General features: G+C 36.8%; 2 protein-coding genes across 3 annotated transcripts in view; one reads left to right on the top strand and one right to left on the bottom strand.

The window, feature by feature from the left end:
• The first annotated feature begins 24,021 nt into the window (after window positions 1–24,021).
• Window positions 24,022–35,278, top strand: LOX (lysyl oxidase). Of its 2 annotated transcripts, XM_004686656.2 has the most exons (7): window positions 24,024–24,984; window positions 25,334–25,442; window positions 26,746–26,883; window positions 28,317–28,473; window positions 31,514–31,609; window positions 31,863–31,978; window positions 35,218–35,278. In XM_004686656.2, exons 1-7 carry the CDS (start codon window positions 24,357–24,359, stop codon window positions 35,222–35,224), a joined length of 1,251 nt encoding a protein of 416 aa, XP_004686713.1. In that variant the 5' UTR covers window positions 24,024–24,356; the 3' UTR covers window positions 35,225–35,278. The 2 variants fall into 2 exon arrangements, with proteins under 2 accessions (XP_004686714.1, XP_004686713.1); XM_004686657.2 differs by lacking the exon at window positions 35,218–35,278 and having other exon boundaries at window positions 24,022–24,984; window positions 31,863–31,982.
• Window positions 35,279–51,370: 16,092 nt separating this feature from the next.
• SRFBP1 (serum response factor binding protein 1) overlaps window positions 51,371–69,496 on the bottom strand; it is a 33,053-nt gene continuing 14,927 nt past the window's right edge. The window contains exons 3-7 of the mRNA XM_012727711.1: window positions 65,967–66,038; window positions 58,849–58,930; window positions 57,403–58,114; window positions 56,281–56,318; window positions 51,371–52,651 (exon numbers count right to left, since the gene is read on the bottom strand). Coding sequence (XP_012583165.1) covers window positions 52,467–52,651; window positions 56,281–56,318; window positions 57,403–58,114; window positions 58,849–58,930; window positions 65,967–66,038 — 1,089 coding nt within the window. The 3' untranslated portion in view covers window positions 51,371–52,466. The remainder of the gene's footprint in view (window positions 52,652–56,280; window positions 56,319–57,402; window positions 58,115–58,848; window positions 58,931–65,966; window positions 66,039–69,496) is intronic.

Raw genomic sequence — 69,496 nt, 5'->3', positions numbered from 1 at the left:
GCAGATTGACAAAGTACACTGCTGAGGGGAGCAGCGGGCAGGTCAGGAGAGGTCTGCCACGCCATGTGGTCACCTCCGGGGCAGGCTGAAATCGAACTCATGCGAGGCGGCTTTAGATTCTCAGTGCTGTGCTTTAACCCGCTGCGCCACCAGGGAGGGCCAGAAGAAGACATTCTTTTGAATTTTTTTTGCACATGCAGACTGACGGAAGTACACTGCTGAGGGGAGCAGCGGGCAGGTCAGGAGAGGTCTGCCACGCCATGTGGTCACCTCCGGGGCAGGCTGAAATCGAACTCATGTGAGGCGGCTTTAGATTCTCAGTGCTGTGCTTTAACCCGCTGCGCCACCAGGGAGGGCCAGAAGAAGGATATTTACTGAGAACTTCTTGCAAGGAAAATCTTCTGATTTCTATTCTTTTTCTCCATTTCTGACACATGTATGTGGTTTGGTTCAGATTGTGAGCCATGCTTAAAGAATTCACCCCTGAACACAATAAAACAATGGAAAGAATATTATTCTATCATAAAACATAAGGGGACACTATAATTCGCAGAAAAAAATGAAATTCTATGTATTTCCTTTTGGGCCTAGCACAGACATAAACAATAATAAATTGGCCAACCGTATTCATCAGGCATATAATTTTCTTTCTTCCCAAAGTGGACACTCCCAGGGAAAATACAAACTTCTAAATTCAAAGCTCTCTGACACAAAAAGAAAGCCACCTTGACCAGAACACAAATAATTTTTTCCAAGAAGACTTGAATGAACACCTTATTATCCAAGGAAAAAATACATACCAAGATTTTTTACTACTTTATTTTGTTTCGTTTTGAAATGCTTTTTATAGCCGTGGAAAAAAACATATTGATGAATCGAGTTTTCCAAAACAAAATCATCACATTTTTTAATTTTAGCCTGAAGGTGACTCCCCATCGCCAGTACTTCAGAATAGCACTGTGGCAGAGTGGTTGACAGACTGGGGGAAACCTGATGTTTCCAATTTTGGGGGTATTATTTCTACTCACCAGGCACTAACTTAATACTATCAACTCACCTACAGATTCCAAACTCACGCTGATTACTAGATATTAAGAAAATCTCTAGAATCCAAACAGATTTGGGTAATTTACATTATAGTAATTGTAACCAGCTTTAGTTCAGGAACTTAATTATTCAAAGGAAGTCCATTTTGCTCTTGGCTGACAATTCCTTTCCATGTCATTAATAATAACACCATTCTTGAGTAAATGCCATATGCCATTATCCTCTCAACTTTCTTCCAAGATAAGAATGAGGGGTTCAGAGACAATCAGCTACTATTGCTAAGTACAGAGCAAATAGTGGCAAGAGCAGAATTGGCATCAGCTGGGTGTGACTGCTAAATCTTGCTGTCACCACTGTACTTCTTAATTGTACAAATTATTTCCCCCAATTTTTCTGGTTATAGCAACAGCTATTTCCAAATTTTCTACTTCTCAATTTGGGGCAGATAAATGTTGTAAAAAAAGCAAAAATAACTTTTTTATTGTACCTGATTAGAATCTAGAAAGTACTATGAATTCTTACTCTACAAAGTACGTGAGGTGACATCACATACTTTAAGCAATCCAAGGCTTCCTTGTAAATGACTGGGAACATAAATCTCAAAAGTACATACAATCCTTTTGAACACATTCCATCTTCCTGAGAGCCATCAGTGTCAAAACCACAGAAAAGGTTTTCCATGTGGTCACTGGCTGCTTGAGCCACTCCTTGGCAGAAAAGCTCAACACCAGATGTGCCTTCAGTGAAGTACCAGAAGAGGGACAGAGAGAAGACAGAATGCTGAGGGTTCAAGCCATCCCATGTCTGATGAGTGGTAGGACTGAGGCCCAGCCAGACCCCTGTGTCCAAAGGAGCTAGTGTCAGAGTGCTACTATGTCCCTCCACATGCAAAGGCGAGGCATTCCCTGGCCATCTCCCAACCTCCTGGTGGGCCAGGAGGTGGCCCAAGGGCTGTTGAGCTGGGGGCCTGGTAAGGCCTAGCTTTCCCTCTGGCAGTCATTGTACTGGTTATATACAGTGTTCTCTTTATGTGAGCTACCCCAATACCTGAAGAGAGGGTCCACTACATTCTGTCTCGCTGTACACTCTCCAGCTCTGCTCTCATCACTGGGGTTGCCCAGAGCGTGGGTGCAAGAGAGACAGCCTGCTGGGACCGCACAACATGTATGCAGTCAATATGCTGTACAGTGTAGACTCAAACACACAAAATAAATGCAATGAGATCCATATCTAAGCAGCTTGAAAGGCAGTAATGAATCACTAGCCCTCAAGACCAGTGGCAGATAGAATGGTTAACTGTTTTCTTTGAGAATATTCTCATGAAGGCACCATGGCAGAGGTGTTGAGATGGGTGGGTAGGTGAGTCGTTGTCAAGCACAAAGAAAATAAAGTAGGCCTCCTTTCTGCAACGAGAAATGTATTTTTATATACCACAACAGAAACTAGAACTAATCTGACAAGAAAGTTTTACCTAAAAAAACAGTACTGTAGAAAAAGTGAACATTTGCAATACATAGAAAATTTTTTAAGTTATTCTTTTGATATACAACTAGCTATTGTAAATCATATTGAATGGACTAAGACTCCAGGAGATAAATGAAAACTTAACAGAATTGGAGATACAAATTACCTTAAAGTTAAGGAAAATGCTCAAATCACCCATAATAAAAGAAGGGCAAATGAAAACATTAAGAGAATAATCACTGCCATTTATCAGGTTGCTAAAGATGAACATATTTGTGGAGAACACAGGAAAATCTATGCTCTTATGTATGGTTGATGGAAGCGCACACTGCAATAAAGCCTTTGGGAGGGGAATTTGGCAGAGACTGACACTAAAAACATATACACCTTTATATTAAAAAATCCTATTGCTAGGAATATAGCCTCTGCATAGACACACACACACACATTCAAATATGACCCAGAAGTTGCATATAAAAGAATATTCATTTCAGCATTTTTATAATAAAAGATTGAAAAGAACTTATGGACATAAATGTAAGCCTAGTTATATAAATTGTTTTTGAATTTGGTAAAAGCTACATAGATGTTAGTGAAAACAACAGGCCACTCACTTTGCACAAATATGTAATAGTTGCCAAGACATGTAGATATTCTTTAAAAGCATAGTAACATGATGATACTGTATTTTTGTGTGTTTAGGATAAATATTTACACAGATGTGTCCATGTATTACACACACAAAAGGATACACAATACATTTGAAACAGACATCCTAAGTAATATGAAGAACAGGAATGAAAGCAAAAATAAATTTTTCACCAAGTGAAAAATACTATACATTTTGGATTTTATACCATGTGCAAGAACTACTTTTTTGTTTTGTTTTGTTTTAATAGCCAGGATTTTAAGGCCCTCCCTGGTGGTGCAGCAGGTTAAAGCTCAGCACTATGAAACTATCTGCAGTCACTGCAGCACAAATTCCACCCCTAGCCCTGGAGGTGACCCACATGGCATAGCAGACCTCTCCTGACCCACCTGCTGCTCCCCTCAGCAGTGTATTTCAGTAGGTCTGCCTGTTCTCCCCACTCTGACTCAGGTGAATCTTCTCCCCGCCACACACCTCTGGCCTCTACCCCAGTTCTTGTATACACAAATAAATAAATCTAAGAAAAAGAATCAGGACTTTGTGGTCAAAAGTCTCCATAGATCCACTGCTACCTTTCTAGACAGATTATTTAATTTCTAATCTTTCTAGTGAAGAAAACACTATAGTATTTGCCCTTTCTAAAAGGGTAAACCCTAAACAACTCTCAAGATTTCTTTGTGCTAGATTTTCAGGTATTATCACAGCATATGGGTGACTTAGGGCCAATGGCTTTCTGTATGGCACAATAGTTACTGTCCTTTCAGCTAGCATTCATTTCCTTTTTTTTAGGCAAGCATGTGCCGATATTCTTTTGGATAACTAACCTCTTCTGATTTTCAAAGCATTTGTTTGGAGTGGATCTGAAGGATGGCACTGTGGGATGACATGCAGCCTCAACCTGGCCAACTGGAGTTTAGCACCTGCTGGTCATACCATGATAGAAGACACTAATTTTGTACGTTTGTCTTCAGCATACATGAACAGTATACTCCCTATCACACCTCTTGCCTAGACCCACGCAAGCACTGTCCACAGGCTGACAAGAAATTCCATGCTCTATGTTGACTACTAACTTGCAAGGAGTTGAGTTCCAAGTAGCATGATCAGTCCTGTCTCTATAAGCCAAGTCATTTTCTATGGGGCCAGCCCCTCTGTGGAATGAAGTACCTAGAACAACTACTAATCTGAGGAGCATCAATACACCTATTTATTTCTTTAATAAAATTGGGTAGTGTTTTGAAGGCATTTTCCTTTCAGATTTGGCTTTTTAATGGGGTCCCTGTAATATTGGTAGCAGATTCTCCTTGGGCTGGAAGAAATGGTGGCAGTGAGGTGGAACATGGTGCAAACTGGCTTAGTGTTAGCGGTTTCTAAAGCAGGGAAGGGTTATTTATTTTTATTGTATTATTTTTATTGAAGTAACAATGGTTTACAACATTGAATATAATGTGGGGTACAGGCTCATAGCTTGTAAGATGTATGTCACCACACTATAGCCACTACCAAAACACCCAATTCTCCACCATAGTCCACCACCTGCCCCACTTGCTGCTATCTCCGCCTGCTCCTTGCTCTGGTGGCTTCATTTCCACAGTCAGGTTTCTAGGCTTTGACACTTCTCTGGCTATATCTGACCCTCTTTTTTTTTTTTGATTCTCTGTATTCAACATATAGTGATACCATCGGTCTTTATCCTTCTCCTTCTGACTTATTTTGCTTAGCTTAATCCTCTGCAGTTCATATTACAAATGCCAAGAGTTTGTCTACTCTTTTTCATAGTTGAAGTGTATTCCACAGTGTGTATATACCACAATTCCTCATCTACTCATTTGTCTTTGGGCACTTGGTTGTTTCCATAGAGTGTGAATGAAATAGTGCTCAATGGATGTATAAATGCATATATACATTTAAATCAGCGTTTTTGCATCATTGGGGGGAGCTAGAGAACTGTGATTGTTGAGTTGTAAGGTAGATCTGTTTGTTTTTTTTTTTAATTTTGAAAAACATGCATACTTTTTTGCATAGGGTTGAACCAGTCTACATTTCCATTAACAGTGTATAATGGTTCTCTTTTTCTCCACATCCTTGACCACAATTGTTCTTCCGAGTCTTTTTAACATGGGCCAGTCTCACAAGAGTGAGGTAGTAGTATCTCATTGCATTTTTGATTTGCATTTCCCTGACAATAAATGATGATGAGTATTTTTTTTTTATGTGTCTCTTGGCCATATATGTCTTTTATGGAGAAATGCCCATTGAGCTCTTCTGCCCACTTTTTAATTGCTTTTTCTTTTATTTGTATGAATTCTTTTTAGCTCTTGGGCAATAACTCCTTGTCATATATATGGTGTGCAAATATTTTCTCCCATTCAGTATGGCATCTTTTCATTTCAGTGATCGATATTTTTGTTCTGTAGAAGCCTTTCAGTTCAGTGTTATCCCACTTGTGTGTTTTTGCTTCCATTCTCTTAGCTGTTGCCGTTGAGTTCCCTGCGACATCTGTGAAACTAGTGGGGTGTTTTGACTATGTTTTATTCTATGTATACATGGTTCAGGTCTTCCATTCAAGAACTTCATCTATTTTGAGTTAAATTTTGTGTATGGCATGAGACAGTGGTTTAGTTTATCTTTCTGCTTGCAGCTGTCCAATTTTCCCAACACCATTTATTGAAGAGAATTTACCCATATAAGAATGGGTTTATTCCTAGGCTTTCAATTCTGTAAGGATGGCTTTTAAAGCAAGAAAAGACTAGCCCACCGGCTAGAGGGGATTATGTCAGTTATAAAGGAAAAGTCAGTAGATTTAGTTTGGGGTTGAAAGTAGATTTTTCTACTTTTCACTGCTCCAGTTTTCAGTCTTACTCTTTCCCAAGCAATATATTTTCACATATGAAATCTGGGAAGCCTTTGAATTCAGTCTATGTTATAATTTAAGATGCCATTCGGTCAGGTTCTGTGATTGATTTTTGCCTACCAACAGCCACAAGAAAGCAGATTCTTAAGGCTAAAAATTCCCGGCTTCTCTAACCACATTGAGTGGAAAATTTAAAGGCCTGAATTTCTCATTTCTTTTTTTTTTTATTCTCTCCAGTGTAGTTTGCAGCCATACTCAATATTCATCATGTCCTTGTACTGTGCCACAACCCTATGGCTCAGTTTTCAAAGCTATGTTTTCTATAGGTCCTCATGCCAGGTAACCAAAAGTATTAACTTAAATAACTATTTCACCATCAGTTGCCATCAATAATTATTATCCCATTATTTATTGGTTAGTCCAACCCTCATTTGATTCCAACCCAAGTAAGATAAATATTGAACATACTGCCTCAAATACTGTTGTTATCAATCAGGATTCAGTCACAGATGACAGAAAATGCTCTATTTTAAGTAGAAAGTAATTTAAGTCAGGGAGTTAGGTCCCTATAAATCATTGAAAAAGATGAAAAGTTGGACTCCAGCTTAACCTCCAAAAATAAATTCAGAAAAATTCTGTAACACTGGCCCACCGAGGGAGCTACCTTGATCTCCTTTAGGGGAGGTAGGAATCTGGAAGCTGCCTGTTACTCTGCATTGCTCTGGGAACACACACTTTCACTACAATTTCAGGATCCGGAAGGTACAACTGTTAGCTCTGGAGCCATCCTAGGATGGCTCCTAGGATCTGTGTGTACTCTAATCTCACAAAGATCCTGGAGGGACTGAAACCTCGGCTGCATCAAGGAACCCCAGTTCTGCCCATTCAGGCTTCTCAGCAAAAGCAACAGAAGTAAAACCTCTGTCATACATCAATTTTAAATTCTGATTGCAAAACCTAATTGCTGAACCTTAGCTTCAGAGGGCTCTGGGAAGTGTAGATTTCAGCTTTCCTACCTCTGAAATTCAGCAAGACACATGAGGGAAGGGACCACATTCCCTATAAAATCTCAAACCAAAATTCTAATAAGCTTGAAACAAATGACCTCACTTATTCTGGGATTTGTAATAAATGTAGTTCTTGGATGCTTCATATTTACAAAACGTTAATAAGCTATATTCCGAGCCTTTAGACGGCACAATGTTTTTCCCAGCTAACTTTCAGTGAACTGAAATTGTACTCATTCTTTAACTTTCTTTTCTGTGTGGTTAAAGTCTGAATTCTAAGTAAAGCAAATTAACTTCTAGGAATTTGTGAGCTAAAAGGTTCCACAAATACCTCTTTAAATCATGCTTAAATGTATTTAAAGTTTTGGGTTAAGTTTCATATGTCTCAGCAGAAGTCTGGAAATAGTTCAGGTACTAAAGTATAACAGAGGAATATTATCTATTTGATTTTTGTTGTTGTTCATTTCTTTTAAAATGTACTTACTTTTCAAATGTATATTAGCTGACAAAAAAGACTAATTACATCCTGCTTAGGCACATCAATTTTTCAACCATAAGAAAATTAAAGTGACTCATATGAAGGTAAAAACAGAATGGGCTGAGGACCCTGAGACACACCAAAGCCCTTACACTGTGACAGGCCTGTTTGTAAATGTGGCCACATAGCTATAAATTCTCAGGTGAGAGCTACATAGTCACATCTTACTGTTAGTGCTTTTAAAGAATGAAGGAATCACAGAAAAGAAAAAATGGTGTGATCACTTAATACATGTCTTCTAGTGAAAGTTATTTAAAATTTTAAATTGTTCGTTAATTCTCCTCTGCATGTGGGTGCATCTGAAGTCATATTTTGCAGATGAATTAACACATCCACATATGAAATTTTTTAAATTAGTTTTTGCACTTCGGGTATATTGTTTGTAATTTATTTGCTCATGTTTTAAATTCTGCAGGTCTGCTCATTTGTTTCACACTTTGCCAACTCGGAAAAAGCAACAAAGAAATGCAGATTCAATTCAAATTTGGTGAGAGAAGAAGGTCAAAGCCCAGGTCTGGACATTATGGCTACACACTATACCTTGGGAGTGTTGCTGCTTAGCAGTGATGTCATTACCCTCTGTTTCCTCTCTTGCCTAGAATCCTCATAACTTTGTGTTTGTCTCCAGTCCTTGTGTGTTCTTAAATAAATGAGTCTCCTGCCTGTCTTTCCCCCCTTTTGTTTCATTTAAGATCTACTTTGATTTATTTATGCATATAAGAACTAGGACTCAGGCCAGAGGCACAGAGGCAGGGAATGAGAGGATCCACCAAATACAGAGTGGGGAGCAGAACAGGCAGATGTACTGAAATACACTGCTGAGAGGAGCAGTGGATGAGGCAGGAGAGGTCTGCTGTGCCATGTAGGCCAGCTGCCTGGTTGGGATTGAACTCAAGCTGGAGTAGCCCTGATCTGAATGGCTTGATAGCACTGAGGTCCATCCCTCTACCACCAGACAGGTGCACCTCCTGCCTGTCAACAGGACCCAAGTGAAGTCTTTGTATTTACATATCCTAAGGAGTATAATTTCAGTATAATTTCATAAATGATTTGGGACTATGATATAAAGTACAAAAAAAATGGGGGGCAGGAAAAAAGATAAACTGCTGAGAAAGGGAAATCAAGAGTTGAGAATAGTGAAAGTCACTGTTCAACTTGAAGAAAGCATATTCTGTAACTCTTGGATTTGCTGAGTAAATTAATTGATACATCTCTTCTTTTTTTAAATTTATTAATTTATTTGTTTTTTATACCATTCTTCATTTTGTGCATTTTTTTTTTACCTCCATTGTAATACCCATGGACTTCCCACCACTAATCCACCTGTGTGACATCACCATAGTCCCATGCACTCTTCCCACCCCAGTTGTGATCCCCTTTCCCTTTCTACCCTTGTAAAATATCTCTGGTTTATAGTTGCTTTTGTTTTTACTTTATTATAATTGCTTCATCTCCCTTCATTTCCCACCCTTACCCCCACCCCCAAATCTCTTACACTACTGCTATGAGTGAAACCATCTAGTATTTTTCTTTTTCTTTCTGGTTTATTTCACTAGGCATGATCCCTTCCAGCTCCATCCATGTTGCTGCAAAAGGCATAAGTTTATCTTTTTGACTGCTAAGTAATATTCTATTGTGTATGTACCACATCTTTTTAATACAATCATCTATTTTTGGGCATTCGGGTTGACTCCACATCTTCCATATTGTAAATACAGCAGCAATAAACATGGGCAGTCTACCAAAAGCATTATAATACAGATTTAATGCTATACCAATAAAAATTTCAATGACATTCTTCTTCAAAGAAATAGAAAAAATATTGATGAGATTTATATGGAACCACAAAAAACCTTGAGTAGCCAAAACTCTCCTGACTGAAACAAAAGAGAATAGAGGCATCACACTCCCAGACTTTAAGCTATACCGCAAAGCTAGAATAATCAAAACTGCATGGTACTGGAACAAGAACAGACATACAGACCAGTGGATTTGAATAGAAAACCAAGGTATAAACACACAGATTTATGGACAGCTAATCTTTGACAATGGAGCAAAGAAGATGCAGTAGAATAAAGGAAGTTTGTTCAACAAATGGTGCTGGGAAAACTGGGCTGCTACATGCAAAAAAAAAATGAAGTTAGATTACTACACCTCACATCATGCACAAAAACCAACTCAAAAGATTGAAGAACTAGACATAAGATCCAAACCCATAAAATACCTAGAAGAAAAGGTGGGAGAAATACTACATGATACATCTCTTCTAGCACATGGGTCTAAACTTACCCACTGACTTTCCCATAGACTACTCATGTCTCTACCCTGCTTCCCATTCCAGAATTAGAGTTAGTGAATCAAATGCTTTGGCCATATTAAGAAAATTCCACCAGTAACAATTACTGTCTTTGGCAGAAAGTGTGGTAATACCCAGCTAGAATGTTACTTTTTTGTTTTTTTACAAATACATTTCTAAAATATTTTTCAGATTTATTGCAATTTAGGAAAGTGTAAATATTTATCAAACTATAATTTGAAGAAAGAGCTAAAGGAAATCATTCAGGCGGACAAAGAGGAATATTCAAGATTGATAATAGTGTTTAATTATATATAATTGATTCCTTCTCCCCAAATGCCTGTTCTTAACTAGTAAATAAAAGCAACTGGAAACTTTATTAAGTCTCTTGGTGAGATAATGCTTTAAAAATGATAGTAAATTCTTAATACAAGACATGTGACAACATTCTTTTATTTTTTGGATAATTTTCTTACTGCTCATCTTTTTACAACTCTCAACTCAGTCCTTTTGGCCCTCACAGTAACACTCTTTCTCCCTCATCTTCATCCAGAAAAGCAACCTTTTCACCATCCTTTACAACTCTAGCTGCCCAGGGACTTTTCCACTACACACAACTTTCTGTCAAGCCTATGATCACCCTAAATTGTGAATGCTTTGCTCCTAAGAATTACCCTACCACTTAAATTCTACATAGTAAATAATAGCCAATCAGTTAGATTTTTTTTCTCCTTGGAAAAAACAAAGGGGTGAAGGAGACTATGGATATTTATCAAGGAATTCCATTTACTACATTACCTTTACCTCCACCAGAGCTTCATGCACCACTGCAAAGAGGAGAATGTCATATGTGTTTGTACAAGCCAACACACTCCAACATGCTTTATCCTTCTTCACTCACTCATGTCAGTACCACATGTCCCTCCTAAAAACAGAAAAGCATCAGTATTAGGCGTTCAATGTCTACTCACCCACTCAGAGCACTTGCTTTTATAATATGAGGCTGAAGATAATTTCACAGGATTCTTTCTATTGCATGAAGAGTTGGCCACCTGATGACCAGTACCAACATGACTAAGGCAGTAGAGGACTAAGCTGAGTGACCAATTAAGTTTGAGGGAGTCAGAAGTGGCCCAGAATTGTCTCCTTCCCATCATGGGTACTGTAATCCTATATTTAGGGCAGCTGAAAAAATCTTACCAGAGTTAAATACAGAGGAAACTCCACAACCTGGTCCTCCATTGGCAAGACAGGGACTCCTCAGGGTCAGAAATCATGCTTTAGAGTGTCCCACATCAAGAAGCTGGGGGCCATAGTAAAGTGGAAGCCCAGTTAATGTTTTCCTCAGTTTAAGATGGTTTAATCATACTTCATGATCAATCCTTCCCTCAGGAACTGGATCCAGGCAATTCTGAATCTGCATCATACTCTATTGCCCCCTAGAGGATGACTCATTTTCGTGGTTTTCTGTGGAATGCAAAAGAATTTTTACCCACTCACAGTTATGAGCTTGACATATGAATTCCAGCAGCTCTCCATCCTGCCACACACTCATTCTAGAGTAGTGAGGAAGTCACTATGGTAAGGAAAGTATTTTTGACTGAGCTCACTGGATCTACAGAGAATACTGTCCTGTCTCCAAGGAGGGCTCACTGTGCAGTCTCAAATCTTTTCAGACCACACCTAAAATCCCAGTTTTTGAGTTCCTGGTAAGATACTTCTGAATTTCTCAAATTCTTAAGAGCAAGCGGTCTATCATCAGTAAACCCAATAAAGAGCTTTAAGTATCCCAGGGGAAAAGAAATCTTATTCTTAAGACATGAGGTTTTTGGGGGAATATAGATATTAAACTAGTCTTCTTTTAGAAATTATTATAAGAAACTGAGAAAAATTCCAAGAAATTGAGTTAGTGAGGACGACAAAAAAACCAAGCTCATCGACACTCTCACTACAATGCGAATTACATCTAATCCTATACCTCCACTGACATTCTAATACAGTACATCTCCAAAGCATCTCATTGGCTTTAGTGTTATTTTAAAAACAGTTGGCGCTTGTTCTGGAACCATTTCCTCCTTTATAACTACTCTGTTAAGGCCCTCCCTGGTGGCACAGCGGGTTAAAGCACAGCATTGAGAAGCTAAAGCCTCTTCAGCATGAGTTTGATCCCCACCCCAGAGGTGACCCACATGGCACAGCAGACCTCTCCTGACCCGCCTGCTGCTCCCCTCAGCAGTGTACTTCGTAGATCTGCCTGTTCTGCTCCCCACTCTGTCTCTGGTGAAGCCTCTCGCTGCCCCTGTGCCTCTAGCCTGTACCCCAGTTCTGTATGAAAAAATAAATAAATCTTTAAAAAAAATAACTACTCTGTTAATAGTTTGGCAGGATGAGGTAAGTGTTTAGTTCTACAAATTATTGTACACCAATTTCAAAATCCTAAAAAGTAGTTCCTGACATGTAATTCAAATACACACTGGGCTCCAATTCAACTCAATAAACAAACAATCCTCCTCATAATAATACAGAATTATAAATTTTACTTAATGTCCAAAGAAAATGCTGAAAGGGATTTTCAGTCCAAGGCAAAACTGACATTGTCAGTTTTCTTTGAATATTTTTTTAGATACTACATTGAGAGAATATCAAACATTCAAGATAGATCTTCATTCTCTCATGAAGTGTTTTGGTACATTTAGGCAGAAATTAAGTCAAAAACCATCATGAGTGACATCATTTTGTTGGAAATGCTTATGTGTAATATAGTATATTAAATATATATTGTATTTAGTGGTCTCTTAGTAAATAAGTGTATCATTTACTTATAGAAGTGGTCAACTTCAAACATTCACTTACAAGGAAATGGGTAAAATATGTCAAATTGTTCTCATTAATTGCTTGCTTAATTAAATGATTTTTAGTAGAGGGTTATAGTATACTAGAAATGTGTTAGTAAATAAATCAGCCACTTGTATCTATAGTTGTTCTATGTACTTACAGCTAGTGGTTGGGATTAAGGAGACTTAGCAAAAAGCCATTTGATTGTGTATGTAAGTATAAACACCAAGTCTACTGCAGTAATTTGTGGATTTTCTCTGTGGTTTGCTTAAAAGATCACTAAATAACCATTGGTCACTTCACCTATGAACAGAATACTGTATGGATTGTGACTGGTTTTTTTTTAGTTTCAGCTCTACAAATCACAGCACTTTTTAAAAGGCCTGTCTCTGTGCTCATGCAACACAAGCCTTGAAACTTAGCATTAGATCATCTGAAATGCTTCTCATCCCATTCACAATTCACCACAGATTTCTGGCTGGGATACTCAAACACTGTTCTCACCAAAGGAGAGCTGACAAAATAATCAGAGTCAGGCCCTCCCTGGTGGCGCAGCGGGTTAAAGCACAGCACTGAGAGTCTAAAGCCGCTTCTGCATGAGTTCGATTCCCGCCTGCCCCGGAGGTGACCAAATGGTGTGGCAGACCTCTCCTGACCCGCCCGCTGCTCCCCTCAGCAGTGTACTTCATTGATCTGCCTGTTCTGTTCCCCAGTCTGTCTCTGGTGAAGCCTCTCACCACCCCTGAGCCTCAAGCCTGTACCCCAATTCTGTATGCACAAATAAATGAATCTTTAAAAAAAATAAATAAATAAAGCACAGCACTATGAAACTGTCCACAGCCACTGCAGCATGAGTTTGATCCCTGGTCAGGGAAGTGACCCACACGGTATGGCAGACCTCTTCTGACCTGCCTACTGCTCTCCTCAGCAGTGTGTTTCTGTAGACATGCCTGTTCTGCTCTCCACTCTGTCTCTGATGAATCCTCTCATCTCCTGAATCTCTGGCCTGTACCCCAGTTCTTGTATGCATAAATAAATAAATCTTAAAAAAATAATCAGTCATATGAAGTGAATAACTGCTCAGATAAATGAATTAACTTACAAATAAAAATTTAAATGGGAGAGCCTTAAAGTTATTTATCTATACAGAATCTCCATCCAATGAAGTCACCCTTACCCTTGTAAAACTAAGAGGCATAGAGATCTCTGGTACATGCAAATGTGAGTGCTTGCCTCAAGCCAGTTTGGTGTGGTCAAGTATTGGGCAAGATCCCACATTCATCTCGGCCAAGACCCTGTCATTCCAGTGAGATTAAGGTTCCAATTGCTTCAGCCCTAAATCTCTCTGGAGCAGACACATTGCCATTCTGGTGAAATTATGCCCATGTCTCTCCCAAGTGAGTAAATACTTAATTTCCCATGCTGAGACAGCTGACGTGCCTTTTCATTTGGCACAGTCATTCCAGGGGTGCAAAAAATATTTGTTGGAACTATGCTGTGCTGGGACAAAGCACTTTTATGATTACTACTTATTAAAGTGTATTAAGAATAGATATTGTACTTGATCAACACAGTATACATAAAGGAAATCATCATTCCCACAAATGGAAATAAACAGCTTGGATAAATAAATTATTGATGAAGTTTATATCTATATGAGATGGTAATTCAGTTGGAATGAGAGATACTGAACCCATAATTACACATAATGCCAAAGTTACAAAGTGTAGTATGCCATACATGTGCAAAAGAGGAGCCAACCTTACCTTGGGTTTCTGGTAAATATCATGAAAGACATGATATTTGAAAAGATTCTTAAAGTATGAGATGAAACTGGCTATTGAAAGATAAAGGGAAAAGAATGATTCAGACACAAAAAAATCCCTAAAAGGAAAGGGCACGAAAGTTTAGTCTAGAAAGCTTAAAGAGGGCCCTCCTTGGTGGCACAACGGGTTAGGATGCAGCTCTGCAAGCTGGCTGCAGCCGCTTCAGGGCGAGTTTGATCCCGGCCTGTGGGTGACCCACTTGGCGCGGCAGACCTCTCCTGACCTGCCTGCAGCTCCCTCAGCAGTGTACTTCGTCAGTCAGCCTGTTCTGCTCCCCACTCTGACTCTGATGAAGCCTCACACCGCCCCAGCACCACTGGCCTGTACCCCAGTTCTGTATGAATAAATAAATAAATCTTTAAAAAAAAAAAAAAAGCTCAAGTGTAAAAGGAGGTGTGACTGTGGCTGTGGAGAGATGAAGGTGTAGGGGTACTCAACCTGCACACAGAATCCGGAGCAGGATCCATTAGTCTACTTTAAGAACAGTGAGATTCTATGAACTTGTTTGATGACAGAAATGGCATGGTTGGAGATGCATATGGAAGAAAATCTCTTCAGCTATAGTAAGGAGTGTTTGAATTCTCAGTATGAGTGACTGTGAGTGTTTGGGTTGGGTATGTGTTGGGGGTGAAGAAGCAGGCTAGGAGGCAACTGCCTGACAGAGATGGTTGGCAATCTTGATAGGGATGTTTGAAATGAACATGGGTAGAAATATAAATAAAATAGAAAGTAGAAAGAGTAGAAAAATAGGACATATATATATATAAAGATATATATATGTATATATCTTTGTACTTATATACATATATATAAAGATGATATGAAATAGCATATTTAGAAATAGATTGAATGGACTGATGATATGAAATAACATATTTAGAAATAGATTGAAATTGGGGTGAAAGGGTATCAGAGGCACAGCTCTCAGGTTTCTGAACTAGTTAGTTGGAATTATGGTGCCTAGACAAAAGAATAATCAAAACTTTCAGTACATACACATAATCTATTTGGAAATTGCTTTGGGCTATTTTCAGCCTATCTATCATCAATGTCAGTGCTTGACTAATTGTGGTTCTTACAATGATTGCAAGATGGTCTTCAGCAATAATCATCAGGAAACTTTTAAAAATAGATATTTGTTGATTATAAGACATGGAAGTTACACAACATATGGAGGCCACATAGTGATGTTATGAGTAAAAAGAGAGGACTGGGCCTCTGGTCCTGTTTTTATTGGTGTAGAGAGTGAGAAGCTAGGTTTTTGTGGGTTTATTCTTTATTAATGAGATGAAAACATAAGCAATGTAATTTAAAACTCATGAAGCAAAAGGAAGAAAAAAGAACACACATATACTTACTCATAAGCCAGTCCTTAGTTACCTAGATTGAGGGTCTCTAGTTACCTATATTAACCAAGATCTATAACAGGAGAGCCTCCCCGGCAGGAGGCAGCCTGGCTCTTATCTAGTCCAGTGGTTACACTGTGTTTATTAGATCTGGGTCTCTTTGAAGTTGATGTCTGGGCCTCAAGACTTAAACCAGAGACTTGCATTAGGAAAAGAAAAGCCAGCTGTTAGGCTTTTACTATGTCATGTTATATTATATGTTAAAATTTTTATTATAGATGTATGTCTATTCATATATTGTTTACCTTTTATTTAAAAATACTTTCATTTTATTCATGATTAAATAAAGAATAATTTCATATGTATAAATACTGTTTCTGTTTCCTGTTTTACAACTTTGTTGTTGATTCTGTGATGGATTAAAATTATTTTAACAAACCCACAGGGATTACAACTAGATGAAAAAATGCACAAAATGTTATAAAAATAAACTATTAAATTACTAAAAAATTATTTTAACAAAAGTCTATAATATCTTTTCTATAAAGTAATACATAATATTATATATATCTTTTATATTTTATGAATTATCATAAATGACTGAAAAGTACTAAGATTAAATAGCAAGTAAATATTTTTGGAAGCATCCAGTTATTATCAATATTGCAAGTATGTGAAATAAATTGTTTTTTCAATAGATGTCCTTATGATCAGAATTATTGTCCCAGGTGAAGTGATTGATTCACAAATATAATAAATTATATGTATATATGTCTCAGAGACAAAAATACAGCTGAATGTATCCGTATGAGTGAGCAAAGTAAAAACAGCAGATCCACTCAGCTAACACATAGAATTATAGAACAGTAGTGTAGGTAGTATTTTAAGGTACAATGTTTTGAGAAAACTTGTTAGATAAGAAAAGTTAGCTGACAGGGTATTTTTTTCAATACCTACTTTCTAAAATTATTCATTAGAATCATCCCTTGTGTCTCTTGATAGTTTTCTTCATCCACTTGGTTTCTTTCTTTTTTCATTATTCTCTTTCTGGAGAAAAGTTTTTGAAGGGATATAAAATCAGTATACAAAATCAATTATATTTCTAAAACTAGAAGCACACAACAAGAAAACGCTTTACATATTTTCATTTAAAATAACTCAAATTTCATAAAATTCTTTGGAATAAATTTAATGAAAGAGATACAAATGTTTATACTGAACATAAGGAAACTGCTGAAGGAAATTAAAGAAGATTTGAGTAAGTAGAATAATAGTACCATGTTCATGAATTGGAAGAGTCATATTGTTAAAATATGAATTATCTCCAAATTGGATTGTTCTACAGATTCAATCGAAGCCCCAATCAGGATACTAACAGCTGTTATATAGAAATTAACAGGCTGTTCTTAAAATTTATATGGGAATTCAAAGCAGCTAAAACAGCCAAAATACTTTTAGGAAAAAAACTTGGGAGGCTTTCAAGAACTGATTTCAAGATGTATAATAAAGCTGCCATAATCAGGGTGGTAGTGGTCTAAGAACAGGCAAATGGGTGAGTGAAAAGGACACAGAGTACAGAAATAGACTTTCCAGCCACATACAAGGCAAATCGGCTTCGACAAGGTGCCAATGGGCATCACCTTTTCAACACATAGTGCTGGATCTACTGGCTATTGTGACAAAAATAAACCTCAACTCCTATATTATACTATAGCCAGGAGTCTTACGTGAGCCAAACTTAAATGTAAAAGTAAATGATGAAGTGTCTAGAAGAAAACATGGAACAAAATCTTTGTGATCTTTGGCCAGAAAAACATGTCCTAGACAAAATACAAAACTACTAGCCATAAAAGAAAAAAATTGATAAACTGGATTTTATCCAGCTCCTTACCTATGACTTCACTATGTGGTCCCAGGGGTGCTGTGTAAAGTCCAGGTCTTGTAAGTAACAAACTGCTACTTTTCTTGGTTGTTACTGCTGAAGGCCATCTTGCAAACTGCTGTTCTTCAAAAGGCACCTAAAAATGTAAATGTAAGCCCAAATTCTGGGATAAAGTATTTTTAATACACGTCTCCTGTAAATACTGCTTTTAGAATGCATTAAAAAAAAAACCTCTAATAGTAAGTATAAAACAAAATTAAAAACTGGGCATAAGAGTTCAATATATACTTCACAATGTGTAGCATATGCAGAATAACCTATGACATGCTCAAAATCATTAATCATGGAGGAAATGCAAATTGAAATGAGCTAACACGTCACATGGATGGTTAGAATGGAAAATAGTTGACATATCAGGCACTGGTAAGGATATGGACAATGAAAATTGTACTTGGGGCTGGTGCGCATTTAAAATAATACAACTGCTTGCAAAAAATTTTGTCAGTTACTTACAAAATTAAAAATAAACATATAGTTACTGTAATGATACAGCAAATCTGCCCCCAGAGCATTTATAAAAAGATATGAAAACACACAGCTACATAATAATTTGTAGATGAATGCTCATAGAAGCTTTATTCATAATAGCCCCAATCTGGAAAACAAACAAGCGAACGAAAACTTAAATTGTGATATTTTCAATGTATGAACTGTCACTAATCAAGAAAAACAAATGAGCCATTGATTGAACAAAAACAGGGATGAATCTTAAAGAGGTGCTGAGCAAAAGAGTTATTTGCTACATCATTTCCATTTACATTAAATTACAGAGCAGATAAAACTAATGTAGTTGAAAAAAAAAATTGAATTGTGGTTTCCGGGGATAGGGATAGAACAGACTTGTGGAGACTTCAAGGAATTAATGGAAATATTCTCAATTTTGTTTGTGGTGCTGGTCACAAAGCATCTACATCTGTTAGCATTCATCAAAGTGTACTCTTAAAAGGTATACATATTAGTTTTCTTAATTTATATCTCAGAAATGTTGACTTACTTAGCAAAGAAACTTCCAGTTTCAAAGTAACAAAACAGGCACTTTTAAAAGTAAAGTATTTATAGAAAATAACCTTCTGCATGATTATCTATACACAAATAGTCCTTGTTGACTTTGAAATGGAATGTCCATGTATCAAGCAGCAATAGCAATTACCATCTACTTAGTGCCTCATATAAGTAAGATTCTTTGCCATCTTCACAACAACTCTGCAACATAGGTCTTGTTTATTTTTGGTTGAGAACCCTGAGTCTCAGAATACTTAAGTAACATGCCAAGAACTTTCTGTTAGTAAACAGGAGAGGTAACAGCTATCCAGCAACTGTCTCTCACCATCACCTTTGTTCTTTCTATTACTTGTTAACTTCCACTTAACTTGTATGTCACATTTAATCCAAAGTCATTTACCTACAGGTGCTAGGTAAATAGTCATTGTTAGCCTGCTCTTTGGCTGGCCACAATCTTTGAGTCATGCAAGCTTTAATGAGGCCCTCAGCTTAATTTTCCAATAATTAAAACAAAGAAAAAATGAAATTACATGCTCTCTCTCTACTTTGCATGGCAAGAGTTTACTATGGTATTTATAAGAGGATAAATGTGGGTTCAAGATCTAACTGCCAAGCTTTAGCTAAGCATGTTGCTTAATCTATGTAGGCTTCAGTTTCTTGTCCATAAAATCAAAGTATAGCTAACTTCACAGGGTTGTTATGGGGATAAAATGAGGTAATGTATTTAAGTATTACACATCGTACCAGAAACACTGTAATGACAAGAAACAGAAATGAGTGTTATTAATGAGAGGATAGGTATTGTCTTTTAGAAAGGGAGATTACATTGTTTATTTTTCTTCTTATTACTTATTTCCACATGATTTCCTTCCTCTCCTTGGAATCCATTTAGCAAGCTTAAAAGGGATGTATGTGTTCAACTCACTTGGGATTGGGGAGTCCTTAGCCACAGGTTATGCTGAGTTTGTATATTTATTTAAGATTTTCATTTCTATTTTAATATTAACATTTGGTTAATATTTTCCAGTGTCACTGTGTCACAGGTCCTTGCATTAATTATTTGTAAAAATTTATAGAGACAACTAAGAATAAAGCATGAAAGATATATCAGTGGCAGAAAAGGCTTTCTTGTTCCCATAAGGAGGGCAGAAAAGGGTCAAACTATGTGACCTACAGAGACAGAATTTCTACAGACTTTATAAACTTTAGATTTTCTGTTTTTATCTGCTATCTTCTGGAAGAGCTGGCTCTGATTCATGAAATAGTCGAAACATAAGAAAATAGGTAGCGTTCAAAGGAATCCTTGTTTATAAAAATTTATTTACGATAGCCAAGTGGAGCTGTTTTAAAGACTCAGCATTACAAGACATTAAATAAAAAAAATTAAGATGGCATAATCTTGAAGGTGTCATAATCAAGAGGCAGTAAAGATGGTAAAGTGAGTTGTATTCCCATACTAACAGAAAGAAAAAGAACTAAGATTCTCATAACTGACTTCAAACCTCAGAGCTCCATCAAAACCTTCCTTTCATGCTAACGCTATTCCAAACATACGTCATCACACCGCTCATCCTTCCCCGATCTATCATTTCACAGGAGAGGGGGAAAACCTTCATATAACTGGCACTAATCATTTGTCATCCTGCTGGGCCCCCAAAGGCAGCAATGTTCCTTGAGTTAAGTTAAAGATCAGATGCGACTGTGGTGGGTTGTGATCAGTGACAAGAAAGTAAAAGGTCTATATAAAATATAAATGCCCTTCTGATTTGTACCCTAACATGTCAGATCACATCCTGGTTACCAAATTAAATAACATTTTAGGGTTCTAGGATAGTGAAGCTGAATCTAGGTAAACCTGAGGAGCAGCAGATAAGCCAAGGGGGGAGACCAGGGGGCACACCTTCCTTATTCTCTCAATGAGAAACAAAATGGCCCAAATATATGAAGAGCTGTGTCTTGTCATTGGACAGTCTGTGAGCCCCAATAAAATCATTTGGACTTAATCTGAAGGTAGCTTTTCCACTTGGCTGACCCCTTATTTTTGCAGTCAACATAATCAAATTACTCTGAACTCTGCTTCATTGAATTTCAAGCTCCCAGTCCCCTATCATAACTTCACCTCTTCGCATCTTTCCATTTTATTATAGTGACTAACATTATTTACTTAATCACATATAAATATGTATTAAAGACACCAGAATTAAATGCTTTTTCATTCCCTAGGGCTTAGTTCCACATTTCCATTCCTAGGCAGCCCAAGGGGATGGGTTACCACACAAGATATATTTAAAATTCATTATTTCTGGAATTCTTCTAACCAGTCTGTTTACAAATTTCCTTTTTTTCTCTTCAGTTCAGTCTTGTCACACAGACAAGTGTGTACAAACTGTCTACTTTTTATATTTGGGTGAGTATCCGGAAGTGGTATGTGGCAGAAGACAAGAAAAAAGACAAGGGGCCAGGTACCGTTGAAGTTTAGGACGAAACTACTCCTCTCTTCTATTTTCCTTTTCCAAGCAAAAAGATTTCTGATTCTTTATTTTACTTGTGTTACCTTTTCTGAATTACTTTTTAAAAATATGCTCATTCATCTCTCAATCTGTCCCCTGTGTAGGATATCGTGTTTCCCTCTTTTCTCAATCATTTTCTCATTACACAACTCAAATTTACACTTTCTCTATTTTATTCTCTGCTATTTTCAAACTACATGGTAACAAAGCATATATAAGCATTAGTCTTAACCAAAGAAAATGATTCTATATGAATTTTCCAAACTCCAAACAAAAGAACTTGTAACCAACTTGGAATGCCTGAACTGTGGCATTGGGGACCTGCTTTTGGTCTCTCAGTGGAAATGGCTTATTCTTTTAGCATTAGTCTATTTTCCATTTGTATGAATTATCTAACACATACTAATAAAGTTTATAAATATCAGGAATGCAATCTTGTGACAACTTTTACGTCTTAGTCAATGTGTGAGACAAGGAAGTTTGAATTCTTCCTATCTATAGTTAAGAAGCTAAAACAAAAAGTGTCTTTCCAGATCTTTCCTATATTGCAGGATTGTCCCTAAAAAGAGCATCTTGAGATGAAGGCAGATAAACTGTAGATGTCACCTAAATAAAAAAGCTAATGGTATTTTGAGGTACTTAAGTCATTATATTAATTTTAACTGGAAGGAACACTGTTTCTCCAATTTTGTGAGTAATAACTTTGTCACTGAATAGAGTGCAATGCTTTTTGAGAATATCTCCTATATGGCTTGCAAACATTTTCACTGTTCCCAGTAACAGCCACATGTTTGTTTTCAATTGACTGAGTCATAATCTGGAGAGAATCTAGAGAAAGAAAACCACTCAAAGGGTCACACTAGAATGGTAACAAAAAATAATGGGGTTCCCCATTGGTAGTGTTTAATAAAAGACAATAAATACTGCACGCAATTATTGTTCTAGTTAATTATTTTTACTCTAAGACTCTTTTAAGTCTCTTAAAGGACATTTGAAAAAAAAAATGATGAACCTCTTTGAGCTGTCAATTTTGACAGTAAGTAAAATGGTTGACATTCAACATGACAGTACATTATAGAGTGCCTATGTGTACAAGAAATATTTGTAAAACAAAGGTAGGTGTTGTCTAAAAGCAGTTTAGAAAGTGTCGGTGTATCATGAACTCAGAGATACTTTGTTCAATCATGAGGTGAGTGGGTGCCTACATTTTAACCCTGGTGTCCTTTGCTCAAGATGTTAATTCTAGAGACAGTTTGGTTAGCCCAGTGTGGATTTCATGACCCCTGTTAGATGTGGGGAAGTCTCATATGCTCAATTATTCTCATTATGCAATTGGATAGAAGAAAATCCCCAAAGGAAAACACAATTGCCCTTGTCTGAAAGAGAGAGAGAGAGAGAGAGAGAGAGAGAGAGAGAGAGAGAGAGAGAGAGAGAGAAATGGATGTAGGCAGTCAAATTAGCAGATGCTCACCACACCACCAAAATGTTCTTAACCACAGAGAAATAGAGACTAAAAGAGGTAGGTAAATACTGCAATCTATCTAGACAACAGCCCAATAATGAGATCGGTAAAAAGTTTTTGAGTCTGGTTTTGAATCACAATTTTAAAACGGGTCATTTAGTACCAATTTTTCTTTGAAATACTTCCAGCACTGCCTATCCCCAAGTGGTATGTGATTAACTGCTCCATTAAACCTTTCTTTCCAGTCAGCACTACCTACCTCCTACCCACATCCTCCTGCCCTTTCTTCCCAGGCCACTCCTACTCCCCTCTTTACCAAAATCTGAATTTCAAGGGTGCTTCTTAGCAACATTTTTATTGAATGCAGAAGATCAGGCGAACACCATGGGATGTGCTACTAACTTAACACTTGAAGTCAAGTTAAGTTTTGTAAAAATCCCAAATCAAACTTCCTAATAGGATGCAGAAGAGAAAGCAGAAGGTCAGATAAAAATGCTTATTTGCAGCTGCCTGTGAGCGCTCTCGGCCAGACTGCTTCCAGTCCCCAATAATGAAACTTCCTGGTAGACCCCGTCCAGAGGAGAGATGGTTCACTTTTCCTTCAAGCACAATGCAGGGCGGTCTTTTGAAAACCAGACAGGCTTATTCACCTCTTATGTATTAGCAGTCTCTGTCCCTCTACAATTTCACTTTTGGTTATTAAAATATTCACTGTAGGAAACAAATTTGTAACCCATTTCTCATATTACCTACACACAGAAAAACAAAATTTGATACTCTTATTTGCTGAGGGCACTTCCCATAAAAACGAGTGAGTGTACATTGAGAAACTCGTCTGGTTAACTCCTTAAGAATAAATGTTAGTCACAATCGTCCCTCCATGACCCTCCCTCCCCTCCTAACTTTCGCCCCCAGCACCCACCCCACCTCCCCGACTTCCCGCCTCTCCAGGGCTGGTGACCTAATAGCATTTTTCTTCGTGCATATTTTGGCGTCGCCCCATGGCCTGGCTGCCTTCGCCTGTCTGAGTCTTTTGAAATTCCTGCATGTTCGCCCCAGATTAAGCCCAGTGTGTCTCAGGATGTGAGTTCCGTTTTTGTTCTTTCCTCTCTACGCTCCCTCTGCAACGTGTCTGGCGGGGAGGAGGCCAGGACCGGGAGGGGAGGGAGGGGCCGAGGCGAGGAGCTGTCCGCCTTGCACGTTTCCAATCGCATTACGTGAACAAATAGCGGAGGGGCGGCTGAGCCAGAACCGCTTGTGTAACTTTGCAAATGTGCCAGAAAGTTTAAAATCTCTCCTCCTTCCTTCACTCCAGACACTGCCCGCTCGCCGGGGCCGCGGTGTTCTTCGTTGTCTTACTAGACTTAGGGAAGAGGAGAGAAGCGGATGCCCAGTCGCCGCCTTCCTCACTGGAGAAGGGTCTGCAGCCCACCCTGGGCACTGCTTGGCTGGGACTGGTAGCCGTGCTCCGCCCACCTCCCCGCTGGAAGATTTCTCCCCCTCACGCGATTTGAGCCCCGTTCTTGTTCTTTCCGAGCTAAGCCCCGTCGGAGCGGGAACAGCCGGGCAAAGAGAGCGATGCGCGTCTGGACCGCCCTCCTGCTCGGGCCGCTGCAGCTCTGCGCGCTGCTGCGCTGCGCCCCGCCCGCCGCGGGTCAGCAGCAGCCGCCTCGCGAGTCGCCGGCGGCTCCGGGCGCCTGGCGCCAGAGGATCCAATGGGAGAACAACGGGCAGGTGTTCAGCCTACTGAGCCTGGGCTCCCAGTACCAGCCGCAGCGCCGACGGGACCCGGGCGTCGCCGCTCCAGGCGCCGCAAACGCCTCCGCCTCGCAGCCCCGCACGCCGATCCTGCTGCTCCGGAACAACCGCACGGCCGCTGCTCGAGGGCGGGCTGCCTCTTCGTCCGGGGCCGCAGCCGGCCGCCCCCGACCCGCCGCCCGCCACTGGTTCCAGGCTGGTTACTCCTCGTCGGGGGCCCGCGACGGGGGCGCCTCGCGCGCGGGTAACCGCACGGCGCCGGAAGAGCGCCCGGCGCTGAGCAACCTGCGGCCGCCCAGCCGCGTGGACGGCATGGTGGGCGACGACCCATACAACCCCTACAAGTACTCAGACGACAACCCTTATTACAACTACTACGACACATACGAAAGGCCCAGGCCTGGAAGCAGGTACCGGCCAGGGTACGGCACCGGCTACTTCCAGTACGGTAAGCACCCGCAAGTCGCCGGAAGCACCCTTGCACCCCTTCCCCACTTCTGTGGCTCCTCGACGTGGCTGCCTGGGCGCGGCAGGCCCATTTCCCTGCAGATAAAATCCCTTCCCCAGTTGCTGCTGAGGCAGCTGCGGAATCTGACGCAAACTGCGCGGTTGCTCCCCTGCTGCTTCCTTTCCACACTGCTTTGCAGCCCTGGGCGTCCTGTTCGTTCCCTGGCTCATGGTCGCCCGCAGTCGGGTTGGGCTAGGGGATAGAAGTAAGGAACAAAGAAGGATCCAGAGCCAGGGTGGATGGATCTGGGTTGTCTCACTCCTAACGTCCATCACCTGCTGACATGTAGGTCTCCCGGACCTGGTGCCCGACCCCTACTACATCCAGGCGTCCACGTACGTGCAAAAGATGTCTATGTACAACCTGAGGTGCGCTGCGGAGGAAAACTGCTTGGCCAGGTAGGGGCTGGGGTCCTCGTGATCCCGCTCTTCTATGGGTTTCAGGGTGTTGTTCTGTGCTTTATTGATGCAGCCCAGAGTTCGAAAGTGAGACATGATCTCCTGAGCATGCCGACCTGGATGGAGAGTTAAAATTGTGAAGATTTTCGTGGGTAAAGCATTTTAAACTGAGGCCCAAATTAGGGAGACAGAGCAATCCCTTCCTTGAAGAGTGGGTGTCTCATGTGCTTTCCCAAGATTTCTTAACTTTAATACCCCCTTAAAAGATTGGAGGCAAATTTGGTGGCTTAGCACGACTCATTAGCAAAGATTTTAAGTACTTTCATTTGAAGTCACATTTAACTTAGTTGTTTTTGGTATTACTTCAGCCAGAATAAGAGCATGAGCAAGTGCTTTGTTTTTCCATCGGTTCAAAAATAAAATCAGCAATTTTGGGAACGGAGTTTTCAGAGTGTGCTTCTGGGAAACCACTAGGGGGAGCAAATGATGTTTTGCTAGGTCTCATACATTTTTTGAAATTGTAAAATAACGTCATCTACAGTGTTTGATGTTGATACATCCACACAAAGTATGAGAAGGAACACAGGAGTGTTTGTTATTAATTTCTTCCTCTTTGACCCTTTGTAACTGTCAAGCTAAAGGGAGATTAGAAATCCAGCTCCTCGTCTTCATTCTTGAGTCTTGCATCACTCACATCATCACACCCCTATGATATTAGTACAGCAATGCCCTTGTTTTGAAGATAGTGAAGTTACAAAATTACTTATGTAATCTGGGTGTATGTACTCTCAAGAGTTATTCCCCCCTTTATATCTGAGTTCATTGTTTGCGAATAAATTTAATGTTTAATTCAAAGTTCCTGGATTTTTTTTTTTTTTAAATCTGGGGCTTCAGTTTCTCTCATTTGTATGGTTAAACTTGATTATAAACACAAAGCTTACTCTTCACATGTAAATTTCCAGTGCTAATTTTATCATGCTCTTAATTTTAAATGGTGGATTTTGAATTTCTACATGTGTCACATTCATTTGATTCCACAAATATTCTCTGAGCTCTGACTGTCTGCCAAGGATTGTTCTAAGAACTGAGCATTCAGCAATAAGGAGGAATAAAAAAGCAAAATGGCCTAGTCTCTTGGAACTCATGAGTTCCTAGTCTCTCAGAACACATAGTCTAGCTGGGGGAGACAGGGTAGTTATTATTATGTTATGGGAAACTTGCTAGTAATTCTAAAACTTGCTTGTAGTTTTTTTCTTTAGGTAACATACTGTAATGATAATATTTCTCTTTTTCAAAACAACAGCTCAGCATACAGGGCAGATGTCAGAGATTACGATCACAGGGTCCTGCTAAGATTTCCCCAAAGAGTGAAAAACCAAGGGACATCAGATTTCTTACCAAGCCGACCAAGATATTCCTGGGAATGGCACAGCTGTCACCAGTAAGTGGCTGGGCTTCCTAGGTACTTCTGAGTTGCTTTTCCATTTTTCAGGTGATTCTTGGTATGATGAATGAAAGTCTTATTTTGCATACAAAAGGACAAAATTTATACTTAAAATTTTTATGTCATTTATACTTACAATTTTTCTAATTTGCTATAATCAAGGGAGTCTGGTTTTAAGAAAATACATCAACTACCCGCTGCTGTTCTCTTTTTAACTGGAGACTCTTTTAAGTCCAGCTCATTAAAACTTGGTAATATAGTCACCGGCTTCACTACAATTTTACTCCATACCCAATTCTACAGTTAGTTGTGATATTTAAAAAAGACAATTATCGGGCCTTCCCTGGTGGCACAGCGGGTTAAAGCACTGCACTAAGAAGCTGAAACCACTTCCGCATGAGTTCGATTCCCGTCTGCCCCAGAGGTGACCACATGGTGTGGCAGACCACTCCTGACCCACCCACTGCTCCCCTCAGCAGTGTACTTTGTCGATCTGCCTGTTCTGCTCCCCACTCTGTCTCTGGTGAAGTCTTTCGCCACCCCTGAGTCTCTGGCCTGTACCCCAGTTCTGTATGCACAAATAAATAAATCTTTAAAAAAAAAAAGACAATTATTAAAAGACTTCAGCTACCATTCTCTAAGATGAATATAATGTAATCTATCAGCTGGGAAGGAACTCTTTATCTTTTGAAGGACCTGTATAAAACACAGATGGTTGCCTGTTCTGAGCTAACTTTTAAGATTTCACAGGAGGTCCTTCTATAATCTACTTTGGTGACTTTACCTGGGGTTTACTTCCAGGAAACCCTGGTATGCCCTTGAAGTAATTCTGCAATTCCAGGCACTTCTTGTTCTTTCTTTATTTGAGAAACAATTTAATACATTCTCCTTAATGAAATGAGAAAAACAGGGATGCGTACCTGCTTTTCAGTAAAAGAATTATTTTATTTTTCAATGAAAGTTTGTACTAGTTAAATAATAATGACTAATAAAACAGGCCATTATTTCTCCCTTGCATTTTGATAATGATTTTAAATACTCACAAAACCCTCCCAGAGTCATGTGTTGTACTTTTTTTTTTAAAGAAACATTAGTAGTGGTGACCAAGAGAGATAAACTGAAAAATATATTGCAAGTGTCACTTAAACACAGATAATTTACTGTGTTTCTCTTTTATATTCAGAGATTAAAAAGGAAAAAAAAAAAGGAAAGATGGAATAGTCAAAAAAACTTGTTTTCCTGGTAGCAAAGTGAAAGTTTACAAGTTTGACAGATTTCTTTCCCTGGGGAAAAGAATTATAGTGAATCTGTCTGTGAGAAGCTAAACTTCTCTCACTTTTAATGTGAAAATGGTAGCCATGTCCTCTCATATCTTTGCTGCCTTTTGTATATGTCACTGACCGCTGTCTCTCTGTTGTGTGGGACACTAGACATTACCACAGCATGGATGAATTCAGCCACTACGACCTCCTTGATGCCAGCACCCAGAGGAGAGTGGCTGAAGGCCATAAAGCGAGTTTCTGTCTTGAGGACACGTCTTGTGATTATGGCTACCACAGGCGATTTGCATGTACTGCACACACACAGGTGAGTGGCCCCCTGACGCCAGGAACCGGAAGCCTTCAGAGACACAAAGTTTTCTACACTTTTATTTCCTCCTGCCTGTCTCTTATAAACTCTTTAATGGACTTATATGGGGGGTCATCAAGTGACTACTGAAAATAATTGAGAAAAGACATGATGACCCAAGTGACTTTAGAGTATTTTATCATCGCAGGTCAGTGCATACTTGTTATGGTCCACACGAAATGGTAGCAGTTTGCTCTCTGAAACAATCTGAATGGTTTCCAATAACTGCCCTCATTCTATATTCTTTAAATGGCTTGGTAAGTAGCTATGGAAAAGACACCTCTGTTTTCTCACCTGCAAAACCATTCTTCCCTCTTCTAACCTAAAAATAGGATGGTGGCTGAAGTGAAGCAAAAGGAAGGAAATTAAGTTTCTTAAAAAGCACTTTAAAAAGCTGTTTCTTTTCATAATGCGACTAAGAGCAGATGGATACAATTCCTTTCTCCGTGCACATATATTTAAACCTACAGTATAATTGATGTCAGATGTCTTTTGGATGGATTTTTTTAAATAGTGCTGAACTAAGCACTTAGAATGTTTTATAATGGGAAAATGTGTGTCAGTTAGAAGTCATGCCAACATTTCCATAAGAAACCCTAATTTGTGAAAGGACAGTATAATTTTATCCTAGCCGAAATCTTGGCAAGGAAGAGTAAATGTACATAAGGGCACAAAGGGACCAACAGCTGGCATCCAGGGAAGCAAAGCTCAGTGCTGTGGCAGGAAACTCTGGTGACCTAAATGTTAATTCACTGTCTAAGCTTAGACTGTCATAGCAATTGGAAGAGGAAAGGGTTCATTCCGCAGGCCCTAAGGCAGCACTGACTCTTTGGGGAAAAGAAAATGTAAACTACCCACACCTTACACATGTGTGTACAGAAAATCCCTTTTCATTAATGATGTCTGGCTCCCACAGCACCAGCCTGTACAGTCGCTTTTGTGAGAGCAAGGATGTTGGACAGCTCACTCTGCAGAAATCATGGCCTCGAGCTCTGTAAATACCGACAGCACCTGCAACTCCCCTGTGATCACTTTGTAATCACTTTATAATCATTTTCCATTTACGCCCTCCTTAGCCATCATTTACCAGATTTGTGTATTACCAGTGACTTATATGTTTGTATTTTTCACTGGATTGAGATTTCTTGAACATGAATTTCACTTAAAGGGAAGTAAATTCTCACAATATTTTTTAAATATATCCAAATGTAAAATTAGATATAGCGTTCATAAATTTATATTTTCATTTAACTCTTTAAGTTCATTAGATAACAAATTTATGTATTAAGTATATACAAAACTGGAGTAACATTATTCCCCTCAGTTCAATGTAACAGATGATTTGTTAAAACCAAACATCTAATTTAGATATCCTCAGCTAAGATATGACATTCAATCTACTTTTATACTTTTACTTCACATACATAAACGCTTGTTTGCTTAATAGCTTTAAAAACCATTTTGTTTGCTAGTTCAACTACTTAAAACTGATTCTTAAATTCTGCCAGTTGAGTAATCACAGGATGCGTTTAATTTCAGTATGCTTTTAAGAACTTTTGTTCACTGTAGGTGGGATAAGCATTGCAGCATTATTTAAACCTATCTCAACTAGGTATCAAATCCAACAAATCCCTTACAATGTCATGAGCATAGTTGGTGTGGAAGGAGTACTAGTAGTATCAATAATAATCACAACAGTGATAGGCTTGAACATGTAGTGAATCTGCTATGTGACAAAATCAGAATTAGATCCCCTAAAGTGCTGCATTATGTGGCACAGGGACTTTTGAGTGTGAACTACTGCTATTGTGTCTGTCATTCTTCCCAAATCAAACTACAGCCAAACCAACTGTGGTTAGAACACACTCAAATGATTTTGCCATCTCTCTGTAACAAGGTAATCTTAATTCCAAAAATATTTTGGGTGCCGAAATTAAATGGCAGTCATGAATTAATTGATTCTAGCATGCGCTTCTGAATTGAATTAATTAGAATGAAAGTCTGATAGTAACACTTCTCATGAAGAACTAATGAAATCCACACCTGTAGATTCCAATGTGACACATTTCTCCAAACTTTTAACTTTGGAAACAAGGACCATATCTTATTACTTTGTTGTTGTTTTCTTCCTCCCCCCAAGTTGTAAAAGGCACTCATGTACTTATTGGAAAGAGTATTTTAGTAAGGGGAGTGTGTGGCATTCATTCATGAGGCCTAGTTCATATTTCAAAAACTACGAGAAAGAGTTAAAGAGTTAATAATAGTTAAGAATGGTGATTTTGGACCCCAGTTGCCTAAACTCAAAACCAGCTTAGTCACTTACTAGCTGTATCCCAGATGAGACTGGATGTGTTCAACAGCTATTGTTGGGTGAATTAATTATTTGACCTTTCAATGCCTCAGTACCCTCCATCTGTAAATGGGGATAATAATAGCACTTGGTTGACATAGTTGTGAATTGAATTTATATCTGTAGCATGTTTAAAATTGCTGTGGCACTTAACACATAGTTCTTAATTGTCAGCTACTCAAGTAAAACACAGACTTTACCTTAGGGAGCTCACAACTTCTAGTTAGATACGTTTTACATACTATGATTATAATGCAGAACAGAAAAAGAAAATTACTAAAAATCTATGTACACACAATGAAATACATCAGGGGCATATTTTTATTACCTGGCCTCTACTCCCAGAATGAGTGATATTTTCTTCAACTTTGGTGGAGTCCTAGTTTGTAAGACTGTATTTACCATGACTGATTTATGACACTTCTAAGAAGCTGGATGCACTCTTATATTAGTCCTGTATTTCTTTTTGCTGGAGGTACCATAAGGCAGAGTAATAAAAATTTCTCTAGGAAGATGCAATATGTGTGTGTGTGTACATATATATATCTTTTTAAAAGCTTAAGATTTAATTTGCAAATAATCAGCATATTCTGTAGCACACTGTAACCATATACTATCATAAAAATTCTTAAATTTTCATTATTTTAGGGGTTGAGTCCTGGCTGTTATGATACCTACAATGCAGACATAGACTGCCAATGGATTGATATTACAGATGTGCAACCTGGAAACTACATACTAAAGGTAGAAAACCCAATAGGTCTTCTTCTCTGTATTCTAATGTTGAATAATTGTAGTCCTGCAAGCAATTATATCTCCTAGAACTATTTTTAAATCAACCTCTTCGTATCTACAGTTTAGCCACTTGCCTAGATTAAACCTTCTCCCTGATTTGTTGAATTAAAGGATATTCCCTGTTCTAGCCTGTGGAAATAGAATTTAATCAGTAAACACTACTGCTGATGAAATCTGAAACAGATGGCCTTTCCGTGTTTAGGTCAGTGTGAATCCCAGCTACCTGGTGCCTGAATCGGACTATTCCAACAATGTTGTGCGCTGTGACATTCGCTACACAGGCCATCATGCGTATGCCTCGGGCTGCACGATTTCACCGTAAGTCCTCTTTGCCTAAGTCATTCTCCTCACAAAGCATTTGAATTCATCATTAACAGACATTATACATATTCCTAGTACCACCAAAGCTTCCTTGTGAAACAGACCAGAGGGAGAAAATGGTATACAGAGTTGGGCTATCTCACTGTTAGAAGTGATTTTTTTCATATGTTCATGAGTGGGGTATACTCAGGTTTTCACAAACCTCAAACTGTTTTCAAGAAAAACAACACCCCATGTGACAGCTGAGTATGTAATATTGCTCAAAATGTGATACATGTGATGTATGGGAGCCCACACCTTCAAACTTCTGTTTCCTACATCCTCTCCATTGTCCATGAAGGTGCCCTGAAGCAATTCCTACTGTTTAAAGTATATTTTGAAAATCATTGCTTTAAAATGTGCCACTAGGTAGTCTGCCTAATGTGTAGAAGTCAAGATTTTACATCTACCATGCATCCCAAGTCCTAGGAAAATATCCTGTGAGATAAGTGCAGAGGTTCCTTCACAACTTCGTCTTGAAACCCTCGTTTGAGTAAAATCTTAAGAGGGAATCCCAGCATATATATATTAATATAGGTGGCGCACTGATGAAAATAGTTGAAACAAGTGTAGGTTTGGCTGCCAATCTGTGTCCTCCTTACCTTATCTGAACTGTCTACTGTCACTGGGTCACAGAGCCTAATTTCACAGACCCAGCTCTGAGTGATGTGATGACACCTTCCCAACACTGGGTCCCACGGAAATACTGAGCACACACACTAGCTTTGCTTTGACGGTGGAGAGGCAATGTGCCTCTGAATCAAGCAGAAAGGTGCAACTGAGCTACACCAGATAGAATTTTCTCCTTGATACACAAACCAGAAATGTTTGCTTGCATGTGAATCTGCAGTTTTCGGGCTTTCCCAAGTCCACCTGAACTGAGCTGTGCAGGTTTTGCCTTATAGCTGGGGCACTGACCAAGAGTAGGTAGAGCTTAAAACAGTCCAGGCTCTTTTCACAGAGCCACATGCTTGTACTAAATTCTCCTCGGAGGGGCAGCTTTTTCTTATCCCCACAAAGGAGCAAAGCCTGTGCTTACAAGCATCCTCACAGCATTAGAGAAGATGACAGCAAAGGGACAGTCCTGGAAGAACATATAATTGAATCTTTTCTGAATATGCCCACAAGATAGCCTGGTTGGGGTTATAGCCAACACTCTGTGGACTTGTCTGCACTGTATTTGCGAGCCCTTAGACCATCAGTGAAATTTAAGCTAAAATAATTGAAAATGGATGAATTCTGGTGATTCCTTAGTTTATTCGCTCTTGCTCTACTCACTGTTATGCTCACTTTTGTACTACATATTCAGACGTTCTCACTTAGATATCAGAGGATTCTTGACACTGTCCCCACCTTGGAGTGTTTTCACAAGTCAGTTACTTGTGACTCGTTGTTTGATGTTTTCCTTCATTCTGGCTGGGACCTAGTCTCTTGTCTGCCACTGTATGTGCACTGCCAATACAGGTTGCCACCATATAGCTTCTCATTCAACATTTGATGAATAAAGAAAATACCCTTTTACAAGGAACTTAGAATTTGGAATCAAGGGGGCGAGAGGCATACACCAGGGAATGTGATAGACACACAATAGAAAAGTCCATGAAGAATAACACTAAATGCAGTGGAACACAGCAGCCTCTGCTGTGAGAAGTAAGGGGTATCACAGGTACAACTACTGACCAACCACTAGGAATAGGTCTGGAGTGGTGACTTGTTGCACAGAATGTGACTTGCTTTTCATTAATAGAATCAATTGAGTATCACCAGATATTTAAAACAAATACAAGTTATCATATAACTCAAGCATAGAGGGCTTTTGTTTAAACCAGATATCGCTGACAGCAACTAAACTGTGATAGAGGTGGGAAATTAATAAGCAGTAGATCAGATGGACACATGAAAAAGTGAAATGACCCATAATTAGTGGCTCATATTAAATTAGATTATACTCAACTATGAGTGGGGGGTAGGTGAAGTACAAAATGCTTGGCTTGAGAAAGAGCCTCTCACCAAGAGAGTGGTGCTTGTCTCTTACATTTTGACATTTCTTTTTGACCTCTCGCTAGGAATCAGAGTTCAGAGGAAGGAGAGATTTCCTCTGTGACATTAGGCATGGCTTTACGACAGCATCCAACTGGGCCTGGGAGGCTGAGGACTGCACTGGGCAGAGTTAAGTGGGGAACATGATGGAATGAGTAAACATCGTAGGCAACTACATAGCAGGAAGAAAGTGCAGGGCATGTTTGGAAAAATGCCTCCTAGTTTGGCTGAAGCATACATTTCATGGAGTTAAGTTGGGCAGAAAAGCCTGGAAAAATAAGTTGGAACCAGACCCAAGATCGCACTGAAGAAAGAGCTAACACTTTGAAGTTGATTCTGCAGGCGATGGAGCATCTTTGAGGTTCCTTGAACAGGAAGTGTAACTTGCTTGAGTCATGTATCAGTTGAGTTACTGTGCAGGGTCCTAGATAATATGACTGCATTTTTATAACTCTGAAGGACATTTCTCAGTGCATGGCTTCTTGTTAATGCCAATCAAGTATTTGAAAGCATTCCCTGAATGTACAAACTGCTAAGAACAAGCCTTTGGTGTCTCCTTTCTCCTTCATTTTCTTCACTGTAAGAATTCGTATGGACCATGAGACTGTGTGCCCAGAAGTATTTATTCTACAACTAGGTTCTCACTGAAATGACTATTAGGAAAATGAGGGTTAATTATTTGGACTAAGTACTTCCTTATTTCCTTTATATGGGGATCTGTGATCACCATGTAAAAATGGTATTGATTTTTCGGCTTTGACCCAGATTGGCCCTTAGTGCACCATTCTATACCTGTAACGCTGCTGCAAGAGAACAGAGGTGATCCCTCTGCTTCTTCATGGAAATGCCACACTAGCTCTATGCCGTGAACGCACCTGGCATATGGCTGGTCCTTGCTTTTTCTCTTGGTTGGTTCAGAAGGCGTTTCTTTCATAAACATCAAATTGGTAGGCACCAGATATACTACCTCTACTATTGAAATCGTTATTTTCTTTAAGTTGTTACTGAACAAATCCGCACAGTGACTGTTGGTTAGGTAGAGGGAAATTGTTAATTAATTAAAAAAAAAAAAAAAAGGTGGGCTATTTACCTGTGTACTGTAGTCATCATAATATTGCCAACTCAATAACGTGTCTATTTTTGTTTTCTTAATTTAGGTATTAGGAAGCAAGCCAAAACTCCCAATGGATAAATCAGTGCCTGGTGTTCTGAAGTGGGGAAAAAAAAAATTGATTAACTTCAGTAGGATTTATGTATTTTGAAAGAGAAAATGAAGGAATTTTGGTTTGGACTGTTTTTGTAACAAAATACATAACTGGATTTTGAGTATTTAAATCGGCATTATTTGAGAAATTTTAAATTTTATTCACATTACTTTATGAATTAATATGCTGTTTCAATTCTGCATGTTACACATTTGGCTCTTTCAAAAAAAATTAGATTTTTTTTTGTTTCTTTGAAATTACAAAGCATGAAAAAATAGTATTTCAATGAGCCAAAATTACTAAGAACTGAGAATTTCCGAAAGTGCTGAAACTTTAGTGAACCATTAACAATGATGGCTTCTATGTCTCCTAGCACAGATTCATTTTAAAATGAGGCTCCTACTGTTTAAATAGATACAGACACATTTGGTGCTGAGGAAGGAACACACATTACCATTGGCGTCAAGAAATATTACTTTATAGCAGAGATGTGGTGATATATGTATTCAGATAGTTACATCCCTATATAAAATTTATGTTTACATCTTTAAATTAGTAGATAAACTCCTTTCTTTCTGTCAAGTGTACAATTTAATTCTGACTTATGTCAGCTTTGTTGTGGAATGGATTAAGTAATTGGGCTGCCCAATTCCTATCTAATCAACATTTGTGGATGCTCCCCTACTCTATTTTCCTGGGCAGAGACTTTTTAAGTGCAATTCTTAAAATTAATATTCCAGGGACTAGTGTACATCAGAAGACTATGTCAGTGGGAAGTCATCCTGATGACAGATGTGAAATATATCCAGAGATATTATGCATTTAAGTATACTGAGGTATTAGCCAAGGAAATGCCCCTGCTGACATAAAAATCATATGAACAAGTTCCCCAAACCACAACTGTCTCTCAAATACTTTAAGTGATGAAAAACATAATAGGATTTTCAACTTTTCTACATTATTTTTATGTTCAGCTTTGAAAAAGAGGAATACTAAAACATTATTTTTTATCAGAATAGATGACATTATAGATGTAGATACAGGTACACTAAAAGGTCAGCCAGGAATCAGTCATACATGTTTTCTGTGTCTGATAGATAATCTAAATTATCAAAGCATATACACTACAAACTTGAGGGGTTGGTGAATAGGGGGAAGATACTTTCTGCCAAACCCAGGACTGTGCTGCATACTGAGACAGCTGTGATTTCATTTTAAACTGTGAAACGAGGTGCCACAACAGAATTTGGAGGATTTCTTTTCCTAAATTCAAAAGGTGCAGAAAGAAGTCAAATGACACTTTGAGTGGTGCTTAAGCAGAAGTTTTCTTACACTAGTAATTATTAAAATCTCGGGCAAGGCATTTCCAGGGCCAGGACAGGTTTGGCATCCCGCAGAGTTGTAAAGCCAACACCAATTACTACTAGCCACTCTGCACTCCTGGTGCCTAGCAAGGCAAAAGGGACTTGAGACAGTCATAGAGGGGCAGACAGGACAAGTGATATGCTCCACACTGGCCAGGGCACAAGCTCACCAACAGAGAATGCAGAAAGCTTGACAGAGACCCAGAACTTTCACTGAACTCGTATCTGAGCTATGGAATAGCTTCTTTGATGTACCTCTTAGCTTCCTTTGCTCTTTAGTTTTGAGTCTGTATGTATGAGCCTTTCAAATTGCAATCTAACAAGACATTTTAATATACTTGCTTTTCTGAACAACAAAAACTACTGTCAGTATTAATACTGAGCCAGACTGGCATCTGTAGATTTAAGATTTATTGTTTCATTATGATTTTACCCCTATAATAAAAACTACCCTGTATCATGGCCTTTGGATCCACATGACAAAGACATAATTATAATTCTTTGGGCCTTTCATCTGTCTGTCCAACCATTACCATTTAAGGGCCTAATATATAATAAGTACTCATGCTAGGCATTGGGATATTAAAAACACTGTCTTCAATAAGTATTGAGATATATTAAAAATGTCATTACTACCCATTAGGTTCACCTCATTTCATTTTTAACAACTGTACGTATAGGTCTAAAATATTTCTATTTTAAGTTCTATTGTTTATAAGGACCATATTTTATTTAAAAAAATAAGTATAAAGCAACAGTTATTTGCATGTATATGTTACTAATAATTAAAAATATATTTCCAATCACTAAAATGTCTGCCTTTTAAATACAACATGTACTATTGGTTGACTTTGAAAAAAAAAGTATGAATTAGAACTAAATAAGTTTCTTATTCTTTACATAAATATTCCTCTCCAAAAATTCCCTAAGTATCCCCATATAATTCACAAATACTAATTTAACACTCAGTATTTCTGAACCTCAAGTTACCTGCTCCCTGAAATAATGACCAAAAGTCAGTGATTACCTCATAGAAGTAATCCATTAATAAAAGAAAAACATAATCTAGTCTTACCAAACTGTAAATCCTTTTTTTAATTGGAAGTACAAATGATACAAAGAATGTTGAGTACTGAAAAGAAACTAGCTTTTAAAACTAATGAGGGCTATGAAAACATGGGCTAAATAGGAAAATAATTTAGAGAGACTGCCATATGTTTTATTAGTGACCTCAGAATTTCAGACCATGATCTGAAATTAGATGCTTTGGCCTTTGAGGCTAGGATTGATTCAGCTACCCAACAGTACTATAGAACATAAGAATCCACAATTTCCCTGTTTCCAGGAAATCTATAACTTACACATTTTACTCCTACATGTTATCATCAAATTTTCACTAGGCAGTATTTGTAATAATGGACATCAATTTTTTTCTTCTCTTTGAAACTTCATAAGATAATCAAAGTCAAACATTCTCGATATTCAGGATCTAGAGGAAATGAGAGTTTAACAAAAATTGTGGTACTAAGAATATATACCATTAACAAAATGTGTGAAAAAGCAACTTTTCAGTCAGAAGATGTGTTGTTTGAAGTTTGTTTTGATACAGAACAGTAAAGAAAAAGTAAAATTACCTTTTTTCTATATTTATAATTAGAACTCATATTCATAAACGATATAGTCCATCAATATATTCCATCATTTTTACCAAAGTCATGGCCATTTCTGGAAACTTTTAAAGCATTTCATTTATCCTTCAAGCCAAAATAGTGATGAATTATTTCAACTTGAATGTAAAACATGTTGTCTCAGCTCACAAGATATAAACATTTAATTAATATATAACTCCTTGCTACAAACTAAGTGAAATGTCATTTGGTACTGTACCGTTTTTAAGAAAGTTTTAGTTTCTCTCAAAATTTTTAAGAATCCTATTAATAAAATATTTGTAACTTTTTGGAGAGCTCTTATTTTAAATGCCCAGACACTGGCTTTGTATTTTTCTTTACACTCTAACATTCTTTTATTATATGCTTGTACTATGATCGCAAGATTGTATAAAAATGCCTTGAATAAATGATTTCAAGTGTCTACAGTGGTCACTTGTTGTTACTTACAAATAAATGATCTGATTTTCATTTCAGGCTAAAATCTTAAAGCATGTGTATGGTAGCTAGTTTTGCTTAACTGACTTTAATATTAACAAATCATTTAATAAGCTCACATGACTTGAGACTTGTCAATAAAGGACAAAAATCTAGCTGATGTTTTTAAAAGAATCTGTTAAATATGAACAGACGCAAACTTTTATCACCTTTATCAGTTACTTCTAAGGATCGAAAGGCAGGCATTGTGAGGATAACCACACTCTATTTTGATTAGAGTTTATAGTCCATATACATGAGAATATTACACATCCAGTGGACACACCGAATTCAAGCTAGAAATACTGCAGTCTTAATCATTATTTAAACTTGTACCAAATTAGCCTGGAAACTTAACCTGAGAGAACAAATGAGCCCCAAAATGTAGGCAAGTATTTTGGGGCAGATAGTTCACAAAATTAACCCACAGAAACAATTTACCCGTAGGAAAACCTTGCAGGTACTACAGATGTAGGTACTTGGGACTGGCCATTTAGATATGAGTTATAGAACTTCAGTATGTTTGAAAGCATAAGTGTTGTCTCACTTGCCTGAATATATTTTGTCATGACAGCAAAGATGATTTCCTGTGACTCATCAGTCTTCAGTGTTTCAAGCAATGTTTAGCTCGGCAATCAAAGATAGGGTAGGTAAGTTCTTTCCTTTATGTCAAAAAACTTGACTGTCTTGTGCTTCCCATTTACTAGTACTTCTAGTCCTTGCCACAGATATTAGCAGAGGATTATTAGATAACTGAATAAACCATTTGCATCAATTTGCAGCTAAAATTTTTTAAAAGCCCTTGTACCATACCCCCTTTTAATTTGAGCAAGTAAGTATCATTTATAGAAATAGAGGAATGTTGACTTCCTGAAGGAAGAATTGAAGAACTCAAGTTTCACAAGGTACTCTACTCAAAAAGAAACCAAGAGTAAGTTTGGGAAATTGTCTCTGTGGCAAAGACTCAAAGCATATTACCACATGAAAGAGTTTTGTTTTTTTTTAACACCCTAGGAATTTATTTTTTTAATGATAGTTTATTTTTACATCATTTTGTGCCCTTTTCCATCTCAGTTGTAATTCCCGTAAACTTTCTATCACCAAATGACCCATGTGCCATCACCATAGTCCAGTGCACTACCCCCCCCCTTCCATTTTTGATCCCATTCCCCACTCCACCTCCTGTAAAATGTCTCCGGTATATGGTTGTTCATTATTATTTTCTCCCCTGGTCCTTTATGCTCCTGCTATGAGTGAAACCATCCAGTATTTTTCCTTTTCTTTCTGGCTTATTTCACTAAACATGACCCCTTCCAGCTCGATCCATGTTGCTGTAAAAGGCATACCACATGAAGGGTTTTGAAGACCCCTGCAGTAAAGAAACCACTTTAACTTTACTGTCCGTGATTCTCAAATTTGTTTTGCCACTGAAGTCTTATTTTAATAGCACTTGGTCCTGTAAGACTTTGTTTCTTGGAAAACTCCCAGTAATGTTGCATTGCACTGCAGTTCATAAAAATGAGACCATATGCAAATTTCTTACACCAAATACACGGTAGTGGCAGCATTTGGGAAACCTGGGTTACCTGGAAACCTACTAATTTTACTGCAGGCATTGCTTCCTAAGGACTACATGTCTAAACAGGATCCTTTGAATGGAAAGGATCATTTCAGTCTCTTAATCATGTTAAGAGATTTTAGAAGGAAATCCAGGCCTTTCCATTTGTCAGTCAACTTGAATGCTTTAGGTACTTCTTATTAACATCTTTCCTCCCTCAAATATTGTTTATAAACTGAGGATGGGCCACCATTTAGTTCTGACTTCTTTCTCTTGATTTGCTTTCTCTATATAAGAACAGACACTTTGTTGGTTCAGATATGGCTACAAATCTACACAGCTTGTTGGCCAGAAAGAAAATGACATTACACTGTAGCTCAGGTTTGAAAGCTATAAGGGATGACATTTCATCGACTCAGGCAAGGCAGTGTGCCAATCCTGAGCAACCTATTGTGGGTACTATGACAAGTCCAAATTAAGTCAAGAGCCCTTCTTCATTCAATCACCAAAGTCAATGAGACAAAGCAGGTAAGAGAAAGGCTGTTCCCACACAAATTACATGCCTACATTCTGGCTATATGTTTTTTACAGAGAAAGGGGTAAGTTATTATAAATGCTGTCAAATATAAGAACACTGGGAATCAGCAAACCACCCTACTTATGTCTACCAGGAAGATTAATGTAATAAATTACCTGTAATCTCCTTCCACTCTGCTCTCCCATTAGTTTCCTGTTAAGAGAACTCTAGATTTTCAGTATCAAAGGGGTAACCCCTTCCCTCAAAAATAATTGCACTCCCACCCCTTCAACACTATTCTTCCATATCACCAGGCAAAATAGCTTGGCACACCCATCCTACCTTCCATGTTTCATGAAGTCTCACTAGGGAATTTCTGGAGGACAGTTCATCTTTACAAGTGAGGGATTTCAGTCTATCTATTTAGCCAGGCACACTAGAGTTGCAGAAAGTATTCATCCAAAAAGAAAAAGGAAAAAGAAGATGACAAAGAGCCAGTCTTTTAAAGTTTTGCTCCAATTGCTGCCCATTCCCATCACCCCCCTGCCCTGTTGGTTTCTCTGACAACCTGTGAAGGCTCCCTCGGAAAGAGGCATACTAAGGAGGGGACATCACTCTCTATTTCTATTTACACTGTGCTTTTAATACAGACATTTCCTGTAGAGTGAACAGTTCAATGGCAGGGTAACAGAGGAAGAAAAAGCCTCAGGAAAAAATACAGCAAAATACCAGTGTTCTGGAAGGACTACCATGATAATGATAGGCTTGGGTCAGAGTAGTAAACAGTCAGCTATGCCCATCTTTCTGTTTTCTCTTAGTGTTCTCGCCATTGCTTTTAATCCAGAGTACAGAGAACTTCACCCGTGATGGCTTGAGTTAAGGAGGAAATGGTACATAGACATGTCCAGTTCTTGAACTCAAGTTTAAGAGCATCAGTGACTCGGTTAAATTTGCTTTGCAGATGAGAGATCTAAGGGAGTAAGTTCCACAGGATGAATTTGAAAACACACATGGTGTGACTCCTTTACTAATTCAGGCAACATGCTCTTTGGAAAACCATATACCAAGCCAAGTTTTTCTCCATGGCCCAGTCTGACCAGAGATCTCTTTTAGTCCATAGGGAGTTATCCTGTTATTTTTTCACCGTTTGAGAAGGCTTATCAGGAGCAAGGCACATGTAGCCATGTTTCCTGTCCCCTTTCTCCCAATTTTCTCAGGGGAATACTTCTGAGTATCAAAGATGTGGAAAAAAAACTTACATGTTCTCCTTTTCTCTCCTCATGTACAGGATTTCACAATTTAACTCCAGGGGCTCTTCTGGGATTCTCTCTCTCTCATGAATCAACAAGAAGCCTGAGAGGCTTTATTCTCAAACACTGGTCTCCTTTGAATCTGTTAGGAAAAAACTCTAAGAGTTGGACTTTGCCCTACAAGGATATTTTGGATTGTCACTCAAAATTACTACTTTCACTAATGTCAGTAAAATTATTTAAGTTCGTTGTCATCAATACATAAAGCTCATTTTCAATAAGGTGACTACCAAAGAATTTCTTAATATCTTAAATATCTAGTTCTCAATTTCACTTAGAATCTTACAACTTTTCTCCTTTCCTCTAATTGGTTTCTTTGAATAAGTATCAAACAAGGTCCACACAGAGAATTTAGCTATTGTGTTTTAAGTCTCTTTAATATTATAACTACATATAGACTTATTAAAATCCCTTTTTTTCTTCAGTACTTTCTATCTTATAGAATTTCCAAATTCTGGATCTTACTGAATACAATTTGCTTTTCCTGACTTTCAGTAGAAAGTCAGATTGGGAGGCTTACCAAGATTTAGGTTTAATTAGGGGTTGCAAGAAGACTTGCTCCAGGTGTGATATGTCCTTCATAATTGTGTCATATGAGAAAGCTCATGATGTTGCTCTTTGTGTGATCCACTATAAAATTCCTCTCAGGTTTTCACCTATTCATTTAGCAGCCACTAACAATCTGCTTGATCCATCATCAAAACCCCACCAAGACTGTTTCATGATGGCTTAGATGCTTCTGTATTTGATAGGAGCTATTTGTTTTTTCCATTAACATATTTTATTAAATTAAATAACACTTAACATGAAACTTGATGATGAGACTTTTTTTCCCTTTCAGTAAGCTGAGATAGTTTTGGAACCTTATGAAAGATATTCAAGGTGCATGTGTTCTTTTATGAGAAGAGACAAAACATTGTTTTTGGAGCTCTGTGTATGTGTGAATCCACCCCCCACCCCCATATTGCAGAGAAGAACAATTTTTACCTTCCACAATTGATCTGTTCATTTGAAACAAGAGAAACCTCTGACTGAGAACATTTTCAAAGTAGTTAGTTACTGGAAATCCAAGACACATGGCAGCTAAGGACACATGGCAAGGCGGTCATATTACGTATTTTTAAATCTGTACACAAGTACTTAGGTTTCTTCTTCAAAGTTTTCACTTTTAAATTTGGTTTCTCAATTTCCTGTGAACTAAATTTCAAGACCCCTAACTGACAGGCAGAAGCTTCCCTTATCTGTTCCCAACTTCCCACTTCATGTTCTTCTCTAAACCAGCTAGCTGCTATTTCCTTACAATTATTTGACCACTTGTCCTTTGACCACACAGGACTTTACTTCTCCAGTTCTGAAGGTCTTAGTTTCTTTACAGAATCACATATATGTATTTTCTCTTGCTAGACTTGAAGAGGAAAGCTTCAGGAAAGTTTCTTGGCTAACTCTGGCCTTCTTACCTTTTAAGATCAATTAATGCCCTTGTTTTCTTTTGGTCATTTACCTCTCCCACATGGAATCCTACACCAAGACGAATAGTTCCAGCTCACACATTAGATGAATTAAATGATGCTTTCTCCAAAAATATTAATTATAAGCAAATCAAGTTACTAAAACACAGAGAGTGATTAGAAAAGGTTAACTAGCAACCAGATGAGTTTCTCAAGAATATAATAGCTAATATGTGCTGAAAGTATGCCAAATAGCCCTACAGCTATGTGTAGAATCCTGTTTGCAAGTGTGGCAGGGCGAAATCTCAGTATTTTGTTGTGTTCTGGGTATTTTCATTCATCTTTCTAACTTACATTGAATTGATCTTTTCTGTATTCCCAGTTCATTTTCATGGAGTGACAAACATTGACCAAAAAAACTCAGCTTTAAAGTCTTCCAACTACTAAAAATGGAGTTTCCATATGACCCAGAAATTACACTCCTTGGAATCTACCTAAGGGACACAAAAACATTAATTCAAAAGAATACCTGCACCCCTATGTTTATTGCAGCATTATTTACAATGAAAGATATGGAAACAATCAAAATGCTCCAAAATAGATGACCAGATCAAAATGATATTTTACAGATACACACACACACACACAGAGTACTATTCGGCAATCAAAAAAAAAAAAAAAAACTCATGCCATTTACAGTAACAGGGGTGGAGCTGGAAGGGATTATGCTGAGTGAAATAAATTGGAAGGAAAAAGAAAAACATTGGATAGTTTCACCTACAGAAGGAATGTAGGGAAACCAAATAAGGAACCAAAATACATATATAATTAAAAAATAAAATTGACAGGCAACTATTACTCAGAGACACTCTGTAGGGGATGGGGGGAGAGGGATCAAAACAGGGGAGGGAATGTGTTCTTACACAGGGACTAAGTGATGGTGCAGGGGGGGATTAGTGATGGGAATTTTATATGGACTACACCTGAAAGGAGAGCATGCGTTGTACAAAAAGGAAGAAAGATGTTTTATATGTCTATATCTATCTATATCTCTGTATAGCTATATATATAATAAATTAAAAAATAAAGTGCCTTATGAGTTCTTATAGGTGTATCTATACAGCTGTTTTCACCCCCCTTAAAACAAAGCATAAAGCTGGAATTGGGAAAAAAGAAACAGATGGTAGTGTGGGAAATGAAACTGGGAGGGAGTTAGAAAGAGGAAGCATATAGATTTTCAAATGTTCCTAGAGCAGAGTGAAAAGTCCCTTTATTTTTAACCTAAGGATAGCTTGTCATTCAACAATTCAGATACTTGTGGGTACTCTTGAAAAAGGGATAAAGAAACTTGAACACCTTATAAGAAGATGAGGAAATAACCAAATGAAACAAAACCCCTACTGTAACAATGGTCAAACTGAAATGAAATAAAACAATGGGGAGCTCCCCTACAAATGAGTCAGTGGTAGACAAGTGAATATTAGCTGTACCCATGATAGTTTCTTTATGACTGCTTCACCATTCAGAACAATGTTGAGTGAAAATCCAGTAACACCTGGAGTGACTCAATATCGGCTATTAATCTAAGATACTCATTTTCAAGTTAAAAAATTGTCCTATTCTTAGGTATTTATGTGCTTTGCTTAAAAATGAAGCGACTAATACATCTCAGTATTTTTTTACTGGGATAAAAATATTGTTTACTGATCTAACTAGAATTGTATTTAATCAAATTCAGTTCCTAAAATTTAATTAACCATGATAATGAGAGGTTTAGGTTTGTGGCTTTATAACACTGTCACATCCATATGTATAAGTTGATTTTGCCATCCCCCAGAATCTTCTTAGGTTTAGTTTCAAGAGTAAGTTTCAGAAAAATACTCATGGTACATAACATAGGTGTTAACAACACAGGCTATCTATGTTTTACATGCTGGTTTCACTTCAACTCACTGACCAACAAAAATTAGGGTGATTGAATCTTCTTAACTTAGAAATGGTATAACTTAACAATTTACTAGGGTCCATGAACCCAAACTGCCACAGTACCTGTTTTTGCAAAGTTTATGGCAACACACAAAATAAATATTGTTTATGGTGCTGTTAACACCAGTCAGGTAACTACTATAGAAACTTTATGGGCTGCAAATAATATTTACTGTCTTTTTGTTAACTCAAAAGTTGCCTAAAAATAAAGACAATGTGACTGAGAGATTTCTTAGCAAACCGTTAACTCATCTAGAAAGAAGTAAAAATACACCTCAGTAAGAAGTATATAGAGCATAACATCATCAAAAACCTTTCTACATCTCAATTTTACATTTAAGAAGCATCATAGACAGTTTCATTAAAGTCAGTAAAAGACGAGGTCCACAAGAATGCTAGTATTTTGTGTTGTAATGGAATTAGGAACTATTTTAATTATGTACAGTAAGTAGAGTGATAAAAATCAGAAAAGGTAGATAAATGGTTGTTATCTTAAGATGGGATCATTCTGAGCCTGGAAATGAAAGAGAACCACTGTAGTAACTATTAAAATCAGTGAGAACTGCATAAGGTGGCAGAGAAAATTATCAGTATACTGAAATAGCTGTCACATACACCAACAAGTCAGAAGGTTAAAAATCAGATGTTTGTAACATGAACATAATAAAATATTGTTGAGAAAAAAAATGAAATCAATAAAAATACAAGAGACAAAATCCAAATTATCTGCAAATTTGGTAGCAGAGAAAGGACTCATTTTCTCTGACATGAAGAGCTACTACGAAGTAATAAAAAAAAAATCTATAGTCCGAAACAAACATGATCAAAAACAAATCATACAAATAATAACAGAAATGTCTGGGCTGACTGCTCTCATTTTCAATTACTGAGAGAAAACTTCAAGTGGGCTCTTAATGCTACTTGGTTATCACATGGTTTCTTATATTAACTACTCTATTTCTCCTTTAAAATGAAACATTATCTTCTCTCCCATCTCATTTTCTTACTGCTACTACCCAAATCAAGCTATCCTATCTTTATTATTTTTTTTTTAGTGGTTTATTTATGCTCACAGAATTGGGGTACAGGCCAGAGGTGTGGTGGGTGAGAGGATTCACCAGAGACAGAGTGGGAAGCAGAACAGGCAGATTGACAAAGTACACTGCTGAGGGTAGCAGCGGGTGGGTCAGAAGAGGTCTGCCACGCCATGTGGGTCTCTGCCAGGGCAGGGGATCAAACTCATGCTGCAGTGACTTTGTAGAGCTTCATAATGTGGTGCTTTAACCCATTGTGCCATGAGGGAGAGCCTGCTATCCTATCCCTTACCTGGATTATTTAATAACTTCCTAGTTGGTAAATACTCAACTATATGAATCATTAATAAACTAAAAAAAGCTTGCATGTATGAAAATTATTTACCCAAACATTTTTAGAATGTCATTGGAAAGCAAATATTTAATTGAGCATCTACTATGAACCAAGTTCTGTTCAAGTCTGGAACATGGCAAAAGGTAAGTCTTTGCACTTACAGATCTTATATTACAGATGGGAAGACTGACAACTATATAAACATACATGTGAGGTAATGAATATCATAGGAGAGAATTAACTAAGAAGCTGGGAATGGTCACCTGAATTTATCTAAGGGGGGGCAGGTGAGAGTCTCTCTAAAGCAGAAGCCTAAAAAGCAGACAGAAGGAGTTTGGAAGATTTCAAAGTGAATATAAAATTCAGGGTTAATATAAATTCAGGCACTAAAGCAAGTAAATTGTAGGCATTATTAATGCAGTGCGGTATTTACTTTTCTTTAAAAATTTGACAGGGTCTGAAAACCCCTCCTCTATCATAAGTGATACCTATGACAAAAGAAGTTCACAGTTCATAATCTACTTCAGACATAACTGAACTAGTTGCTGCTGGTATATACACGAAGGCTCTGAACTTCTGTCTATGATACAGAGCTAAGCTGGGCACTGAATATTCATGCCATGTTTAGTTTAAAAATAAACACAAATAACCTCCTCCTTTCATTGACCCTCTAAGTTTTGGCTGACTTTACTGAAAAACATCCTTTTCATTTTATCCTGAAAACAACATGGAGAATGACTTTCTTTCAAAACAAGTTTTTACTTGAAGAGAAACACATGTTCAAAGTACAAACAACATTCCAGTATCCAACTTAGGACTACTTAATTTCTGCATATTGATATGATACTCACACTACTGAACATGTTCCTGAACATACTATTTCTTCTATAATTGTATAATATCAGTTCATTCATGAACTCAGACTCCTAACTTATTTAACTAAAGGAATAACATCAAAAACATGTCTGAAATATATATTTTGCAGAAATTATAATTTCTCAAAGTAATCAAAATTAATACCCCAAATTAATTTTAAAAATAAAACTGAAAGGCCCTCCCTAGTGGTGCAGCAGGTTAAATCACAGCACTAAGTGGCTAAAGCCACTTCAGCATGAGTTCGATCCCCACCCCAGAGGTGACCACATGGCGTGGCAGACCTCTCCTGACCCGCCCGCTGCTCCCTTCAGCAGTGTACTACAGTGAATCTGCCTGTTCTGCTCCCCGCTCTGTCTTGGTGAATCCTCTCACCACCCCTGCACCTCTGGCCTGTACCCTAGTTCTATATGCATAAATAAATCTTTAAAAAAAATAAAACTTACAAGCTAATTTTAAATTTATTTATAATGAAGAGAGAAATCTAAGAATAGCCAAGAAAAATCTGAGAAAAGACTAAGAGTAAACCAGGCGCCTCGTTAATTATACAAGTACAAAGCTAGAAAAATTTAAACTGCAATCCTGGATCAGAGAAAAGTGGAAGGACGGAGTCCAGGAACACTACCATGATCATATAAGGTGACATTTCAAATCAGTAGAGAAAGAGATACTAATAGAAGGGGTGGGGGTGGGAAGAGAGATAGGATATTAGTGGTAATTTGTTTTCAAGCAAAAAATCCAGACAATAAAAGCTAAAAGGTGGAAAAGGCAACCCTTCTAATCCCCGATGACAAGAGATCTACATAAAGGTCCATTAGACTTCTGGTCCATGAGCAGGACCTAGGAGCGTAGCATTTCTTCTTACACATTTCTTCTTCTGGCAGCTTGAAGGCATGAGGGTAAAAAGGGGCAGTCTTGAGAACTACTTTGGAAAGAACTTTTGGGAGATGCTACTAGTATATGAAACTGAAGAGAGGTCTTTCTCGCAAACACAGTAATATTTCTACTTGTTTGTAATACAAACAGTAGCTTCAAGTGTTCTTCATTAAAAGTTCTCCCAAACTTTAAGGAAGAGGTGGGCTTCAAACCCAGGAAAGTCTGCTATGGATGACACAATCTTCACTTATTTCAAATGGACAAAAGACAACTCTTGTTGGCAATGGACAAAAGAGAACTTCTAAATAAGCATAAATGTCAAGCTAGATGTTACTATCTGGGCAATCTGGTGTTATAATACTGCTTGTTGAAAACTGGACATTACTTAAACAAATAGAATGCCACAATTCTGAAAAGCAAACACTGAAGATGCAGCAGGTAGAAAGAGGAAAGATAGTCTGGAGATCTATGGGTAATGTGTATGAAGAATCTATAAAGGTCAGGGGAAAAAAATCAGAGAAAGAGAAGGAACAATCTAAGTTTATGTATATTTAATGTAGTTTGCATTTCCATTAGACACAGCAGAAAGTTTTTCTGACATAAAAGATATTAAGGAGCATTCTTAGAATGACGAGGCCTGAGCAGTGGGGGCACATGAGCCCTAGATTTAGGTTTCCCAGCCTGAGCACTGTTGACATGTTGGAGTTGGTTAATTGTTCATTGTAAATGCTGTAGAATGTTTACTGAGCATCCCAGGATCACAGTCACTAAATGTAGTGCCCGTCCCTATTCTGATACTCAAATGTATCCAGATGTTGACAAATGTCTCCTAGGGGTAAAAATTGACCCAAGTTGAAAAACACTGTAAAAGAGCTATTAGTGTTTCATATATTTTAGGGTATAAAGAAAAACATGAACACGGCAAGGAGACAAAAGAGATATTATAGCAAAAACAATAATAATGTATTATAGGGTTTTATGTAGAAGCAAAATGTACATTAGATTATATGTAAAATGGTGTTGACTGTGATAAATGAAAACTGTATGTTATAATGTTGTAAGTCAATAAAGAGAAAATGAATAAAAACTTTCACTTAATAAAACAATATGTAAAATAGATAATATAAAAATAGAATCAAAGAGGTACCCTAAGATCATACTAAAATTTAAAAATAAACAGAGCAAACCTTTACGTTATCATACTAAGGTAATAAATATAGATGACATTTTTTTTACAAAATCACCATTTACAACTAAGATTGCAGTAGCTGCTATCATACAGAAGGATCATGAATGACAAAATTAGTGAGGAACTGCTTCAGAAAAGGATATATGCATATACTCAAAGGTAATGGTTAATACAAAGAGAAACCAATCACAGGCCACATCATCATCACTTGATGTACTGGGATAAACACAACATCCCTCATAACATTTCTGCCCAAAACACCTAATGTATATTTAATGATGACACTAGACAAATCCAAATAAAGGGACAGTAAGAACAAAAACTGTCCTGTATTTTTGTATTTTTGAGCAATGTCAGTGTCATGAAACACAAAGACTTAGAAACTGTTCCCAAGAAAGAAGACAACTAAAAGGAAGTTGACAACTGACAAAATGTGAGTATTTGATAACTGAATTTTAGTAGTAGGAGATCAAAAGTTGACTTTGTTTATAAAGAGAAATCGGAAGGGGTGAAGGAAAGACAAATAGGCTGAAAAGAAAGAAGATGACAGGGGATGGAATGGAAGACAGAAAAGTGGGGAGGGAAGAAGAAATAGAAGCGAAGGAAGAGGAGAATGTGAGCCAAGGATAAAAGCCAAAGCAATAAAATGTAGTTTATTTGGGAAATTTGGGTGCATTTGGGTGAAGTTATGTGGTGGAGTATAGAATTTGATATTGTCTAAATCGAGGAAGTCTTCTGACTTCCGAATTTTGGAGGTAATCTATGTAGTGACTGGTAAGAGTGTCTTCATGTAGGGTAAGTTATACCCAAAGAGAAGAACTGGGTGAATTAGGATGGGGGTTTTGGATTATGTGTTATCAGCCCATCTGCAAAATTCATGTAGCCAATCAGTTGAGAAAATCTAATAAAGTCCCAATAAAATTTCTGGACACTGAAGCTTTGGTGAGTTTTTGAGACTGACAACATTCTGTGCAACTCATGTCAGAATGGTAATGTCCTTTTGTATTCAGGTCCCTCTTAGGTCCTGCTCATCTCTTTCTTTAGCCAGTTATAATTTGTACCCTTTCTCTGTAATAACCTACAACCATGAATATAACACGTTTCGGTGACTTCTGTGAGTTTTTCTCACAAATTTTTGAAAATTGAGGGTATTTAGGTCACTCCACCCCAGGCCCCACCCCAACAAACCTGCAGTTGATGTCAGAAGTCAGAGTGGTCTCATGTGGATTCTTCCCTCAAACTCTGTGGTTGGCTGTACCTCCTCACAGTTGGGATTAAGAAGTTGTGGGTACGCAAAAGTATGGAAGACAGTGCCTTCAACCTTGTACTCTGGCTAAACCTAAGTAGGCATAGAGACAGTTTTCTTTCACTTTTCCTATAATAATACTTCATAAATAAAATCCATTTTTTGTAATTGAAACTGCAGAATAAAAAATGTTTAAAGTACAAAAAAACCTTATATTTAACCTAACAAATATTTTTACTGTATAACTCTTGAATTACATTATTCTAGATATCTAAATTCTCAAGCTCTTGAAAAAGATAGAAGTGACTTCTCAGAGCTTGTGAAGTACTGCTAACCAGAGGATTTCCTTGCCATTAACATCACTGATGTATAGAAAACATGGGGTTTAGCTAACATTACGCAGTTTTCATTTCTTCCAGAGTAGGAAAAAATGAAACATTTAAAGGAATTTTAAAAATCATGTTTTCCTTTGAAGTAACAGTATTATGATAAACAAAGCAGTCCCTGCCTGAGTGAGTCAACTTGTAACTTCAATGTAGAGGAAGCAAGCTATCAGTGGATGTGTTCTTTCAGTCATACCTCTTTTAGAATTTTTTCGTAAAGCTCCAAGTTTGACACCTTAAAAACTGTTTCTGTGAGAAAAATGGTCAAATAACTGGATGTAGCAGATTCTGGATTAAATGGAAATATTTATAGGCAATGAAATAGAAAATCAATTTTTGGTTGTGAGACAACATAAACATTACCTAAGTAACTACAATCTAATTCAGAAATCCAAAGTTGTCCTGGGAAACTATTTAGATCAAACAAAAAGTACATGATCACAAATAAGTAATGCTATAATAAAAATATTGATTTGTACAATTTATTTTCTGCATACTCAGAATAAGTTACTATGTTAGCTTTGCTAAAAAGATTTTAACAAAGCTAAATTATTTTAAATAGTTACAATTCTTCACACTTGTCCATTATTATTCTAAAAATATCTCAATATTGATTTTCAAAGCAAAGAAATACAGATGATCCAGTAAAATATACTTTATGGTAGCCACAAATAAAGTCTAAGGTAACTGTAATCTCAAAATTCTTTTATAGAGAGAATAGGCTAGGACATAGAAAGAAAAAAAATCTATGTTTGTACTTGATTTATGAGGGGTTTATATAAAATTAACTTTGACACACTGAAAAAAAAAAGAGAGAAAAAACAAAACAAAATTAAATTTATTCTATAATCCCTCCAAAGAGAATTATTCACACATGTTTAAATAATGGACTGGTAAACAGAAAAATAGTTTTTAGATGAAAAAATTCACAAAGAGCGATCAATCATCAAATGTAATCTTTTTCCCCTGAAACACAGCAATTTTAGATTGCTGTTCTTTTCGCCTCCTGCTTGCTTCCCATGAAGGATGAAGAGGCAGCTGTGAGTGCTGCTTTGTATTTTCAAATCTTCTCTGTGTACTCTTATTAAGGTAATTCTTGACTTGAGGTTCATTTTGCTGAAAACCTGGGAGAAAAGAAAAAACAACAAAAACTATACACTTAAGCAGCATAAAAAGAAATATATTCCATCTTCTCAAATCAGTATTTAAGGAGCAAATTAAATTACTAAAATGGTGTAGTTCACAATTTAAAACTGAAATATAACATGAAAGAGTTTGGAATTAAAACATGTATGTATGTGAACCTCTAATTCTGGCACAGTACTAATTACAACAATCTTTTTAATCCTTTCAAGAAGATGTTGAGAGCATGCCTCTTAATATACATTGTGTAGCCTTATTTACACTGACATCAATAAAGAAAATACTACAGACAACATGGAAGGGAAAAAAAGAGCATTTTAAATTTTCAGAGGAATAGCACTAATTTATGATACCTAATTTCTGGAGCAGATACGGTCAGAAATGTCATGTCACATTAAGGAACTAGATCTGACAAAAGTAGATGGAAGAGATTATTTTTTTAAAAGATATTAATTCAACTTAAAATGATTTCAAGGTTAATCATTAAATCTATTCAAATATAAGACAAATTTTTTTTGCAGTTGTAATGTTATTATCGATCAGATGGATGGCAACTTGTATTCTAGTACGAATATAGTTTTTTATATTATGAAATATTTTAATTATATTATTTTTGAAATAACTATCTGGGGGATACATATTAGTTTGAGAAAACATGAATAATTACACATATATAGAATTGGAAAGAAAAAGGGAGGGAGAAAATAATATAAATTTATTAATCAGTCTTAGGGGTATATAACTTTACTGCTTCAAGTTAGGCATTATTGTTAAAAAGTCTCCTTCAGAAACAATGCCAAAATACACATACAAGCGCATGTGATTTGGGGTAACATTTCCAAAACATTAGTATACACATATTTACAATGTCCATATCATCTCAGAATTACCTGAGCTAAAAACCTGTATGATAACATTCAGAATGGCTTTACTGACAATGTGAAGCTTAATGTTAGATGAAACTGTCTCATGAAAACTGAGATATGAATATGGCAGTTATTTCTCAACTAATGTGTATTTAATATAATTATGTAAAGCAAATTTATATATGCAAGTAAAATGATATCCTAAATAAATAAGATAATAAGATAAAAAACAAAGTACAGATTTTTTTTTTTTACTTCAGTCTCTTCTTCATTAGGAAGATATGGGAGTGCCCTAAGTTACCGTTCATGTGAAAATACAGTAAATGACACATGTTGCCATGTGTTTGCCAACTCAATTCTTTTCTTACTGGGAGTACAGCTGAATACTTCCCATCCTGTCACCACATAACCAAGTTATAGCTAGTGAAACATGAGCAAAAGGCTTTACAATTAAAACGCATCACATTCAATCCTTTATTCTCTCTGCCTCCAACGCGCAAGGGCAATACCAGAGTAGAAGCACAAGATGGAAGGAGACTTAAATAGTAGCAATACACTTATGAATGAGAAATATTTCATGAGATTTGTAGCCACTTGTTACAGTAGGTAGTCTACCATGAATACTAGCAAAATTGATATTCTGAAGTAGGAAACTGATTAAAATGACATAAGACTTTGGCACAGGGGTAGCAGTTCAGTGGAAGGTGGTGCAGTGGGAATCTATGTCTGAGACTGAAAAGTAATCTCCTATGTGCTATAGAACTATTGAAAACTGCCGCCAGTGAGGACATGGAATGCAGGCCACATGCCTGAGGATCTTGTAGCACCAGGGCAAATGCTTGAAGAGAATACAAATATTACTATAGAGAATTTTTGGCGCTATACTAAAGAAATGGAGCAGAGTTCAGGAAAGACCTAGTCAACTTACAAGCAGACACTGAAGGGAACAGAGTCCAGATATATGAGAACTTTTAGAAAAGCTCAGATATCCAAACAGCAAGAGAGAACACTGAAAAAGACCGCAAGCAGTAAATGTCCACTGATTTTCCCCCTGCAGTAGTAATGGCCTTCCAACCAAACCTGAGGTTTCAATACAGCAGACGCTGAGAGTGGGTGTAGAGGAAAACACAAACAAACAAAAAACCTACACATAAATAAAGTAGGTTTGAGAATTAATTCTAAGAAAGAAATTTCAGTGTGGTGACTTGGAAACAAAGAGGTCAGAAATACTAAGTTTTGGAGAGAACAGCATTGTGAAAGAAATCACTAAGCCGGGGCTGGGAAAAATACCTATGATTATTATTACCATATTAAATAGACTAGCAATTGGGGCAAACCTTAAACATGGCCACAGTACAAAGATCCTCCTAAGAAATTGTCAGGGGCCATGTTGAACACGGATAAGTGCCGCAGAGAGTCAGGATAATCGATGAAGTTCTCTGCTATTAATGATGATGTGGCATCTAAATGAATTTGCAACAGGGGCAGGCTGGGCAGAGTGCCATTAAAGATAAGAACAAAGGAATAAGCAAAGAGCATGCAATCATGTTTTTGCCTATACAGATTAATAAATTACTGCTGAAAGGAAGTTTTCCTGCTTAGTAGGGAACATGCACACAAGCCAGTATGTCCTTAGAGAACAAGAGTCAATTCTGGGAAGAAGTTCTGTTTACAGAACTTCCACTGTCTTGGAACTCTGTATGCAGAGTATTCTCCAAAAACGCCCTTTAGGCAGTTTTCCCCCAGATAAGGAAGCCCTAGCAGATCCTTCTATTTGTGCTTAGGTGGGTATGCCACCCACCTTTCCCTTAACTGACTGAGGATTTTTATTGTGTTCCCTGATCCCTGCTCTACCATCAAACATTTAGTGTGAATTGGGTACAGACAGTTCCCCTTTTAAAAAGGGACACTAAACTTTGAGCAGTGACAATCTGATGAAAAGCAACACACTGCCATTCAGTAATGACATTCAGAGCTGAAGGTACTGACTGGATGGGACTTTGATTTCCTTGGGAAAGAACAAGTACTCTATGTGTGGTAGGAACCATGATAGAATGAATTCACAGTCAATAGCAGTCACAGGTATGTGTTCCAGAACATTCTTCTTTAGTTTTCCTTCCAATCCTACAGATTACAATGCATAACTCCTTTCCCACTAAAATTGTAGCAAGTGAAACCATGGATAAGGGACAACTACTGTATTCTCTTCTGTTAGCTAAATGCAGAATTATTTGGGCAAGCAGGTTTAGATCCTAAAACAAGAATCAAGAGAGTCCTTACCCAACTATATTAAAGTCAGCCTACCCAAATATATTAAATATGATTTATTATGACATAATCTGAAAATGTGCACAATAATATACTTGTTACTGAATATTTTATGGCAAAAAGTTGACTGAAATGTAACTTACATAATAATTTACTTAAAGAATATGGTGATTTATGTCAGGGTAAATTTAAAAGACAATTATCTTTTGTCTACATCTTTTCCACTAGCAGAACACAGTGCTAAAAAAAGTAAGTGGTAATCGGGGTGTGACCAAGTTATATTAATTTCTCAATACAATATAGCAGAAAACAAGCAAAAAATTAAGAAAAATTACACTGATAAATTATAAAAATCTGTTTCCACCTTTGTAGACAAAACCCTATTCAGTTCATTAAGCAACCAACTTTTTCATCCCTCCATCTTGACAAAACATTGTTTCATTATATATTGAGATTAAATAGCCATTAATACATACCTGAGGCTTTGCTTTTTGGAACCTGTTCTCTGCAAGTTCTGGAAGAAGAAAAACAGCAGTAAGACTCTAACTTTTTAATCAAGAAGAAAAATGTTCACTCAAAGGACTGTTTTTAGGTCCTAATATTACTAAAGAAGATAGTGGAGTCTGTCTCTTATTATCCCCATAGGGAATTCTGGTCATAAAATATTCTCTTTTGGTTACTGTTGATCTACTTAGGACTACCTACATAATGTCTTAGAAAATTACAACACTGTTCTATTAAATATTATCTGTGGCCCTCCCTGGTGGTGCAGCGGGTTGGAGCGCTGCATTGCTAAGCCAAGCTGTGGGGGCTTCCGTGCACGTTCAATCCTCGCCCTAGAGGTGATCCACATGGCACAGCAGATCCCTCCTGTCTTGCCTGCTGCTCCCCTCAGTGGTGTACTTTGTTGACCTGCCTGTTCTGTTCCCCAACCTGTTGCTGGTTAATCCTCTCACCGGGCCTGTAACCCGTTTCTGTATGCAGAAATAAATAAAATCTTTAAAAAAAATAAATAAAAAATAAAAATTATCTCTGATCTATAAGGGGAAAAGTTTACTGAAGGAACAAGCTCTGAATGAGATCTTTACTCTAAAATGTGAAGCTATTCCTATCAGATTAGATTACAAATAAAACTGAACACAATCATTTGTAATAGGACACTGTGAAAAGTGGTGCGCAGCAGCAGGGACAGAGCGGGGATAGCAGTATCACTACGAGCAGTCTGAAGAAATTCAGTATTGGGGCAAACAGGCTTAGAGCTTAACAAAAGAATACATAATAACACGGCTGAAGTTTACAATAATGGCCCAGGATTATCAAGAAAAAACCACAATCTTCTTTACAAAGGTCTATTGAAAGAGTGAAGTGTGACATTCCCAAACACTTTTTATCAAAAACTGTAATATCTTATTTTCTGATACAGCTGGCTAAATGTGGCATTATCTTGATGTGTGCATACAATACAAAGAATTAACCTAAATACAGGATGTGCTGTATAACCTAGAAATATGTATGGGAGATTGACTCTTTGTTCATTGTTAGGAGGCGCGGAAATTTCCTATCTTCAAAAATAGAATAGAATAGAAAAATACACTTACCTTCTAGAACTTTTAGATCCTGATAAAGAATGGAAAAACACAGATTCAAATTTTGTTATTCCTGTATTTGGCATGTTTTTATCATTTCTAAAATCTTGAGGGGTATCAAGAATCTCCTCCTCAGATAACAATCTGGGGGGTGCTTTCTGTTCCTTAACTGAAGAAGGGCAACTATTTTCTTTCTTTCTTGTCCGTTTGACTTTCCCAATGAAGAAGTCATCACCACTATCACTATCCTCAGACATGGAAGACTGTTTGTAAAACCTTTCTTCTGTGCTATCGTCAAAATATTCTTTCTCTTCTTCATGTAATTCTTCTCCATCACTGTTATCATCAAGGGAGTTTGGGGGCTCTTTCTTATCTTTGATTTGACTTAATGTTTTCACTTTTGGTGCAGCAGGTGTTTTCCGCAGTTCAGAGGAAATGACAGAATCCTTTACAGCAGGCTTTGATGGAGAATTTGGAATGCTTACTGATTTTGGTTCATGTTCCATCTTGGCTATTTTTCCTTTTGAATTATTTATTGGTTTCTTTGTCAATATTTTGGTTTCTTTTTCTTTTTGCTCACTGATAATAGTTCCTTCATGTTGTAACTTTCTGGCATCATCATTTGAACACAAAGTGTCCTTGGACTGAGTTTCTTCTGAAGCATTCTTTGATGATATTACTTCAGAAACATTTTGTCTTGCATCTTTAAAGTCTTTGACAGCAGCTGCAACAGATATAGCACATGACTTGTTTCAGCAGTGAAACAATGTAAAACAACACTATTTAAGAACAGTGTTTCTTAAAATTACTTGCAAATACTAAGGAAGACAATTGAATTTTATGTTAAATAAGTACAACAGATCTGACTACATTCATAAATTTGCTAACTTTTAAAAAACTAACTAAAGAAGTGCTAGATGATGTTCATTTTTGTCTTTAAAAGACTAAAGTCTGAAGAGTGAGTCTGTAAGAAGGTAAAATGGTGACATTAATTTCTGTGGGAATAATGTATCGATACAATTTTATTAATAAAGTACAATAAGTTGTACTTTCAAACATAAAGGTATCTTCCAATCTGCTACAAAAGCATTTAAATTTTAAATACATTTTACAGTACACACACATATAAATGAAAACTGTTTGATAGCAATATATGCAAAGATAATAGGAATTATATCAATATTTAGAGATTCAATCATATCCCATTATATCATGAACATAAATCTGAATGTTATCTAATCATATGTTCAGATACAGTAAAAAATACAAACTTAGATTTTTCTTTAGATATTGAAACCTTTCATATTTACAGTCACCTTCCCACATTTAGAAATAACTGAAAGTGATATTTGTAATATAAAAGATCCTCAATAAAAAAATAACCAAACAAATGATTATTTAAAAGTCATTTGCATAAATGCATTTAAGTATATAGTTTACACATCATTAAATTCATACCTTTTAGCACATCTATTTTTTTCTTGAGAAGAGGGTGTGTTGCTAATCTGGCAATTGCTCTTTCAGTTGCAGTAGAATCAGGCTGCAAATTGAAACAATAAGCAATGGGGGAGAATGTGGTATTATTAAGATAAAAGTGAATAAAATAATGCCTGTAATAATTTTTTAAAATTACAGCCAGGAAACAGCAATTTGTCAATATTATCATTCTATATAATTAATACTAAAGAGATATAAAAATCATGCTAGTAAAAAATACTACTGCTTTTAAACAATTAAAATCATCATGTAATCAATGAATAAATATTATTGGGTACTTAATATCTTTCCAGAATTATGATAAGTATAAATCTATTACCACACCAGAATTTGAAGTTCCATTTAGAGATTGCGAAAATGTCTAATACTACATGTTTATATTTTCAATCATATCACTATTGTAATTCTCTGAATGTCCCACCAGAGAGCCTGGTATACAGCCAATACTTTTTTTTTTTTTACAGCCAACATTTTTTAAATAAGTGATGATCAACTTAATGGGAAGAGATTAAGTAATATTTAATGCATCAATAAATTTAGAAAACTTATACTTTGGGCTAACTGCTTTAAATATATGTAGGCTGACGACTTTGAAGTTTTTACCTATAGCTTTAACTTGAGTTTCAGACTCATATATGTTCAGACACCTATTTGATATGTTAAGGGAACATTCTCTGATTTTCTTGTCAAGCCACTTATGTAGTAATCTTTTCCACTTCATTGTACTTAATTTTAATGTTTCTGGTTGCTCAGGCCTAAGATTCTAAACATTCCTCAATCATATTTCTCCTTCCTACCTCACAATAAGTATTTCAGCAAATTCTGAAAATTCCTTCTATGAACTATCTCCAGAATCAATCATTTCTCATCATTTTGACTCTTAGTACGCTCAGCCAACTTACTAACACCTTCTATGTGATACAATGTAATAAGCTTATATCTGGTCATATCCCTTTGTATCTTGCTGGCCCACAGTCCATTTTCTATACAGCAGTCACAAGGAGCTTTTACTACGTAACCAGGTCATGTTATTCAACTGTAAGCTGTTTTACCCCTGAAAGGCTCTATGCCACAAAATGCACATGGCTGATCTCATTATTTTCAGGTTTCTGCTCAAACACCATCTGAATTAACATAATACTTCAATCGTATTTTATTTCAAATTTGCTGATATTGTGTGAACTACAAATGTTTTCATTATTTACAAGGTTGGGTATTTATTTTTTTCTTCCTCATTGCAATGGGTAAGTACCTAGAAGAATAACTGGAAACAGGTAGCATTTTATAAACATCATATAAAGCAAATGAATAAATTCCACTAGAGTATGAAAGTAGAGCTACCAACTTCAAATATTTTTATTTTAAATGTACCCTTCATTACTAACAGTCTAACATAAGACATTTCCTTTCCCAGTAAAACAAACATGTGAATGTTTAGATAAAAGCAAATGATGGCAGTTTGAGATCTATTCTCTTTGGAGGTCTAATCTATACAATATCAACTGAAAAACTTCTTTAAATTATAGCTGCTGCAAATCCTGCCCTGGGACCACCTAAATACCTTCTCAATTTCTTACTCATTTAGAGGAAACCGGTTTTAACAACAACAACAACAACAACAAAAAAGCCACACTGCAGGTGTCATATATATTCTGTACCATAATGTTATTTGTGTACATACATTTCAAAAGTTCCTAATGCTTTTAATTTTTACAAACCAGAAATTATGATGAAAATTACTACCTAAGGCATCTTAGGAAACAAATCTTGTTAAGTGAAATGTAAAAAATGTTAAGAGTTGCTTAATATTAACAAAATACATTAAGTGCAAAAATACCATAAAAATCTTGCAGTATGTGCAACAGCAACTTTGAAGGAACACTGAAATCCATTACCAGAATGTTTGATCTGGAAGGGTTCCTTTATAGAGAAATGAGCAAAGAGGCAGACATGGTAAGAGACCTTCCTGAATTTTGCAGCGAGTTGCAAAGCAACACTACTTAGAATGCAGAAATGCCAAGCCTCTTCCCTCTGCTGAATAGGAATCTTTGCTAATAGAATGAATGCATTCCTTATAGTTTACTATATTAAATTAGTATCTGATTTGATGCTGTTTCTGATTTGCAAATCTTTGTACCTTATGACTTCTGAGGTAGAAAAAATTCAAATGGGGAAAACTGCAAAGTAGAACCTTTTAATGGTACTCATATAACACTGTTTTATATGTACAAGGGGTTTAATTTTTCATTTCTAAGGGCCAATAAAAAGTGTTGTACAAGAAGTTCTTAAAATATTTGACTTAAAGAAATTCTCATTTTAAAATAACAAATTTCATAAATCATAGCAATGATTTAAATCGACCTTTTAATTTCTTCTAAGTAAAAAATGTTAAATTTTCACCTTAAACTTCTCCTTAATAATATTAAGAAAGCAATTAAAAATCCTTCATTTAATTTTCTAAATTAAATTTTAGCAAGAAGGGGAGTATGATTTATGGAATTTTGACTTGATTTCAAGATTGCCTGACCAGTTAGAAACAAAGTTACAACTCAAAATCAAGTTTCTGAAATCAATCTTGTATTCTTAAACATGTTTTATTTTAAACTATTTCAGATGCATTTCTATCAATGTGTGACTGAACTCCAGGCCCTCTCAAATGTTTGCAGAGAAGGAATTAAATGCTAATATAAGTACAGAGACTGATGAGGCAAGTGGGCTCAGATTCCTGTCCCTGGCACATGTGGGGTCTCTGCTTCCTTTCAGGCATTTTCCTTTCCTTTTAAACACAGAGCTAAGTTAGTAGGAGAATAAATAAATTGGGCAGCCCGTTAGAGGAGATAGCATTTTTCATAATCTGCCTCATTGCTCTCCTGTCCATCTTGTTCCTCTTTGTATTTACTGAACCTTTATGTGAAGTTATACTCTCACACACGAGGACACAGATACCAATAACTAAACTAAGGAAAGGTAATAAAATTTATGGGAGGTAGAAAATGTTATGGAATGTACAAAAGGAATTCAAATAGAGACAAACAGTTCAGATTTAAATAAACGTATTTTGAAGTTTTTACAGTTTATATTTAAATAAACTTATTTTGAAGCTTAACAGCTAAGTAGTCTCTATGAGCAAATAGTTTTTACACCTGCATGAAAAAGTCTTCACAATATTGGGGAATATGAAGGAAACCACAGCTTTCCTTATTTAAAAATGACACAGTGTTTGCTGTGGAAAATTCTCAGGAAACTGTGGTTTTCACACACCTCCAGTTTCTTCCATTTCAAATAAATTAAATAAAAAAGGAAAAACACATCATATTTTAATGGAAAAATTTTTATTTTGGCATATGTGTTCTTATTGTGAACACAAAGCATTTGGTGTTCAATTTTGAAAAGAATTTTGAGAATGTACATGTGAATGTAAACAGTCTAAAAATGAAAAGGCTCTCTTAAATACCATGTCCAGTCCTTTGAAATGTGGCCTCAAACACACTGACTTAAAATGAACTGGTAGTGGTTGAAAATTAGTAAGAGTACTTTTAAAATTAAGTGGACTTAATTCCAATTCTAGGTGTTTCCGGAAGATATCAACCAACACATTCATATCTGCATCCCTTAAAAACATTTAGTGAGATAACAGCAAACAGTCCAGTCCATTTAGCTGGATCAGAAGCACTGTGACAAAGGAAGCAAACTAGTGCTTAGAGTCTACTCTTGAACTTTTAAAATCATTATAATGCCATTCCACAGAGCAGTCTTACCTATGTGGGACTCACTCCATTGTTAATCTAAATTTGGTTTTGCACGTGAGGCCCTGACTTGGACTCTGGAGCTGTCATGTCCTCCTGACTCACTATAGGTGTAATTTGGACATTTATATGCCTGTTGTCTCATCTGCTAAATGGCAGTATCATCAGCTCTCCCGAGAGCTTATATTATAGAACATCTAGCAAGTAAGACAACTGATGTTAACAAACATTAGTTTGCTTCCTCTTATCTAATACTTGTTTAATATAACTGTCTAAAGAATTTTCTATTAGAGAGTATTTTCTTCTGCAAAATACTCTGTGTCTTTTATCCTCCTGGTATTGACCTTAAAAATGTCTTGGCTATTTTAATGCATGCAACGGACTGCTGAATTGAGAAGCTCAGGAGAAGTTAAGAGTTACAGTCTCTTAACTCTCCAGTCCTAAATTTTCACCATATATACGTGTTAACTGTTTACTTAACCACTCTAAACCTTCCCACATTTAAAATGAAAACACTATTACTACACACAAGTGTACACATGCCACAAGCACACATTAAAATTTTCTATAAAGAGCAGGTGAGATTAGAGTGTGTATAAAAGAACTGTGCAAGCTGTAGTATGCTATTCACATTAGCTTGCTCTTCTCTATTGTGCTATCCGCAATGCATAAATGTGAAGAGCTATATGAATACATTTATTTTCTGCTTATGTCTACCGAGCTCTCTTCCTCGACAAAATTAATCAGCCCTCCATCTAGGTCACTCCACTACTTGCTTTATTTTTGTTTTAAAAGTTTGATTAATTAACAAGTGGTGATAGGGAAGAACCTAAATCCAGTGTATAGCTATCACAAATAAAATAAAATCCTAACAGTATAACTGAAATAAATAGCTTGGGAAAAAATCTGATGAGTCGTAAGCAGGGTAGTTTCCCTTGGCCCTGAATCTCTCACAAGTTCCATCAAAAACTTTGATGAAACACTATTTTTTCCTTTCCTCCTGGTCTACTTTCCCTCCCTTCCTTTAATTTGGAAAAGGTACAAAAGAATAGAAATATAATCAGGTCTCACTTGAAAATATTTCGGTGAGATTCTAAACTTTCTAGCTGACTTATTAACATAAACTCATCATTAAAAATCAAGTTATATGCAAATGACCTTATTATTAATAAAATAACAGTGATAACCTAATGTAGACATGTGCTTACACATTTTTAAGATAGATGACATTTTACACACTAGAAGATTGAACAAAGGATTGTATTATAAAGAGAAGAAAATATGCTTAAGAACTGTTGTTATATATGATATAATACATTAACCTTCTAAAATGAAAACATTTGGTTGAAAGAGGGAAAAATAAAACATGGGATATTTTATTTTGGATATTTTCAAGCTAAAGTTAAATAATAAATATTGCACAGTTTTAATGTTAGAGCTTAAATGGAAACAGTATTACTAGGGAACTAAAATAAACTGCTTTTTATTGTCACCACAAATTAAACATGAATGAAATTCTTTTAGAATTCAGCAACCAGAAAGTAAAAAAAAAAAGTTATTTTGGTAGTCTCAAGTTATTATATTTTAAAACTCGCATGAAAACAAAAATATACTTAACCATATTTTCATAGGATTACCACTGTTCTAGTTCACATACCGTATTGTCTCTAAAATATAGACAAAACCACAAGTTTAAAAGTATAGTAAGCCTAATTTTCCCTCTCTTTATGAGTCCTATGAAATATAAGAATATTTAACAGCCAAATGATGCTAGTATTAAACAAAGATGCTGTTGTAAAATCAAGCTCATTATATAGGTGGTTGCTTTTGTGACAAGACCAATGAAGGTAACAGCAAATCCTCGCTTCTGCCAAACAAAAACAGCTCCTCATACTCTGGTATTCTTACTACAAAATCTTTTAAAACAACATATCCAATAGTAATTGAGTGTAGAGCAGTGCTACTTTATATAGATGTACTTGAGAGTATTTTTCCCTTAAGGTAAGCATCACTAAATTGACATTAATTTGGAGATTCCAATATATCTCTTTAGTAACCAATAAAACAACTTGTCAGAAATCAGTAAAGATAATAATCAACATTAACCAATGTGACCTAGTTGACATTGATAGTACACTGATCTCAACAGAGTACACATGCATGTTATATTCACTATAATAAGCCATACTCTGAACCATAACATAAATAATAACTAAATTAAAAGACACAAAAAATCATGCCCTAGGATCATTTAAAAAAAAAATCAGTAACAAGGAGGTGTTCAGAAAATCCCATAAGTGTTCAGAAATCAAATAACATAAAACCGTTGGTCAAAGATGAAGTTTCAAGTGAACAATAAAACATTTTGAACCCAAAGAAATTAAAATGCAACACATCAAATCCATGGGATGCAGTTAACACAGAATAGTGGGACATTACAGCAAATGTCAACATGGAAACAGAAAAGCAATAGAAAAAAATAAATTCATTGACCATCCGTGGAACAGTCTTATGTAGGGATTAGCAAGTAGGTAGAAAGGAAAAGAGGTAAATAATTAAGGAAGAGGCAACAATAGCAGATACAAGAAACAGAAGATTTGGGTAAATGTCCTAATCGTCCTAATAATAGTGGTGTGACCCGTTAGCAGCTCATTTCATTCTTTCTCAGCTCATTCCCTCATTTGTAAAAGTGGGCTAAAAATTATCTTTCTAAGGGGAAACTGCGGGGATTAAGTGAAATACTAATAAAAATGATTTGGAAAGAATGAAAATATATTCTTTAATTAATAAGATTAACAAATTAGTTCAGATATAACACATAAATGTTACATTAAGTTACAAGCCTTAAAGATGTGATATCACAGGAAAGAAAAATCTGTAAGTTACTACAGAAATTTTTTTTGGTGATAGTATAGAAACTCATGTGGGGGGCCTCCCTGATGGTTCAGGGGTTAACATCTCAGCACTATCAAGCTATTTCCAGCAACCATGCCATGAGTTTGATCCTCACAGGATGCTGACCCACATAGTGCAGACCTCTCTGATCTTGCCCACTGCAACATAACATTTCAGTAGATGTACATTTCAGTAGATCCACCTGTTCTGCTCCTCACTCTGCCTCTGGTGAATCCTCTCACTTTCCTTACCTCTGGCCTATACTCCAGTTCATGAATGCATAAATAAAAATGGCTTAAAATAAAAAGCTCATGTGCAGAAAATTGTGACATATTAACATTTGCTTGCTTATTCATAACATTTTTTCTTCAAGCAAAAATAAAGTCAACAATAAAAGGGAATGTTTCATAACGGAAAAAGTATATATTGCAGATATACCTTTTTGCAGATTTTTTCAAAGTTGATATCATCACCAAGAGCAGATTTAGTTATGACATCAGGTTTCAATTCCTGTGAAAGAATGAAACAACATAATTTTAAATTTAAACTGTATTTTGTTGTTCAAAAAACCAGATGTTAATTCTGATAAAGCTCAAGTTTTAGAAGAGATCAACTCCTATCACATGAAGAATTATCATGTTACTGAAACTAACACCACAGCAAAATGAATTTAAAATCTACTACCCATCAGAATAATATTACTTCAACTGAATTAGATTAAAATAATTCAAGGGGCTCCCCTGGTGATGCAACGGGTTGGGATGCAGCATTGCAAGCTGGCCACAGCTGCTTCAATGTGAGTTCGATCCCCAGCCCCAGAGGTGATCCACACGGTGTGGCAGACCTCTCCTGACCCACCCGCTGCTCCCCTCAGCAGTGTACTTCATCGATCTGTTCTGCTCCCCATTCTGTCTCTGGTGAAGCCTCTCACTGCCTCTGAACCTCTGCCTTGAATCCCAGTTCTGTATGAATAAATAAATCTTAAAAAATTAAATTCAAAATGTTAACTTAAGCCTTCTTAAATTTAAAGATATTACTACTGCTTTCTTTCTGCCCACTGTCTGTGCAAGTCCTCTCTTTTCCTTTCTTTTAATAAACCTAACATTTAAAAAAATATATAAAAAAGATATTACTAATTTTAACATCAGTTCAAGATACTGGCAATTATATCAATTTATAGAGCAATGAAGATTTTACAGAAGAATAGTTACGCAATTAATGCAGATTTACTTTAGAAAATCAAACCAGAGCAAAGTAGGTTAAATGACTAACAATGTTGATATGATTTTATTTTTGTTACACACTTTTCTACACATCTCTTAAAGAGAATTCAAATTTGATGTGCATTCCACTAATGAAGGATGCATTTAGATCACACAAAAATGAAAATCTTCTGTATTAATAGTTAGCAAGCTATCCTGTTTGAAAGTATAATATTTAAGTGGTTTTAGTTAATAATATTGCTCTAATTAAACTAAATTTAAAAATCAGATGATTGAATTTAAAACAATGTTGAATCACAGTAGATATGTGATAAAAAGTGGTTCTGGAGGCAGCAGAATAAGGAAGCATTGCTCTGAGAAGAATGGATAAATGGGCCTCACACGGCTTTTTGCAGATAAAAGATGAAAGTAAGATGAGTAAGAAAAATTACAGAAACAAGATAGCTCTTGTTTCTGAAGAAACAAGTTCTAATTCCTTATTCTCACCCATGAAGAAATTTCACTTTCTATCCAAACTTATGGTGGACCTATCCACAAGATGTCTATGATTAGGATACCAAATTCATATAAACTGAATGGAAGAAGAAACAAGAAATGTAAGCCAAATACTTTGATTTTAAGAGATTTTCTCCGACAAAACCATTCATGAAACAAGACAATATAGGATAGCCCTCTAAGTTGCATTAAGAAACTTTCAACAACCATTTGGAATTACATAAAAATACACAAAATCAGAAATTAAAACACAAACAGGATAAATGTGATCCAGAAATATGATAAAGCTCAGGACATAAGGTGATTCAGAAAACTCTCAGAAAGGAATAATTCACTGAACATTTCATTAAAGGAAAGTCAAGAAAAGGAGCAAGAAAATGAAAATGGATTTTAAAAAAGGAACATGAACAAAGTGGACAATCCTGTGTGTGCTTAACTGGAGTCCCTTGCAGGACAAATAAAACGCCATACTATTTCTAATATATATATTAGGAGTTATTAATGCAATCACAACTCATTAGAACTAAAAGGGACTTCAGGTATCACATAACTTTGTCTAGCAGTGTAACAAAGGTTAATTCCTAAATATTGGTTGTTCGGCTCTGTGGCTGCCTAGTAAGGCTGTCCCGTATTCAGCAGTGGCCCCTGTCCAGCTCCTACGAGATAAGCGATGAACCCCTGGGTGGCTGGGTACCAACTGTTTATGCTCAGAATGTGGTTTATGATGTACATACTGGGACACTTCAAATACATTTCCCTTTTGCTGATTTTGTTCCACTGAGTCGTAGTAAACCACTGCTTGAGAGTAGAAACACCTTTTTTGTTTTTTGAGTCCTGTGAATCATTCCAGTGAATCAGCGGATTCTAAATGGGTGAATCACTGAAGCTCAAAGTGGTTTGGGATGCCTTCATCTACTCAATTTGACAGAAGAAAAAATGACCCAAGAAAATTTGAAAGATTCATTCAAGATTATAGCAAGAGCTAGGCCTAGAATCTCCACATGTTGCTTCTTGCCATATCCTGCTGTCAGTGGTGAGAAATGAAAAATTATTTTTGTTCCTTCCTAATTGAATTAGTTTAAATAAATTGCTCAAGATAGTCATCCACTAATAACTGGCTCTATCTGCTCCCTTTGTCCACACCATGCCAAATACTACTGTGTTGCTCTTATTCAAAATAGCAAATTAAATTGAAATGAAGTAACCCCAAATTTGGTTATTTGGCTATCCCCGTATCTTTTTCCTCTCCAGATTTGCTTGACACTGCAATATACTGACTGATTCACACCTATACAACCAGAGCAGTGTTGTGTCTGGCTGAGTTGGGAAAAGTAGGCTGTAACAGAATTAGTTTCTATCGAGCAATGGGGTAGGGGTTTGTGAAAAGACAAGATGCAACTTGGAGGTAGTAAGCTTGCCAACATTTTAATTCTGAGAGGTTCTCATTACACTTGGACTTCTAACTTAAAAACAAACAAGCAAACAAACAAAAAAAAAAACCTTACATTTTCTAAAATGTGATAGAAGTCCAAATATGATATGGGGATATGGGGGCTTAGTCACCAATGCAAGGAATTACATGGAGCAAGAGAAGTCTGTACTCTTGAAGTTTTTTTTTTGTTTGTTTACTTGCAAATGAGGCAAGAATTGCATTTCTCCAAAATAACTCTTCAGAGAGCTGTTGATCTCCAAATCCTCATGCCTTTCCATAGATGGAAATCTTATGGTTAGCCATTGGTGACAACAAAATCCGTATTTCCTAAACAGTGCTCTGTTTACTAATGCAGTTCTAAAAGATGGAATTTCATTTAGGTGAAAGATATTATATTGCCAAGAGATTTTTCTAAGTAAAATCTCTGTCTCTTTTAGCAATTTCTGTGTTTATTGCTACTAATGGCACCTGCCACCTCTGTTGTTTAGGTGACAGCTCAGTCACCAGCCTCAGCAGGCCTCTTCAGCACGCTCTTACTGTGTCCCCTTCCGCCCCCCCACCTGCCCACTCTGCCATAGTGTCTGCTAACTCTGACAGCCTCCCTTGGGCTGCTGCTATCCTCTACACAGGGCTTCTTTACAGACTATGTGGATTTCTTGCCTCTAGGACCAGTAACTTCAAGGTCCATTATGCCACAGGCTTGAATATAAAGTCAGACAGAGAGTCTGACATTGAAATTCTTTTATTATTTGGTCTTAATATATCCTTTTGCTTCAACATCGTAAACATTTGCAGGAATTTCTTAGGTCACCCATTTA

This window comes from Condylura cristata, unplaced genomic scaffold (genome assembly GCF_000260355.1).
Source record: "Condylura cristata isolate star-nosed mole 26May11 unplaced genomic scaffold, ConCri1.0 scaffold00021, whole genome shotgun sequence".
NCBI lineage: Eukaryota > Metazoa > Chordata > Mammalia > Eulipotyphla > Talpidae > Condylura > Condylura cristata.
Note: the sequence above shows the minus strand (reverse complement) of the source record. Positions and strands in the feature narration are given on the sequence as shown.

Bases quoted from the DNA above. Each gene is read 5' to 3' on its own strand.
- LOX (XM_004686656.2), top strand. From the start codon at position 24,357: ATGCGCGTCTGGACCGCCCTCCTGCTCGGGCCGCTGCAGCTCTGCGCG. The intron at 26,884-28,316 runs GTAAGTGGCTGG...GTGGGACACTAG, and splicing joins GAATGGCACAGCTGTCACCA to ACATTACCACAGCATGGATG. The intron at 28,474-31,513 runs GTGAGTGGCCCC...TCATTATTTTAG, and splicing joins CATGTACTGCACACACACAG to GGGTTGAGTCCTGGCTGTTA.